Raw genomic sequence first — 72,089 nt, forward strand, 5'->3', positions numbered from 1 at the left:
TCCAAAACGAAAGCGTATTGTTATGTATATGTTATGCAAAGTTCTTTAGTATTTTTCTCATTTTTGGTGTTTCCTTATTTTGAGAGTTTTCTTGCTTATTGTCCGGGAATATAATTTGTGTATATACTAGATGTATCACAATTAATGAGAATGAGCTATTCCGACTAATTTTGAATTTGATAGAAACTTGATTAAGCTCGTGACCTGAAGCAGTCAACTACTCTTGGCCTGAGGCTATCTCGTTTAGGCTCGATTAAGCTCGTGAGAAAAGCCAGATTCAATCTTGAATAAAAGATGAGAAATGTGAACTTGGTCCACTAATAAAATGATATAAATATAATTTTATATCGAAATTTGATAAAGCTGAAAGAGTCGACTAATGCTGAGCTCAAGCTCGACTCGCTCAAAGAAAGAGCTTGACTCGAGCTCGACAAGGTTGAGTCGACGAGATGAAGTTATCATCAAGATGATCGCAAGTAGCTCATGAGTATCTCATTTCAGCTACATTCCTTATCTAAGTGACTACTTTGTCATATCTAGCGAACATAAAGTAAATGGACTCATTTTATAAATGTAGCTCGTCTATTCTATAGATTTTTTCGTGTCGGCATAATGTGACATCAGTTCATCATGAAGTTACAATTAGCTAGTTCCCACAAATAATACATGAAGTATCATGATTTTCGATGTGTACCAGCTCAAACTATACTATTAGGATGATTGATATCAGAGTTGTGCACGACAGGGCAAGCTACGCAATGGCCAATGGATCAAATCATTCTAACATAACTACATATTAGCATTAAAATTTTACTCTAATATATAGATATCTATACTTTTATATCAGACATAATTATTAACGACAATATGACCATTTTAATTAGAACAATTGAACCCCTATTAGAGTTACATTAACTAAAATCATTTAAAAATACTTGTAAACATTAACTTCCATATCTATCTATAAATATATATGCTCAAGTTAAATTTTGATTAGTTAGTATTTATTAAATGACCTTTTTAAAGTAGGATTACATAGTTTCATATAAAAAATAATTAATAGGCCCAAAGAAAAAGGATCAAATCTCTTTTCACCAAACTAAAAAAGCCATCAGTTCTCTTATTTTCCCTAATTTTGCACGTCTCTCTCTCTCATCTCTCTCTGTTATTCCAAATCTCTCGCCATTTCTCTCTTTCTCTTCCAAATCTCTAGGTTATCTCTTCCAAATCATTCTCTCCCATGTTCCTTATCAGATTCTGAGAGCAATCAAGCGAAAAATTCGCAAGATCTGCTACGCACTAGTATCAATGAGCGAGAAGAACGGCGCGCTAAAATGGGTATGCAAATTTGGCGAAAAAGTCAGGTTAAATCATTCCCTGCTGTCAGCATCCCGTTTTGATTCACCGGCTCCAAATATAAGCAAAATCGTCATTTCTATTATCTATCAGAGGGAAGTATTTTCTACTGATTGCTTGAGCATTCACAATTTTTGAAAATGAGGCATTTTTCTAATTTAACGCTAATTTTACAATTTTTCAATATATATATATATATATATATATTCTACGGAACATTTTCGGATTTCACGTGCACCAACTTCAATTTTCAAAATTTGAAATGAAAATTGAGGCCGAAAAATAATTCTCAGCATAATACTAATTCCTGAATTATTCTGAACACAATGGTGGTCCCGGATCAATTTTCAGGTATTTGGTTGAAAAGATAAAAATTTCAGGCCTTACGTGCAGCAATCTTAGAGTGCGTTTGGATTTAGAGTTGAGTTGAGTTGAGTTTTGGTTTTAATTGGTTTGTAATGATTATATTATTGAATTATGAGAAAAAGTGTGAAAAAGTAATAAATAATTGAGAGAAAGTAATGATTAAGTAATGATTGTGTTGTTGAATTATGAAAAAGTAATGAATAGTTGAGAGAATTTAATATTAAAAATTAAATTGAATGGTTAAAAAAATTTAAAAAATGAAAAAAAGTAATGATTGTGATGTTGAATTGAAGATAAGTGGAGTTGAGTTGAAAAATTTTCAAAAAACAAACGCACCCTTAATTTCTTTCGAAGTTCGAGGCGATGCTCGGAATTGAAAGTATTTTTCCACATGATATCGATCCTTGAATTTTTCTAAACACAACAGTATTTTTGGATCATTTTTCGGATGTCCATTTGAAGGGACGAGAAATTTAAAATAATCGAGCAATTACGACTAACATGCGTCGGAGGTCTAATATCGATTTTATCGGAATTCGGTCCCCATTGGTACAAATTGAAATTCTTATAGAGTTAATTATTTCTCGAATTTCACGATTTCAAAATTTTCATTTTGAAAATATCGATGGATCCCGAGAAATTGATTTATCGATCTATGAATGGTCGTACGAATAAATAAATAAACAATAATAATTAATTAAAAAAATGAAAAAATGATGACAGAGGGGTTGTCCCCTTTGACCAGGTCTTCTCTTTTCTTCCTTTTCCATTCTTCTTCATCCCGGCACGGGATCCTTTTCTTTTTTTTTCCTTTCCTTTCTTCTGCTTCTTCCTTCTCTTTTCTCTGCAGCTCTGATCTCCTTGGCGTTTCTCTCGGCACGCTCGTTCCTGAAGAGGAAAAGGGGCAGATCGTCCAGCCCCCTGGGCTCTTCCTCTCCTCTTCCCGTTTAGATGAAACCTGCACTCCATAAGGACAAACCGAGAGTGAAAAAAAAAAAAATAGAGCAGAACAGAGAAAAATGAAGAAAAAGACAGCACAGAGACAGAAAAGACCAGCTGAGGACCTCACTCTCGGGACCAGCTCACGGTCCCTCAGCTCGAGAACCCCACAGCTCAGCAAGATCCTCTCTCACACGTTTCCCCTCAGCTCATTCTTCTTTCCCCCACGACTCCCTCAGCTCGTCCTCCCCCAACTCCCAGACGCCTTCAGCTCCCTCTTACTCTCTTTCTCTCAGCTCTCACTCCATCAGCTCACTTTCTGGCCCCCATCCGAACCCGCAGCTCAACTCTTTTTTTTTTTTTTTCACGTAAAGACTCCCCTAACAGCACACGGTGGACCCGACACCCTCTTCCCCCTCAACTCACCGCATGTGCCTCTCGGCCCTCCTGACCAACCCACTCCGAGCATTCTCTTTCCCTCAGACTCTCCCTCTCTCTCCATCAGCAACCGTTGTGGTTGCGGCTCCCTGAGTTGCCATTCTCCCAGTCCCGGAGTTGAGTTGCCAGGCCGCCCGAGTTGCAGCCCGTTGCTGCCTCTTCCTCTTCCTTTTGCAGGTCTTTGTGGCTCTTGGACGTTGTCGGAGTTCATTATCGACGTTCATCGCGCCTTGGAGTCATCCATTGCCGTTTTCAGCTGGATAGTGATCAACTATCGTCACCAGGGGCGGAGCCAATGAAGAAGCAGGGGGGCAATTGCCCCCTGAACTTTGAAACTTTTAACTTTTGCCCCCAAAGTATGAGATTTTTTTATATAAAATTAGTACTTTGCTCCCCCTGAACTTTAAATTTTTTAAATTTTACTCCAAACGTATAAGTTTGCCCCCTGGATAAAAATCTTGGCTTCGCCCCTGATCGTCACTACCACGGTCTGGACGCCCTGTCCTCGAGCTGTAGCCGCCATCATGGGAGCTTCCAGTCGCGTCCAGCCGCTGTTTTCGCCTCCTCTGGTCTTTCCCAAGCTAAGTATACTGCCTGGTTTCTTTCTTTGCGTTTCCTGTTTGCTTGCTTGCATTACCTGTCGTGCCCTTCGTATTCTTTGTTTTTTTACTCTTCCTGGCAGTTGAGCTCCGCTGCCCCTTTCCTTGCCATTGGAATATCCATGAACAGCCCATAACCGGTTGGTTCGAGAGGTCTTCAAAGTTCCCCGAGTTCCTCCCAATTCTAGCTCGGGAGAGGTAAAATTCTCGACTTTAGCGGCATGCCTAGGACTCCCCTTGATGTGTTTGTATGATAACTCGAAGAACGAGCGGAAAAGTGGGTCTTGCAAACCATGGTGATGAGCAGGAATTTTTCAAACTCGATTTCACAAAGTTTTCAGGATGTTTCAGTTCAGTCCTTACAAGCTTTCGCTGTTTTCAGAATCAACACAAAACTGTCCGATCTGCTTCAACATAGTCCTGGACCATTTTCAGCATTTTCAATTCAGCCACTGAACTTCCAGACAATTTAGATCAGTCCAGAGAACTTCTAATCAATTTCCAGTTCAGTCCCTGACTTTCTTAACAAATCCAGAATGGTCCCTGACCGACGTTTTACATTTTCAAAGTTACCCATGACTTTTGAGCTGTTCCAAATCAGTCCCTACGACCTTAACCGAATTTTCAAATCAGCCCCAATTTTCTTGAAATTGTTCAATTTAGTCTTTGGATATTTTCCTTCAAAGTTTCCAAGTTTAAATGAGATCTCCAACCATTTCTGCTTGGGTCCCTGAACGGTTTCTCACTTCCAACCCTTCTCCTCTTCGATATTAATCATTTCCCGAGTTTTTACATTATCTCGTTTCATGAGTCAGTGTCGTTTATCGATTTCGTCAATATCTTGCTTGTGCATGCTTATATGTTCATATGAGTTTTTCGAGACCATGGCGGCACCGACTATGTAAAATATGCGTGTTGATCGTGTTTGATACTTGAGCATGCGAGAGTAGTCGGAATCGGGTTAGAGAGACCATCTAAGACCCGAAACGGGTCAAGGAGGCTCACGGCCATTCTCTTGAGGAAAGAGCCGAAAATCCCTTGGCCTTGTTTGGGTCAAGGACGGCCTCTTTACCTCAGTGAAATCCTCTTCTCGCATTGTGTGCAATCACATTTCTAACATTGTTGCAAATCGAGCTTTAAAATGCTTGTTAAAACATTATTTTCCAAATAAAGTGCATAGATTCGTGTATAGGTGACTTTTGCAGGCCCACGAGGGTCTTAGGGTATTTCGATCATTTTAATTGGGCTCCCTCAGCTTTCGAGGACCCGTCTAGGTCGCCGTACCACGAGTCGTTTTCATAAAATTAAGCTTTTTGGGTATCAAGACTCAATTCATGCGATTATCCATGATCTGCTTGATTGTCTAAAACTCGTAGATTAATGAATTCAGCAATTTTTAATTAACTTAAAATTTCACACACGGACAATCGAGACATTAACTTCACTAAAATAAATCACTCAGCCTTTTTAAAATAAATTGCACGAACCGGTCAATAATCTGTAAACGTGTCGACAATTCAAGAACTGTTGGCCATGCCCTTTTAAAACTCACAATTTCAAAAGTACCAAGATACGTGTCACGCGTAGCATGGATATCTAGGGAGTACTCGTATATCTTGACTCTAGGCCCGACTTGAGACGGCTCAAGTCGTGGTATACGAGTTCTCTTTAGACCACTTCCGGGCGGAACAATCGATTTCTCGGCTCTTTCGGGATCCTCACGACCCCGGTAGATTTCAGGGATCGGTCGACACCGGCTATTGACTTTCGATAATCCGAATAACGTAATCTTGATTTTTTATGCACACACATTTTCCGGTTCAAGGGCATGACCATCAGTTCTTGACTTGCCGACACCCTAGGCATTAGGATGGCCGAAACATATCGAATAGGAAACAGGTGGACACCTGTCAAGGTACGATTGTCACTCGTATGCCCCCTCTTTTCCATCGGTATGTTTTTGTCACCCTAGTGTAGATTCGGGCTCTTAGGGAATTGGATTAGAGGCACGAGCGAGAACTACACGTGAAGGGTTGTCCGATCCCACATGGGTCATGTGTAGAGATCTTGGCACCCACATGGTATTTCGTCCTCCCATTTCCCTACGTTTGTGCTTAGAACCGGTCAAAACACGAAAGACATGTTAATCTCGAACCCGACTTAATCAAACAAGGGCAAATAGTCAAGTAAAAGGTTAGGTTTCGGGTTTTAGGCGAAAACACACTCTTGTCATAATCTGTAAAAGCTACATTATCACGATACATAACAATCTCAAAACAATCCACGCATTCGAGACTTGACTACAGACATCATGTATGTCGGGTCCACTAAAACACCGCCGATGCTACATACCCTCCTGAGGCGGTCCACGACCGATTCACACCGAATACATCATCTTGTTTGCTTGTTTATGATAGGAATTTGCTTGCCAAGTAACCCCGGTTCATAACCTGATAAATCACATAAGCCCGGCAATAATACACAACTTGTTTGTTTTCTTCTGTATTGATATGCTTTTGTCTGTTTTTCTCCGTCTTCTTGTGGGTCGAGTCCGATCCTTTAGGATACGATTCACACAAGGTCCAAAGGCCATAACCGTCGATCACGGGGTCCAACGCCCCACGCACTTGAGCGCGCGCGACCCGATTGCAATATGGGGTTTTGCCTTGGGTCACTGTCTTGACTCGGTTAGTATCCACGTGGAGGATGACTCGGGTCAAGACACATGAAACGAGGTTAGACAATCACCCAAGAGCTCGACTGGTCCCACAGCTATCTCGATGACCATTCCGTCCTCTTGAAAATCCGTCGATTCGATCGGACACGATCTCCGGCTTTTATGAGCCCGCATTGCTTTAATTTTAGTTTTGGTGTTTTTCCTAAACATACGGTGAGTCTGAGTTGAATAATGATCGAACGCGAACCGACCGGGATTCAATTATTGTAATTTGTATTTTTATTTATTTAAGAGAACAATATAAATATTTATTTTGTATATTTATTCATGTAAGAATTCCGGTCGAAGAGTGAACGGTACGAGTACTAAATCGGTTCAGTTGATCTACTTACCTAGGGACGAGTAAACCAATGCTTCGCGGTTTCGGTTCGCGCGAGACGCTGACCATCGCAGTCCGATGAACCGTTACATGAGGATAGTAAGTCGATTTCTCGATGTACGGGCCTACTCCTTTCTCGGGTTCTTAGTCTGAATCGATCGTTTTCTCTGAGCGCAGCTTAATCATGCGATAAATAAATAAAAGTGGCAAGCTATAGGCAAACAGAGTACCGATAGGGAGTGCGGGATATAAGCCCGCACGTAACAAAACCCCCGAATCCAAAATTTCTGGTTTTGCAAGACCAATACCTTAGGAAACTAGGTGTATCCCATCCTCCTAGACCCGGACAACTCACCAACCCTTGGCTTTTGGGTTGTAAATAAGTAGTGACAACTCCTTCTCACGCGTGTTCGTCACGCATCTACACAGAAAGGTGGACACTCCCAAGCCATGCAATCGATCGCATGTATGCTGGCCTTGACAAGATAAAATTTGGGTCCGCACACCTACGAATTGTTATTGTGGGTTCGTAGCTCACTATCTAACCACAAGAGAATTTGGGGAGATTACACGAAGGTATCTCCTTTCTCTTTCTCTACACTAATCGATGCTCTCTTATTCTTGCATGAAATTTCTATAAGTTTTTGCCTTTGTGGTTTAGAGTCAATCTACTAAAACTGTCTCTATACTGAGTATTTTCGGTTACTTCACTTTGATTGTCTCTCTGTATAGGGATGGGCAATTATACTATCTGACTTGTTTGCTTGAATTTTGTTTCAGTTGTGTAGAGCTGCTATGCTTAGATGGCAAAATCAGAGATTTACTAAAGATTTATCTGTTGATTATATACTCATTTTGTTCCATGGGAGTTGTTGTTAGACATTGGAAATATTGGTTGAAAAGTGGTGTTTTCTAATAATTTCGGTTACTAAATAAAGACTAAAACTGTATTTATCTGTTACCAATGAAATATTATACTTATTGGTCGGGTTCCATTTATCATGTGAAACGATGGAAATGTGAAAAATTGCTGCTTTTCGATTAAAACCAAACCCCCGATTCTTAACTTGTGTAATTTAAGTTGTGATTCAGTGTTGAGCTGTTAAAATTTGATATTTGTTGAGTTTTTCCCTTTACTTCACTTTCAATTAACTCTCTATAAAGCAAGGGAAAATGGGGCTTTGATGATACTTTTCTGATTTTCTTTCAATGTGAGCCACGTAGCGTTAATGATCAGTTATCTTATGTTGATGTGTAGAGTCATCTCGTAAATACTTGTGCCTTTAATGAAACAAAAAAATTTATTTTTGATTTGTTCTCGTTAGAATTCTTATTTTAACATGAATATAACTCTTTGAGTTTTGATAGGTCCATTGACGATGGCACCACATCATCAAAGGAAAAATACTTCAGCTACTGGTCAAGTCAGTTATACTCAATCCCAATCCTATCTTGGTTTGCCAACAGCTCCTCAAAGCATGTCGCCTCAAGTGGGAACTGCTAATCAAACTGGTAGCCCGGTTGCCCCTACACTAGCTAATTTATTAACCTAAGGTTTATTCTTTTTCATATTTACCCTTGTTTCATATTCTAACTACTTGTTCATCTTGTATATGTTAACTTTCTTATATTATTCATAGGTACTACTTCTGCTACCAGAAAGAGAGGTTGTGGTTTAGCTAGAGGTTTTCAAGTCACGAAACGGCTTAAGGAGGGCAGAAAAATTGATGGAGTTATCATTTCTGAAGATAACTACAAACCTGTAGGCTCAACTAAGAAAATATTTAGATGAAGTTAGGCATAATCACCCGGTTACTAGCTCCCCCTTCAAGTATTTTATTGGAAGAGAAATAAAAATGAGATGAAAGAGCCACTATTTGCTCGTCTACAGGTAAGAGAAACTATGAATATTCTAATTTAATTTAAGATATATTATGTGTTGCATGTATCTAGGATGACTTTAGCTGCAAATTTGATGCTGAAATGTGATAAAACAAGCATATTTATTTTCTTACTCTTTACTTTGGCTCTGTAGAGTGAATTTCAAATTTCTCTGTTTGAGCCACATGCAAGAGAAGTGGTAGATGCAACAATGGTAGATCATTATAGGCAATTCTAGCGTAATTGCTGCAAATCCTATTGATGTGGAGGAGATAGATTGGATTCCATTATGTGAGCATTTCGAGAGTGATGAATTTAAGGTTTTTTTTTTATCTAGTTAGCATTTTTTTTCCTGCCCCTTTGTTTACCATATGCATGCCCTTTATGCAAGTAAATGTATTTTTTAATGTAGCGTGCTAGCAAGGTAAATACTGCCAATCGGTTGAAGCTTGAGGTGAATCATACATCAGGTTCAAAATCATATTATCATCGTATGTATGAAATGGTGAGATTGAGGATGACTTCAAAATGTTTTATACTAAATTTAATCAATGACTGATATGTCGCCTCATTTATAATTATGTGTTGGAAATCTCTGAGGAGCCTCAATTGGTGCCTAAAGAAGTCGGTGTGTATTATGATGCCCATCACAAGAGGGCTACCGGCACATGGATCCATCCAAAAGCTCAAGAGAACCATGTATTTCACTCTTACATGAAAATACGTTAAAAAGCTTTCTAGAGATATTTATTTGCTCATAGAAGTTGAACCTATTATTTTTATTGTTAGTATCAGTGATACTTTGAATGATAAAATATTTTTTCCTTCACAGGAATAAATGAAGGCTTCGCATGCACAACCAACAGAGAATGACATTCTATTAACAAGAAGCAAGATATTTCAGGAAGTTGTGAAGCCAAAATCTAGGTTTACTCATGGAGTTGGCTATGGTGCGAGGCATCATGCTAGGCCAAGATCAACTCCTCGTTTCCATGCAGAAGGTAATGATTCTGAGAGAGAATCTCGTCGAGTGTTGGAGCAGAATATTGGAAGTCAACAAGCTCATATAGAAAGTCAACAAGCTCAGATTGGAATATTGCAGTCATCACATGCCAATCTGGAAGCTCAAATTCGAGATTTGCTTGGTCGACTTGAAGCAAGAGATGCCTCTCACTCAAATCCTTGACTGTAAATAAAAAACTTCAACTTCTTGTTTTTCTTTTTTGGTCTATCTATTGGCTATATTGGTTAGATTTCAATTATTCAAGGGACATCAACTTCATAGAATATGGAAGGAAGTTTTTTTATTTGTCCAATAAATTGCATTGGGTTACTGAAAAAAATGATAAGCTTGGATTTTTCTGTAGGATGGAACTCATAATTTGTCTTGACATTCTTCCTAATATTCTCTAACCCTTTTATTATTGATCTCCATGCATTTACTTTTTTATTTTATAGTCGTTCCATCATAGCCTCTTGAACCCTCTAAAGCATAAAAGATGATTATTCATATTTTTTATTTTTCTATGGAGCCTTTAACTTTTATCTTGCATTTTGATGACGTAGTCTTGTAGTTTAGATACCTTATTTTTGGATAAGGGCTATTGTAAGATCTTAAGGTGATCCTGGAGCATTACAATCTAATTTTTATGAGTTGTGGCATGGTAGCCATCACATTTGTATTATTTTAAAATTACAACATGTTGATTGAATTTTTTGTTTTGTATTTTGTAGATGAAAGTGCATGTGGACAATGGGAGGCGCATGATTCATCAAGTAAATGGTTTCTAGAAAGATCATCGCTATATTCTAGGATGTTTTCTTTTAATTTCTAAGTTCAAGTAGAAGTAGTTCTCTTCTTAGACTTGCAATTTGGAATTTCTTTGACATTTTAATATTATAACTTTGGATTAATAGGTTAATATCTATTTGCTACTCTTTATTCTAGTTGAAAATGTTTGTATTGCTTTCGTTTTTCACTAATTTTGTACATCCAATTTGGCCTATGATTACAGTATTGGATAAAATGTAATATTCACCAAATTAACCGTATAAATTATAGATAAAATAATTATGATGAAAGAATTCGTCAATTATGACGAAAGAATTCGTGAAAAAAAGAATTTAATTTTATAAATTTTTAGAAAATTAATATTTTTAAAAAATTATTAATTATTCCTAATTACGAATTTTAAATTTAATTAATTTTATTATTTTGACGAATATTTAGTCATGTATTTTATCACGAGATATTTCATTCGAAAATTAAAGATCGATTTTTCATGACAAATGACATTTATTGCAACGAAATCATATTAATATTGTGACATTTCATTTTGTCATGATAAAATGATTTATAACTACAAAATTTAACTTTGTCACAATATGTGATATGATATTGTGATAAAGTAATGTTTTGTCACGACAAATTTGTTAAGACGAGCTTATTCTAGTGAAAGCTGCGACAAAAAAAAATTGTCACGAGAAACATTTGGTGACAAATGCCAACCATACTTTGACAAAATATTTTGTAGCAATAGTCTAATATTCTTGTAGTGAAATTGGTATCAGAGAATGGTCTCGGAAAGGACAAAGATGTCGGGAGCTAAGTTCGAGGTAGAGATGTTTGATGGATCGAATGACTTTAGGCTATGGAAGATCAAGATGAAGGCTTTACTTGTGTAGCATGGCCTTGAGGAAGCAATAGAAGGAGAGAGGAAGCTACCTGTGACCCTATCACCGGAGGAGAATAAGACGGTAATGTAAAAAGCTCCGAGCACCATGTAGTTAAGCCTGTCAGTTGAACCTGTCAAATAAAGTTCTATGGGAGGTATGTGATAAGAACTCGGCACCAAAAGTGTGGGCGAAGCCAAAATCGCTATATTAGCGGAAGTCCCTAACGAGCAGGTTGTCCTTGAAGTAGTGATTTTACCATTTGAATATGAGTTCAGGAACATCCGTCGGTGATCACATGGGCCTCTTTAATCAGATTGTAATGGATCTCACAAACGTGGATAGCAAGATTGAAGACAAAGATCAAGCTTCGTTGTTTCTGTGTTATCTCTCGGAAGCAGACGAGAGTTTCATGGACATCGTGTATATGGTAGGATAAGCATCGCCTTGGAAAATGTCAAGGCATCGCTAAACTCGAATGAGTTGCAGAAAAAAGTGATGGAGCACCATGGAGGCAACGCTGAAGGCCTAGTAGCAAGGAATAGATCAAGCGAGAAGGGATCTTGTGGCAGCCACAAGTGAAGGGGCAAAAAGCCGATTTGCTGGAACTGCAACGAGGAAGGCCATCTCAAGAGGGACTGTCCAAGGTGAAGAGGCAAGAAAGGTGTGCCTTCGAAGGATCCGGTAGTAACAGAGGAAAGATACGAAGGAGTAGATATTCTTACAACAATAGGTGATGTAAATGCAGGTGCCAAGATTCTCACTACATCTAGCACGTTAGGTATCACGTGGATTCTTGATTCGGGATGCACTTTCCATGTTTGCTATGGTCGAGGATTATTTTCTACTTATCGGTCCATAAAATGTGGGAAAGCCTTATGGCTAATGGTGACACATGCCATGTTGTGGGGTGGGAGAAGTGCGAATCCAGCTACATACTAGCAGTAAGATGTTATTGGGCGATGTTAAGCATGTCCCAGGATTAAAGAAAAATGTGATCTCGTTGGGCACATTTGATAAGTTTGGCTATAAGTAGAGGTAATGTTGAGTTGTAAAAATCTCGAAAGGTGGTCTCTTGGTGATGAAGGAACTGTTATAAGAGGGCATCTATAATCTGCAAGGAAGGGCTTCAACGACAACATTCGAGTGTTTGACTCCTAAAGTAAAGTACATGGAGTCACTAAGAGATGGCGGTGACTTGCTCAGGATTGATAAGGTGGAAAAGCATAGGTTGCACAAGCGTCATAAGGCCTTGAAATTCCTTATCAGTAATGTGACTTTTTATGCTTCTGCTTTGGTCAAGCAGATCAAGGGCACATGCCGAGAACAGGTGGAGAAGTCCGGGAGGAAGGTGCATCTTGGGTCGAAAGTTCCGATAGCTTAGCCTCGTGAAGATTATTCAGGGTAGATCTAAATGGAGGTCGAAATGTCTACAATGGAATAGTTTGCAAGTGGGAGACAAGCGGAGTGGACAGTTGAGACCGCATGAACGTTGTGGGCTTGCAGAGTTGGTGGTCTTATGTGATGCTCAAGTCGGAAATACGACTTCTTGAAAGGTCAGCTTCGGAGGGTGCACTATAGTGAAGTTGAAGAAGCCAGACACCTCGGAGAAGTCTAAGGGGTGGCTTGGACTTGAGTGATTGCATAGGATGAGGTGAAGCCTGTGAAGGGCTGTGAAAGAGTTGGTTGAGTCTAGATCGATGTGGACTTGATGGAATACGAGTCAAGGTGGAGATTTGTTGAGTATGTCTCGTATTCGGCGGAAAACCCAAAAATCGGAGCAGTAACAAGATCGGATGAAAAAGGGACGAGCAAGATCTCAGATTATCCTGAGATTATATTTTCTATTTTGTATGGATTTCGTTGTATCTCTTAGATCGTTAAATAGGGAAATTATCTTTAGGGATGTTAGAGATAATTCTAGAATACTTTTAGAATATTTCAAAGGGGAAATATTATAGGATTATATTATGATATATTTGAGATATTGGGAATGTATTGTATCTATTTAAAGTGGATAGGGTCTTGTATAAATGCAACACGTAGTGTGATAATCACGGGTAATATTATAGGGAATTCTCGGGTTTACTCTCTTGGAGTCTTTATGATTTATAGAGTGAGAGAATGGTGAGAATCGAGAAGATTGTGAAACTATTATTGGGTTGGGTCTTGTAACGGGGGCTGGAAAATGCTAGTGTGATCTCGAGTGTGTAATCTCCGGTTTGTTGATCTAGCAGAATCTCCATGCTTTTTATCCGTGGATGTTTCTCTCTCATTGAGGATTTTACCACGTATATCCAGATGTAATTTCTTCTATCCTCTCGGTCTCAACTCCTCAAATTCGGCGCCTTCCACCACAAAATAGCTTTGGTTACTTGCAAAAACATGTTCATTTCTGACGATCATAAATTACAAACTTACATGTTTGGACCGGGTCATAGTGCCCTAGTTCTTGAAATACGTCTAAACTCTAAATTATTAATTGATGGGTGTTTGTTTGGGTATTGAAATACGTCTAAAATCTAAATTATTAATTGATAAAAAAAATCCACAAAGAAAAGGAAAAATCTCCATTTTCTCGAACTAGCTATAATTTTTCAGTAATTGAGGTTTAATTTGGGGACGGATTGATTCATGACGACCGAATGTGATTCTTCGTAAAACTTCACAGGCAAATACTTCTGTTGCGGTTGTGGATTAAAATTGTTGCGATAAGAAACACTCAATTTCTCGTGCTATATAGTTAAGCGATCCACTTGTGTATGTTGACGAGGTCACTGCAAGTAATTTGCTTTTAACTATACTTGAATGATGAATTGCTCAGAGACAGCTATTGCTCCAGTCACTCGAAATCGAAATTATCACACATCTTGGGAACCCATGAACCATTAACCAACGGAAGAGTATATACGACTCATATAATTCCCATGAATCACGATATGTACCTAACTCGGAAAAAGAGCTTTAAGTAGTTTCGGGCTAACCTCGTGAGCCTTTTAGCCAGCTAGCTATTATATTTTCATGCCCTCGATTTTGAACCGGGACACCTGATTAGAAAACTAAAGAACTTCATATTACTTCATCCCCTTGGGCCTTTGAGAATCCTGATTCTGATTATGTACTTGTGACGGTGCTATGGTGATTGGCGAGAGAACGTATCCATAAGTCAAAACCACGCCTAGAACTATTTATAGTTCAATATATAGTTCAACCCAAAAAAAAGGTAAATTAACTCTGTACTTTGTATCAATTTTAACACTTTTTTTTTATCACGAAGATTCCTCAACTATCGTTGTAATATCAATTTTTGCAGTACGTTAATTCGTCCGTCAGTTTTGACTGATTTACTGACATGATGTCACTTGGTGATGTGGCTTATTAAGTGGATTGCAAATACATTTTTTTATTAAAATTATTTGAAAATAAAAAATAAATACAGAAAAAGGAGAACAAAAATAAAAAAGGAGAAATCCTAATCAGAGTTTAAAAAGGGAAGGGGAGGCCGACAGTGGAGGCCTTGCCAACGGCCACCACACCTCCAATCGGGGTTGCCAGCGATCTCTGTCATATCCGACGACTCAGATGGGGCGGGATGGGACCACTTTCGATCCTAATCGGTGGGGCCTCACTAGTGGCCAGCACCCCTCCAATCGGAATAGTCGGTGACCTCTGTGGTCGCCAGAGAAACCTTGGCCCAGACATGCCAAAGGCCACGGCTTGTCCTACCATATGGTGACGCTTCCAAAGGGTCACCATAGGTGGGCCTAGTCCAACACTTTTGGCCTATGCCGACTGGACGCGAGACAACGCTTTCAAAAGCATCGCGAGACTTTTGGCGACTCCTAAAAGTGTTGCAAGGCCTCTAGCCACCCTGGAAGCGTCGCCTATAGTCTCGGAAAGCGTGGCAATTGGTCTTTTTTTTTTTTTTGTTTTAGTGAGATCAGCTTATAAGGTCCCATAGAAAGCTTTGACCAAAAAAAGAATAGTCCCATAGAAAGCGGACGAAAGTTCAAAAATATCTCATTGACGTAAATAAAGATATCGTCAATTATTTCCCATAAGGCCATATAATTCGATCGATAAGGAAAATTAAATTAAAATAATCTATTACATCAATATATAAAAGTATGAAACTCACTTTAGTGTTTTTTCACATTTAACTTTCAAAAATACCCTTTTATTTTATATAAAATTTCATAAATACCATTGTCCTTAACATGAGAAAAGGTTCATACCTATTCTTACTTATATCCATATTACTTTAGGCATGGGATTATTCATGAAAGGATGTGACCATAACCTAACAAGATATGACTACTTGAAGAGTTGTGTATGTTAAAATTATATATATCATGTTGTTTTCCAAAAGTCATATTGCAAACATTTAAACCCTCACCCTCTCTCTTCTTCCCCAAAATACTCTTTAAGAAGTCTCAAGAGAAATTTTCATTCTGGTGCCTCGAAAACTCAGTGAATTTGCTGCCCTACAAACTTTTTGTAGTTACCATAGCAATAATCCCCTTAAAAAAAGTGCTCTTCGCGCCACCGATTACAAATATTACGGTATGATAATGCTACTGTTCTCAACAATATGTAACATCATGCGCAGAAAGGTACATTCCTTTTCCCCATTAGTTGTGATGATCAAATAGTTCCCACTTAAAAGAAATATATAAAAAAAATTATCTTGAAAACCGTTAAAATGTTGAGATGGGAAGATTATAGTCAAAAACTATTTTCGGACAGATTTGCCACCTCAGCTTTTATCATTGGAAAATCTTGCGTGCGGTTATTTTTGTCGGTAAGATTGCTAGATATAGCCATGTAGGAGACTATATTTTGCACGTCACGGGAAAAACTAATAATAAAACTTCAAAAACAAAAAGGATTTAAGACAAAAATAACACAAGCAAAGCATCTATTGGCTGGGGCGATGACTGTTGGCGCCATGCTTGCATTGAAGAGACTACACGCAGAGGGGGAGAGGATGAGAAGGAAAAGTTGAAAGAGGGAACGAGAGAGAGGAGGGATGTGAGTCTGAGGCAACCGACGCGTTTCCTCCTGTTCTCGCCTGCTGTTTATTTTTTTATTTTAAAATAAAAATTCTTATTTTTTTAAAAAAATTTCAATTATTATTGTTTTTAAATCTTGTACAGGGGCTCCTACTCCCTTTTGCTTTTTTTTTTAATCCTTATTTTTGTTTTTGATATTTTTATTCTTTTTCTTATCATATTACAGATAGATTTCCGAAACCAAAAATTTGATGTACTAAATGTGCATAAATATATATGTGTATGTATTTTTGATCGAATATGTCCTGGTGAAACAGTTTGTGATATTTGTTGATCGTATATCGAAAGCATTTGGATAACATATTACTGTTGGGAGATACATATGTAGTCGAGCATCGTTATCCTATTGCAGATCCTTTTGATTTTGATTGTTTTGGCAGCCGGATTCTTCGAAGTAGATGGTGCACAGATCTATCATGTGCAACGTAAGCTGAGTCACTACCTGTGACTTTGAGCATGGCTGTGGTCGCTGAAATCGAGTCACTCCTGCTACTTGGTGGATCTCCCCCTAGGCTCTCTCTCTTCGATTCTCACTTTCCCGGCCTGCGGTGGCCACATACGAGGTCGCCAATGCCATTTGAGGCCACGGGCAACATTGACGAGGCAGTGGCTGGCTGGCGGACTGGCGTGGGGTGTCGGCGTGCGGGCGCTGATGTGCGTTTTCCTCTCTGTGTTTCTCCTTCGGCAGTGTTCTTCCCGAGTTTTTATTTATTTTGCGACTTTTCTTTTCATTATTTATTTAATTTCTTTTGCGGCAGTTATTTTGGATTTTTTTTTTGTTGAAGCAGATATTTTGGACAGAAATGATGTTCACAAAAAAATATTATTTTGGATTTCTTTTTTCACGTTGAAGTAGTTATTTTTGATAGAAATGCTGGATTTTCCTTCGGTGATGATTGCGAAAGTCACAAAATAATTATTTAAGGGGCAAATTAAAGTTATTTGGCTCATGGTTTAGGGGTCCATGGGTACTTTTCCGTATTTATTTTCTGCGGCACCATCTTTTTATAGCATTCTTCACCAAATTAAGCAGCGTGAAGATCAACGAAATTCCTATCAAATTTTCTAGAATATTGTAATTAATAAAGGATTTCTTTTTAAAAGAAAAAAGAAAATATCAGAGCTGAGGACAATGACATCCGAAGCCAATTTTGCCATAAAAATGCGTTTGCTCCTGCTTCTTTCTTGCAAAAGATTTTTTTTTCTTTTTTAATTTGAGTATTGCAATATTTCCTTCTCGAAAAGACAATATTTTTGCTTTCTTATATATTTGGTGGTGAATTATACTCTTTAGGGCCGCATCTCTTTACTACCCAAAATGAGAGCGGGTTCCAACTTTGTGAGAGGACGGAACCTTTGGAATGATAAAAGTTCCCTATGAAATGAAGATCGTTGTATGGAACGATCATAAGTGAGTATATGCATTGCAATTATCTATGTATATATTTTTTGAAGTTCTCTATTAATCCATTGAAGCAAATATTGCATATTGAAATTACTAATATCTTTGTTTACATTACATATCGTTATTTATTAATTTTACGGAAATATATAATTCACACACTACACTTATATTATAAAAGTTAATACAAAAACAAATAGACGAAATCATATAGATCAAAAATATCAAATCGATATATTATTTGAAAATATAGTGGGGAGCATTCAAAATTAAAACCGTGCAATGAATGGGCCACTAAAGCTAATTGGAATGGGCCACTAAAGCTAATTTGTTTAACGAGATAATTTCAATAAATGTTCTTCGCCACATTACTATTAGGAAAGAACATTTGCAATATCCTGTAGTGTTTTATTCTCCTATTTTATATATACAATGTTACTTTATTGCACTTTTCTGATTTGACATGTATAGGAAAACAAATGTATTCCAGTTGGTGAAGTTTTGTATCAGACCTGGCAATGAAACGGACATTAACTTGAATTTATGGATCAACTTTGCATGCTTTGCAGAGGGTACCGATTCCTTGTAAAAATTTCTGATGACATCTTTTTGGCGACCTTCAAATAATTTAGATGTATGCATCTATATGCTTATATTATAGGCAGACGCGTTTATTCGTTAAGTATATCCCAGAATTAGGATGGAGAGGTGATAAAAATGAAGAGCCACCGTAGGAAATTAAAAATTGAGAAAATGTAAGAAATTAAAGCAACTTTGACATGATTTTTGACAAAGTATTATTGTCTATTTGAAATTCCTCCCAATATAGGTTTGAAAGTTTTTGGTGAAAATTCCACAGAAACATTTGCGAGAGTTTTAAAAATAAGTAATTTTTTGACAATTTACCAATAGAAATTCTATGAGAAATAGATTGGAAAGTTTTCTCTGAAAATATTACAGAAACATTTTGAAAAACAATTTATGATAGAATTTTGGGTTAATAATTAAAAAAGAAAACACAAATTTTTCACATTTTAACAATTTTAGCTCTAACTTTTTTCACAAACCTAAAAATGCACTAACTTTTGATTAGATAACAATTCAAGTACGGCGTCAAATTTTCCGTTGATTTTGACGGAATCGATACCATAGAGAGCGCCGACGACCCCAATCGGGGGGAGGGCACTGATGACCCCAATCGGGAGGGTGGTGACCGAAATCGAGGCCCCCACCCCTTAGAATCATGAGAACCCTCAAATCAGGGACTCTCTTGGAATCTGGCGGACGGAGCCACAACACCGGCCATCACCCCCCCAATTGGGGTCGCCGACACTCTCTGTGGCTTGAACTCCGTCCAAATTACCACGTCTAGCCATTGCTATCTCTAAGCAATTCACTGCAGTGGCCTTGTCAGCATACACGAGAGGATCGCTTAACATTGTATTGTCAGAGCACGAGAAATCGAGTTTTTTTCTTCTTATCACAACCCTTTTAATCTTTAGTATATGTATTTGCTACTAAAGTTCATTTTATCTTCATGAATAAATACTGAGTCCATTAACACTTTGGTCCTCTAATTTTTCAATTGATACCACTTAACTATATGAATTTTCAAAATTGAGAATTTGGTCCCTGAATTTTCAAAAATCATAACAAAATGGTCCTTTTAGGAACCAGACTTGTTGGTAAAAAAAAGGCTAAAAGGACCATTTTGTTGTGGTTTTTGAAAATTCAGGGACCAAGTTCTCAATTTTAAAAATTCATGTAGTGAAGTGCTGGCAATTGAAAAATCGAAAGACCAAAATGTTAGCGAACTCATAAATGCTTCTCCAAATTAAACCTCAATAATTTAAAATTTATAGATTGAGAAAATGGAATTTCTTTTTCTTTCCTTTTTGGCCTTTTCGTCTATCAATTCATTAAGACCTCAATAATTTGGAGACGAGTTTTCTTCTTCTTCTTTTCCTAGTAGTGTAATAGCACGTGCTTTGTACGTGCCATGGTAGTTTTCATTTTATTATTATGTTACCATGTATTTTGCTTCAAAAGACCTATTAACCATGATATGTTGCTGCTGTTCCTAACTACAGAGTGCATGTACAATATCGTCACCTTCCTAGGACTATACAACATAAGCAACTCCCCAAAAGAGAGACATTTATTTAAGTGCAATGAGGAGTAGAATCACCCAACTTCAAGACCTTCAAAAGGTGTTGACTCTGCATAGAGGTGCTCACATAGTGAACATATTGGTTGACGCAGCGAAACTAAAGAACAATTGTAATCTGTTGATTCGCGCACAAATGTCAGAAAATAATCTTTTATAACCTGTTGATTCTACGAATACCAGGGAATATGCATCAAATTCGTTGATTCAATCAATGCCGAATTTGGAAAAATAGAGAAAATATTCCCTCGAAATTTTATTCACCCAAAAACTCAATTGCCTTTAGCCTTAGGGCTTACAACGCTTAAATAGGCTTAAACAAAATTATAACGAATGAAATGGAATTATAACGAATGAAATAAACTATTCCGTAAAATAAACTATTTCTTAAAATAAACTATTCCCTAAAAATTGCAAAAATGCCCAAATAATATAAAATTGCGAAAAGGCTCAAATAACATAAAATTGTTTGTTTTCTGCCGCATCATTCTCCCTTGAATGGAAAGAATTCGCCATTGATCTTCACGAATAGAGAGATTAATATACTTCTGCTGCTTTCTCACTTGCCACTTGAATGCCTTCTCTTTGCGAACTATTTCTCTTAATTCTTCGTACATAAAATTCTGTACACCTCTTAGCCAATTAACGCTTTCACTGAATCTTTGCTTTCTTAATCGAGTCACATGCACTTCGACCAACTTTGGCAACTGAATAACCTCTGAAATCGGCACCATAAGCAATTTTGGCATCTTTCTTTGCATTGGAAATTTCTTAATTTAGAATATTCTCAATCTGAGCATAATAATGAAAAAGTTTATCACCTCCAATATCCTTTAATATGGATTTATTGACAACGAACATTAGTTTTCCTTGATCATCAAATACAAATTATGTAACTTCTTCTTGATCTTCATCTGGGTATATATTGAAAACTGGATTGGCTTCATCATATGATATGTCTTCGATCCTCCGATCTAATTCGTCCTCCTCCGCAGCACAACGTTGATTAGTCGCTATTCGGGACGGCATCGCTGATCCAAGAGCGAACACGGCCCTGATACCAATTGACGCATCGAAACTAAAGAACAATTGTAATATGTTGATTCGCGCACGAATGCCAGAAAATAATCTTCTATAACTTGTTAATTCTACGAATATCAAGGAATAGACATCAAATTCGTTGATTCAATCAATGCCGAATTTGGAAAAATAGAGAAAATATTCTCTCGAAATTTTATTCATCCAAGAACTCAATTGTCTTTAGCCCTAAGGCTTACAACGCTTAAATAGGCTTAAACGAAATTATAACGTAGGAAATAAACTATTCCCTAAAAATTGTAAAAACGCCCAAATAACATAAAAATGCCAATTTGAGACTCTAAACGATAGAATTCGGCCTAAATCTCATCTTTTCACAACCATAGGCAGTGAGTTGTGCTCCGAAGGCCGTTTCCCTTGAGACAAGGTCGTCAAAACATGTTTTTCTCAAGATAGCCATTTGCCACGTCTTCTGCCGCATCATTGGTTGGCAGTAATACATCAATTTGACATCCAATACCCTCAGTGCTATAAGGATCTTCATCTTGAAGTTAGGATTTCGTGACTACTACAACGCATCCAGATTCTTTAAAAATGACTGCGACAATCGTACATTAAAGAGTGAGATGTAATATAACTATTGCACTATCTGTCATACCAAAACTAATTGGTTTTTTATATGCAGAATAAGCCCCTATTAAGAGACTAGACGCTAAACACGTATTAGTAGGTAACTCAAGTACCAATTGCATGCTTAGCCCTAACAACAACTTCTATCGTAACCATTAGGGGTGATGGCCTAGCATAGGCAGTGAGTTGTGCTCCGAAGGCCGTTTCCCTTGAGACAAGGTCGTCAAAACCTGTTTTTCTCAAGATAGCGATTTGCCACGTCTTCTGCCGCATCATTGGTTGGCAGTAATACATCAATTTGACATCCAATACCCTCAGTGCTATAAGGATCTTCATCTTGAAGTTAGGATTTCGTGACTACTACAACGCATCCAGATTCTTTAAAAATGACTACGACAATCGTACATTAAAGAGTGAGATGTTATATAACTATTGCACTATCTGTCATACCAAAACTAATTGGTTTTTTATATGCAGAATAAGCCCCTATTAAGAGACTAGACGCTAAACACGTATTAGTAGGTAACTCAAGTACCAATTGCATGCTTAGCCCTAACAACAACTTCTATCGTAACCATTAGGGTTGATGGCCTAGTGGTTCTAAGCTCATTCCCACGTGGTTTAGAAACCCCCAGGTCTCGAGTTCGAATCCCCCCGGGGACATATGCTAGGGTGGGCTCTTTGGCTTGGGCCTGGGGTCATCTCCAGTTTCTGTGAACTATAGCTGCCCACCATTTTACTTATAAAAAAAAAGCAACTTCTATCGTAAAAATAAATGCATCATATTGTCGAAAATACTTCATTGAAAATCACAGAGACGAAGGGACTATGCAGGGTATAAAAGATACATAATCAAAGGCTATGTATAATACTCGCTTAATTTTTAGTTAACATCCCTCTTCAAATTAGATTCAACAGAATTCATAAGGGACTTATGTGCAGAGACTCCATAGACAAACTCGACCATAGGAACCGCAGTTGAGAGAGGTGTCATTAAATACCATGTCATGCAACGATATACAGGCATTAAGATATTTAAACAACATTTAATAAAAATATTTGAATCAAGTTTTTGATTAGAATTCAAAAAATTTCAGCGAATTCCTCAAAACCTAGCCCACTAAAAAATGACTGGAGAATGATGAGTGTATGGACTACCATTTCAGAAATAACAATTTTGGTTCCGAGGCCCTACAAGTTCTGCAAACTTGAGAACACGAACGTACAGAAAAAAGAATATACATTGCAATAGCATCCTTTTACTTACATTACGACAGAACCAACTGATTTGTGAATGGGAAAAGCTTACAATTCAACAATTCACAACATAGGCATTTCAAGAATAGCTTACCTTAGACATCAGTTATGAGGGGAACCTTGTGAGGGTTCCTGAGGACACAATTCTACGATATTTTATTCTTCACTTCACGGCTTTACAATCTAACGCAAATCTGCAGGTGCAAAGCAGCCAACCACTATCACCGTCTTGCAGCTTATAACTAACAACAACCTCAACACAAATCATGCAATGATTACTCCCAAAACAAAATAAAAAAGAAAAATAAGAAAGCATCCTGCATTAGAGGCTATAACAAAAACTGGCCAAATTTTTTTATAATTTTATCGAGTGACTAATGATCACATCATATCATATTAAGCTTTACGGTCTAAAAGGAATTTGAAATCTGTAAATTAATAATCATCAAACAAGAATACTAAACAATTTTGATTATCATCAAACTCGTCAAAGAGACAATACAATTTGGATTTATTCCCCAAGTTAGTAAAACAAAGTCAATATAAGTGACCTACCGATAGAGCAGTCAGGGCACTAATAAGAAATTCATTAGTTCGTTGTGGACGTAGTGAGTCCGAACGCTGGCAATGCTACTCAAAAAAGCCTCGGCAAGTCATTGTACTGCCTATAAAAGTCACCTGAAATCACGAATGAGAATTCTTCAATGTGGAAACATCAAATCAAGTCGTCGTGAGAATTTCATGAATAGCAGTATAGCTCCAGCATATACTAAAAGGTAGGATCCGTTGGCCGAAAGAGAAGAAACAATACAAAGTAATAGGAAGCTCCCTCTTTCCCAATAAAATTCTTGAAATAATAAAAGTTAATATAATTGACTGGAAAAATAAACAAAGATAAATATACCTTTATGACAACAAGAGAAAAAAAGTGAGAAAATATATGTAAAAATAAAAGAAAAGAATAACTGCTCAAGATTTTTGATAATAAATAAATATAAATATAATAAGTTGTCTAAAATAAATGATTCTCCACGGCGGCAAAACGAAAACAGCCAAAAAAAATCAAGCCTTACTTATCAGAGCTAGCAAACGAGCAACTTATCAGAAATCTTAATAGGGGATTCAGGCTTGTGCACCTGAGAGTTCATGAAAACTGCCTAATCTCCACCTCAAAGAACACAAGCAAGCCTCACCCCGACTGGGCACATAAGATCCATTCGATGATGTCACCCGGGCTAGTGTGGTCCAACGTGAAGGCGCCCAAGTCTGCGCCACCATTGCTCATCAAAACCAGAGTAAAACCCTTCTTTATTTAAGCTTTTCGCAGTAAGTAAGGTGAGTGGTGCTGGGTATGCAGTCATTCCCGATAGCACTAAGACGATTTTGGAGCATAAGTAACAAAGGACAATAAATCTTACATCAACCAAAGAGAGTAAATTAAGAATTAGGAAAACAAAGTTCGTCCTGCACTTTCATTAAACATGTCTTAGGCACCTAAAATACATCTTTTCATTAAAAAAGTGAAGTGATATCATAAACATCTGTCACTGTTCATTTGTTATGTGAGAATTGCAAGACGTTTATCAGACATGGTAATAAAATCTAAGTTAATTTAACCCTCTCTTAAATTTATATTTTCCTCAATTCAATAATACAATCATTACATTTTTATCAAATTCTCTCTCATTTTTTTTATTTATTATTTAAATTAATTTTTTAATATTAAATTATCTTAACTATTCAACACTTTTTCCAAATTTCAATACTTTTTGCCTCAATTCAACAACATAATCATTATTTTTTTTTATGTTCTTCAAATTTTCTCTCATATTTTTCTCAACTACTTTTATCTTCATCTCCTTAAATCAAACTAAATCAAATTAAATCAAACTTAACCTCATTACCAACCGCTATAATTATAAGTTGAGGAAATCCACTGGCATGACAGCACTCTTCTACTTGTTCTCGTCAACCGTACAGAGTAACCAATTTCAAATTCATATAGAGGCTTCAAACAATAAAAGGAAGAACAGTGGAGTATCAATGACTGCACATTGACAGACGGGCCTACAAGATTCGTCTCTGAGAATCAAATCTTGACCAGAAATTGAGAGGAAGCAAATGCGCCGGTGCCAGCGGGTGGAGAAAGGCATTTACCTGGCTCAGTCGACTCGGGATAATCGCCAAAAACCGAACAAAGCAATTGGTGGACGCATAAGAACAATGAAACAGAGAGGGAGCGTTCTGTTTTGTGCGCATCGGAAGAAAGCAGGTGGAGAGGAATGACTGGGAATGGGATGTTATACTCTTTGCGGTGTAATTAAGCAGCGACCGTCAAAAAACGACCGAAGGAGATGCGTCCGTTCAGAGGCGAAGATTAACCGTCTCTTTGGAGCCGACGCTTAAGCGGCTTCTATTCAGTGCAGAGTGGGGGTGTCATTCCGCGGAGCGGCACAAGAGATGGAGGAAGGTGTCGGCGTAGAGGGGCCTGGAGCGGCTCCTGTAGCAGAGCCAGCAGATGCAGAGCGAATGGAAGGAGAAGCGGAGGAGGACTGGCGAGTGGCTGCTGATGGTAGCAATGTAGAAGCGCGAAACGATGGCAATGTGGATAGGGCATTTACGGAATTATGAAAATATGGGATTAACCCCACATATTTTATTGTAGGCTGGATCATTCTATTTCTTATTTTACTGAGAAAGATGTCAAAGAAGCCTGACCATTGATTTTGAATATATACTTCGAGACAAGAAATGAAAATGAGACATGGAAAAAGTAATAATTTATTTCAAATTATAGCCCACTATCTCAAAAAGAGAGGGCCAAGAAAGTCGCAGGACTGGTTCGTCAGCTAGTCTTTATATGATATTTTATAGAGCCCCAATAATTATGCGGAAGCTAGAAGTTTACCAAGAATAAATCTACTATAGTTGGGAGAAAGGGGGTGTACTGCTCGGTCACATATCATTCTAATCTGGAAGTTTTTCAATTTTTATTTTTCACTAGACGAATGAGCCCGCGTGTATGTATGGGTTAAAGGTATATTATGACCAATCCAATTTTCTTATTAACATAAATATTTTAGTTTAAGAAAATTTCAAAAGAATACTTGGCTCGAGCGAGACTCATTTTTTTCTTCAATTTGAAAGTTTTTTTTCGAGTACATCCAACCCTAGTTAACTGCATAGGTTGAATTATGCTTTCCAGTTTTGTACGAGGTAATTCCCACCAATATGATCAACATGATCACTAAAAATTGTGAAATCATTTCGATATCGATCCGTAAGAATATAAAAATATTTTTAATTGTGCGATTTGTAAAGCAAAATATTATTTATAACTCTATAATCGAAAGTACTAATACTACCTCAATCGATGGACGAAATTGTTCTCATAATCGTGAAGAATATTTTCCACTCTCAAGTTATATTTATAGTGCGATTCGCTGCCTTGCGTGATTCAGAGCAACTATACTCGACATCACAATATTGTTTATTTCTCTTGGAAGAGATTTTACCTAGTGAATTATATATAATATTATTCAATTTAGCTAATTAATTATATTTTGATCTTATTGTCGTCCTACACGTTTTTTCGATTTCAGAAACGAGGTGGCAACACTACATTCCGCCACTTATCACATTTTTATTAGTGACACATGAAAGGTCACACAATGAAAAACTTCATTCGTCGTACGTGGTGCTTCCCTATTTATTGTCTCATCTTTTATTCTTTTATATAGATATTGATATAGATTAGTTGGATTTTCCGAGTCGTCTTTTTCTAACTTTTATTTACTAGGTGTATCAATGTTCTTTTTAATTGAAGAGAAAATTCATGACTTGATTAGATTAAGCCTTTTTGAATTTTATTTTATTTATTGATTGCAAGACGGCTCTTTTTATCTCCGTGCCAATGCTGCTACATATATTTTATCATTGATGGTACAATCAGATATGCGTAATTGTTGTCCCAAAATATTCAACTCTCTTTGCCACTCTTTTCTTCCATATGGACTTGGTTATACGCCTTCTTTTGGACCAAGTTAATAATTTTCTCTGTAAATATTCAGTGAGTATTATTTAATTACTTGATTGTATAATATTCAATCAAAATGTCAAAAAATGGAAAATTGATCTCACAACGAGCTCACGTATTAGTTCACAATTATAAGTATTTTGATTGATAATTACTCATCCAAAAGTGAAAGAGTAACACTCAATTAATATTTTTTTATAATATTCCCTGCCTGAATAAACTACCTTTTTTTGACGGTTTTTAAGATTAACTTTTCCTCCCTAAAATATACATTCTAATGGTCCGCGATGATCATTATTGATTAAGGACTAGGACACGATGACCCGGTCTAAAGATAAGTTTGCGTATAATTCTGTCACCAGATAAACAATTTTTGCGAGTGACAGCTATTTTATAGATGTGGTACTCAATTCATCAAACCATGAGAATCTTTACATTAGTATGTTTGGTTATATATAAATGAAAAAGAAAGCGAACACAGAGAGAGAGAGAGAGAGAGAGAGAGAACTCTGCATTTTGTTTGGAAATACTTATCCCGTAGATTTACACGAAGGGGACAACATGCATGAAATATCACAAACACTAGGATATTTTGTCATGAATTTTTTAATTTATCATAATTCTGTATAATAACTAATATATAATATAACTGAGACTCATATAAATCTACTTCTATGTAAAAATTATGAATACTTGATTGATAGTAAATAATTCAAAATTTTCAAAAGATTGTACTAATTAATATTTCATATGGTATAAAACCGAATACTTCTCTTCAATAATCTTGATTTGAATTTTCAATTTTCTAATTAGAGTATCATGATTGAAATATTATAGGCATTAAGTGTTCCACTAATTTTAGTTGGACGAACTTTCTTATGGTATGTTCGATATTTATTAAAAGCATATCATGACCAAGGCCAAGGTAATTCCCAATCAAGAATCAGTCTCATTTAATACGTCAGTGTATCATTGCATTTCACTGTAAAAGTAATAATATTTCTAACGTCACACTACTTAAATTGATGACAAATTAAAATAATTTTTTCTTTTTTTTAATCAACGTGAGTTAGGCTTACGTGAGTTGGTGCTTGTTATTCTTAGATAAGGCTTTGGGCATGAGTTTGGTTATTGAAGAAAATTTACGATCGAGAGAGGTTTATCCCTTAATGGGTTGACCAATCTATATCTATATAAAATTCCGAATCCTATATTAATCGGACTAGTTTACTTTCGAATATCAAGTGGTACAGACTGAAAAAATCACAAATAAAAATTGAAAACGAATTAAAATAAGCTTTTTATCGACATGAGTTGGTTTTAGATGAATCAACACTTTTTATCTTTAGGTGAAGCATTGGGTGTGAGTCTTGTTATTGGAAAAAATTCACAATTGTGAGAGGTTTATCCCTTAATGGGTAGATCTCGCTTGAATCTAAATTAATCGGATATAGTAGAATTTTGAATATCAAGTAATACCCATCGAAAGAAAAAAAAATTATATACTTTAATTGAATAAAAATTAAAATATTATTTTTTTAAAGAAGGGGAGGGGTAGCTGAGGGTGTGAGAACGCCCTACTCGCCACCCCATCCTATAGCAAACAGGAGTTATAATTATTTAATAAAAATTAAAATATTATTTTTTTAAAGGAGGGGATGGGTGGCTGAGGGTGTATTCTCAGGCTAACTATGGGAAGCTCAAGTTCAGCCTAATTATGACCATGCACACAAGGTGAAAACATTCTCAATGAACCTATATGATATTAGAGCAATGGTATATATGGAACTTGCGCTATGCTTATGAAGCAATTTCCTGTTGAAAAGCGTGTGATTGTAAGACATTTTCCTTAATGGAAGTGTAGGGTGTAAATATTCATCCCAAACCCAAAGTTAAGTCAAGGGGATAAGTAGTTACCCGTGTCAGGCTTATGGTTTGGGCAAAAAATTTATTATACTTGAAAACCTCATATGATGTCGTCGTGATTGGACCATATGGCATCAATTCATAGATGCAATGAATAATAGGAAAATATTATTATCAAAAGTACTTGATTATTAATAAAGATGATGTAGTGCAGTGATATCGATCATTTTTTTGTAGCCTAAAAATTTCAAATTTTAAGTTAATTATCATGGTCGAATTACCTGTATTCAATCATTATATTTACTATTCTCTTGTGCTAAATTCATACAGTCTCTTTTATGATATATATATATATATATACTTCATAATCAGAGGATTATTTAAGTGATGTTTAAAAAAATTAATATCTTTATATCCAAAATCTAAGTCCTATAATCGCAAAATCCTAACATAAAAAACTCTAAAATCATCGCATACAGTGGAACCTGTTATACGAGATAAGCCCATACGATAAGTTTTCTTTGGCTTAGGGGTGCTATTCCCATCGTTTATATAAGGGGGATATACTAAATTGACGTCTCTTTCGTTTTTGCCACAAAAGTGGGTTAATTGCCCAAAAAGTCACCAATTTTCACTTTTCCTCATACTTAATATGAATTTTTCAAAATGACACGTAAAATTACAAACTAAACTTATGTTCTCACGTTTAGCAAACTGTCTATCCCTCCATCAACTTTAGCACATTTTACTGATGTTGCGATAACGGTGCACATGTAACGCTAACGGTGGACCCATAAATTATTTAATAATATTAAATTTATTAAAAAATATATAACAACAAGAAGAATTAAAGTAAAGACCAAAGGGGGGGTGCCGACTGTGGGGGCCTCGTCCACCACCCCCAGACGAGGCTGCGGCCTCCTTAGCCGCATTGCCCACCGCCGGAAAGCTCTGGCCATGCCCCGGCGCCCTTCTCATCACGACCATCACCCCTCCTCCTGCGAGATGCCCTCTTCAACCCCGAGGTCTCTTCTACTCCTCTCCCTTTTTGCCCCAGTCGGTGGACTCGAACCCTAAGTCTCCGTCTCCTTCCTCTGCTCCTCTTGGTGAACCCGTGTCCCTACGCTCCCATTGCCTTCCTTGTCGGGCCTCGAAATCGCAGCTCGGCCCCACCGCATTCTCCTCCACTGGGCTCACCGCTCTGCCGCAACCAGCGCCTGCTCCGCTTGACCCCAACGCCTTCGGTCTCCTCCACGTTCTCTGCTGGCGATTATAGATCTTCTCCGTGCTTCCCAGCTTCAAGCTCAGCCCCTTCACCGAGTTCCTCCGACACCGAGCTGAGCATCACAGCTCTGACGTTGACCTCCCAGAGCTCCAGCGTCGTTGTCCACCTTATCGAGCTAAGTGCATTTTACGCTCTGCCTCTCAGTCTCTGCTATTCTCTCTCTGTTTCTAAGTCTCTGCGTCTCTCTCTATCATTGACGTTGCAGTTCCAGTGACCATTCTCCAGTGCCGATCGCTGATGAAGGCCACTACTGCCTGTGTTTGTTGCGCCTCCTCCATCCCTTTCTCAGTAGCCCATGTCCTGGGCCCTCCTCCTCAGCTGTTGCAGCTCTATTCATCCTCTATGTCGTCGTCGCCACCTGCACCTCCTTTCGTGACTGAACTGACAAGAGAGCCACGATTGCAGACAGTGGAGCCCATTCTACCGGCGGCGGAGTGAAATCCCCAATTTGCCTTAGGCATAAGCGAGGGTAGGGAAGGGATAAGGGGGCCTAATTGGAAAAATAAAAAATGAAAAAGTTACACGGCGGATTTCCGTTGTCCACTTTGGCGCCGTTAGTTTGCCACGATGGAAAAATTTGTGAACTTTTGACGATTTGCTAAACATGAGAGCGGAAGTTTAATTGATGATTTTATGTCATTCTAAATGTTCATGTAAAGTGAAAAGTTGGTGGTTACCCATTCGATTTCTCTTAATTTTTCTATGTGAAATTATAAATTTCAACACGGAATTTAAATCTATAACTATCTATAATCTATAACATATATAAAAATGTAAAACTCAAAAAATGTTTCTCAATTTTTTTTTAATTTCTATTTTGCTCTTCAATATATAAAGATATATTTTAAAATGTCTATTTCATCATTTCAATATATTTGGACAATTGCTACTTTTTGTTGCATCTATTATTATAACTAGAATGCCCATCCGATTCGTACCTCTTCGATTAGAACAATTAACCGCCTTCTTTCTCTTCTTCACCCCAATTCCGCCAACGCCCTTTCTTCCCAATGTTGAGCTTTTCCCCGAAAAATTCCCTCTACAAAGCGCATCCCCGTTCACGGCCTTTCGTCCATTTCCCGTTAACTGATTGAAAAAGGTCAAATGATTACCCCACATAACAAACCGATTGCAGTCTGGGAGATTTCTCAATCAAGACAAACCAGGAAAGAGAAGAAGACAAACGAGGCTAGAGCCAAATAATTTGTGTGTCCTTCATTTCATGTTCCATTTTTGTAAATTGAGCCTTTTTTTTTGTTTTTACTGTGAGTGGTAATCCAAAGAAGCCATGAATACAAAAGCAAGCCTTCCATGTATCTCGATCGCTTCTTTTCTTTCTTGTGCCGTCCTCTCACTTCACCGGTACGAAAAAGTCTTATATGTAACTATTATATGTAACGGAATTAACGTAATAAAATCACAAAAAACATAAAAATTTCTATTTTGGTTATACTTCTAATAACCAATAGAAATTAGAATACTCCAGAGAGAGTTGTGATTTTACCACGTAAACTCTGTTACATATAACTATTACATATAAGACTTTCTCGGCCGGTACACCCTCCGCTTTGAGAATCCACCCTGCCATGCATACTCAGTGCTTCCTTTTTTTTCCCTTGCACTTTCTTGCAGCATGCACCAGAGGCTGCCGCTGCCGGGAAAACTCGCCTACCAGACAATTTGTGTTGCTGCACAAGGTTCTCACTCGCTCAGTTCCACCATTTCCACCTTTGGAGATAAAACCTGCCGGTACGTCGAAACCCACTATTGGACGAATTCTCACGTTCAGTTCTGCTGCTTAATTTCACCCGAGCAATCAATATCTACTGGTTTGCCTAGAATTAACTGTTTGATCTATTTCAATCCTCAGTCTCGTCCCCACTGCTCTCTTATCATCAACTGATGCTTAATCGCCGTGGTCATCATTATATCTGTTCCTATCTTTTCCACGTATATCTCTTTTTCCTCCAAGACTTTTGTGCCCACTGCGTATTCGATAGAATTCTTCCTTTCTCTTTGTTTTTGGAGCTGGTAACCAAATTGAGGGTTGCTCACAGTGTTGCATTCAGATATGTTCATCGTATCCCCTTATATTTTATCTTACTTATATAAAGAGTCCTGATAGATGCTACATTATTTGCCCAGATTATGAATACATGTGTCAATCAGAGTAGCAGCCAGAGGAAGCATTGAATATGGCGGTGGAGCTCATTTCGTAGATAGAATCCGATAACTGCTGAGTCCTCTCAGATGAAAGAAATAGAGAGATCGTCTAATAAATCAAATAATCAATCTTGTAGGAATTTGGTGATATGTATTACATGATAGCTTTAATTTTTCTACTTTTTTTTGTCAATTCTTATTAGGTCACAATGTGTATTTATACTTATCCCTCTAAAAACTGGCTTTGCTTGAACTCACAACATTAAATTGTGCCTCTATGGGGGCGCCCGTATCATCATGTAATGCCTGTTGTTATTTATTTATGTTGGAGGGACAAATGCCCATTGATAACTCGGGAAGATATTGTTAAATGTTAATATAGTTAATGAATTATAAATGTTCAATTGCCACCAAATACTCAAGCAAACTGTTTGTTTTCTCTAGCATAATTTATCTCTTAGGACACACTTGTACTTCTATTATTTTCTACAAGACTCAAAGCAGGGTTTGTTCCTTTGGTTGATCGTCATTGTTTGGGTAATTGCCTTTGTGATGCTCGGGACACATTTGAACTCTTCACTATGTAAGTGGCTGAGTTTTGGTTCATTTGTAAGTTGATATGCTAAAACTGAAAAAAGAGGAAAAGACATTCATCTTGCTTGAATTTTATTTTTATCTCTCTGTTCGAGAATTTTAGATCTCTAATAATTACTAATTAATTAGGAGGTGGTTATTTGCGTTGTTAGGTTCCTTTCTGTTGCACATTTTGAAGAGGCTGTTGCTGAACTTGGTCTATCTGCTACAGGTAATACCCTCGAATGTTCATTCATTAAAGCTTTTTCTCTTACGCACTTGGTTTCCTCTTTATTAAATTAATAACAGTTTTTTCCCCTTAATTTATATTTACTTGGCCTTTTCGACCACGTTGGCTTAGACAAAAAAATAAGGTAAATATGCTTACTCAACGCATGCGCCCCATGTACAAGCTTTTTTGCCATTAGAGCCTTCCTGATGCGGCAGAAGACTTGGCAAGTCGGTACCTGGAAAAAAATAAGTTATGACGGCCCTATTTTGAAGGAAATGGCCTCCGGAGCAAAACTCACCGCTTCGCCATGATTTTTCGATATTTAAGGCAAATTCTATCGTTTAGGGCCTCAAACAGGCAATTTATGTTAATTAGGGTGTTTTTGCAATTTTTGAAAAGTTGAGTTCTTTTTATGCAATTTAGGTTTATTAATACCCTATTTAAGCTTTCTGTAAGCCCTAGGGCAAGAGAGTCGACTTTTGATTATCAATAAAATTCAGATCTTTCGTGCTTTGTCCAATCTCGGATCGATTCGAGTTTGATGTCTATTTCCTGGTATTCGTAGAATCAACAGGTATAGAAGGTTATAGTTCCGGTATTCGTGCACGAATCAATGGGTCTGTGATGGTTACTCGCATTGTACGCTGCATCAGTTGGTATCAAAGCTGCGTTCGTTCTTGGATCAACGATGCCGCCCAAGAGGAGGGATCGTGTGGAAGATGTTTATGACCGTGATAATCTGCGACATCTGGAGCAGAGGCTGGGTCAGCTAGATTAGAGGAATCAGTAGAGGGATCAGAGGCTGGATCGTATGGTGGAGCAGCTAACACAGCAGATGACTGCACTTATGGAGAATCAGAATCTGAGAAACCCTAATTCGAATTCTGACCTTGATCGAGAGGAAACTGAAGCGGAGTTGGAAAGGGAGAATTTTTTCGCTGATGTTCCACGAAGACAGCAAAGGGGCCCAATCGAGGAAGACAGGCAATGATGGGAGACGAGCATTCGGACCGATATTCCCGAATTCCAAGGGGGTTTGCAGCCAGAAGAGTTTTTAGATTGGCTGGCAACGGTAGAAGAGGTTTTGGAGTTCAAGGGGGTACCTGAGACCAAGCGGGTACAGCTTGTGGCAACTCGGTTGCGTGGTAGGGCGTCGGCGTGGTGGCAGCAGGTGAAGCTTACTCGTAGTAGGATGGGCAAACCGAAGATCACGTCATGGGAAAAGATGAAGAAAAAGATGAGGGCTACCTTTCTGCCCTATAATTTTCAGAGGATCATGTACCAACGCCTGCAGAACTTGAGGCAGGGCAGTAGATCGGTGGATGATTACACCAATGAGTACTACCAATTGGTTGCTCGTAACAAGCTTCAGGAAACCGAGGATCAACTGGTGGCGAGATATATTGGCTGGCTGAGAGTGCAGCTATAGGACACGGTTAATTTGTTCGACCCTATTAACGTGTCTTCCGCCCATCAGAGGGCCCTGATTATCGAAAGACAACAGAAGCAAGCGAGCAGCGGGGTGTTCGGTGGAGGTGTTGCCGTTGCAGGAACTGGTGGGGCCGTCCGAGTTGGCGGTAGTAGTGCTGTTCCTGGACGTCCGATGAGGCCTGCCAACATTGTGCCGAGCAGTAACGGGGCGAAGTGCTTCAAGTGTGGAGAGCCCGGGCATCGGCAATCTGAGTGCAGAAAAGGGGAAAAAAGGGCGATGTTTATTGAAGAGGAATTGTCTGATGACGCAGTTTATGTAGCTGGAGGTTGAGTTTGACGAGGAGGAAGAAATTGTGACTGGAGATGGAGTGCCCAATCTGGTGGTGAGAAGGTCTTGTATAACCCCGAGAGTTGCGGACGAAGACTGGCTGCGTAACAACATCTTCCAGTCCACCTGCACCGTCGGAAATAAAGTCTGTCGTTTCATGATAGATTTGGGCAGCTGCGAAAACATCGTATCGGCTGAGGCCGTGCAGAAGTTGAGCCTGCGAAGTGAGCTACATCCCAAATCGTATAAGCTGGCATGGCTGAAGAAAGGAGGTGAAGTGAGTGTGTTGAAGCGCGCGTTGGTTACTTTCTCTATTGGCCCTCGGTATAGGGACTCTGTGTGGTGTGATGTTGTCATGATGGACGCGTGTCACTTGTTGTTGGGAAGGCCCTGGCAGTTTGATAGGAGCGTGAGCCATGATGGACGGACCAATAAATACAGCTTCACACATAAGGGATTAAAGATTGTGCTGGTACCAAACAGAGGGAGGGACGCTATTGAGCCCGAACCTGCGAATCCGGTTACCGCAACCAACTTGCTGTCCCTTGCCCGATTTCAAGAGGAGTTGCATGATGCAGAGTATATGTTTGCTCTCGTGGGCAGGGAGGTTGTGGAGGACGGTCTTACATCTTGTGAGTCCTTACCGATCTTGAAAGAATTTCAGGATGTCTTTCCTGAGGAGCTGCCAAATGGTCTACCACCCTTGCGAGACATCCAGCACCATATCGACTTGCAGCCTGGTGCGGCCCTTCCGAACAGACCACACTACAGGATGAGCTCGGCTGAACATGAAGAGTTAAGGAGACAGGTGGAGGAGCTGATATCGAAAGGGTTTATTTGGGAAAGTATGAGCCCGTGTGCTGTCCCGGCACTTTTAGTGCCTAAGAAGGATGGATCATGGCGTATGTGTGTAGACAGTCGAGCCATCAATAAGATAACGGTCAGGTATTGTTTTCCCATTCCTCGCTTGGATGATTTGCTTGACCAACTGAGTGGTGCCAGGATTTTTACGAAGCTGGACTTGAAGAGTGGATATCACCAGATTCGGATTCGTCTTGGAGATGAATGGAAGACCGCATTCAAGACTAGGGAGGGGTTATATGAATGGCTGGTAATGCCGTTTGGGCTGTCGAATGCACCGAGTACGTTCATGAGAGTGATGAACCAGATTCTGCGGCCTTTCATTGGTCGGTGTGTGGTTGTGCATTTTGATGACATCTTGATCTACAGCGCCAACCCCGAGCAACACCTGGCCCACTTGCGTGAAGTCCTCTCTGTTCTTCGACGCGAGAAACTATATGCGGCGTTGAAGAAATGTGTTTTTATGAGGTCGGAAGTTCTTTTTCTTGGTTATGTTGTTGCTGCTGATGGTTTGAGGGTTGACTCATCTAAGGTCGAGGCAGTCAGGCAGTGGCCTAGACTAACGGGCATTACTGAAGTCAGGAGTTTCCATGGGTTAGCCTCCTTTTACAGGCGGTTTATTCCTCATTTCAGTAGTATTATGGCTCCCTTAACTGACTGCATGAAGGGAGGCAAATTAGAGTGGACTAAGGGGGCAGAAACGGCATTCCATAATATTAAGGAGCGTTTGACGACCGCCCCGATTATTGTCCTGCCAGATTTTCAGCAACCCTTTGAGTTGCATTCTAATGCATCGAAGGTGGGAATTGGAGCAGTCTTGAGCCAAAACAGCAGGCCAATTGCTTTCTTCAGCGAGAAGCTGACGGGGGCGAAAGTGAGATACAGTACCTACGACGTGGAATTCTATGCGGTAGTGCAGGCGATTAAGCATCGGCAACATTACTTTTTCCACAAGGAGTTCATTTTGTATACCGACCACGAGGCCCTGAAACACCTCCATAGCCAAGATAAGGTGTCAGCTCGTCATGCATCATGGGTGGCTTACCTAGAGCATTTTACTTTCGTGGTAAAGCACAAGAGCGGAGTCACTAATCGCATTGCAGATGCTCTTAGTCGGAGGCGTAGCATTCTGAATAGGATGACGGTTGAGGTACCAGGTTTTAGTTCTTTTGCTGAGTTGCTCGAAGTTGATCCCTATTTTTCTGTGATGCTAGCTAAAGTTCGGGCTGGAGAAAGAACATAATACGTGTTGTAGGATGGTTTTCTTTTCAGGGGAAATCAACTCTGTATTCCTAATTGTAGTTTGCGAGCCCACATTATTCAGCAGCTACACGGCGAGGGTCATGTGGGAAGAGACAGGACATTGCAGCTGGTCCAATCATCGTATTTCTGGCCTACAATTCGTAAAGAAGTGGAGAAGTACGTCCAACGCTATAAGGTTTGTCAAGTGTCCAAGGGTACAGCAACTAACGCGGGGTTGTACATGCCCCTGCCGATTCCCTCGCAGCCATGGGTGGATATCAGTATGGATTTCGTCCTCGGCTTGCCCCGTACCCAAAGAGGAAATGATTCTATATATGTGGTCGTAGACAGGTTCTCCAAGATGGCACATTTTATTCCGTGCAAGAAGACCACTGATGCTGTGCGAGTTGCTCAATTGTATTTTCGGGAGGTCTACCGTCTGCATGGTCTGTCAGTCTCTATTGTGTCTGATAGGGACACCCGCTTCTTGAGTCATTTTTGGCGGAGCCTTTGGAAGATGGTGAACACCCAGTTGAACTTCAGTACGGCGTATCACCCGCAGACAGATGGACAAACAAAAGTGGTTAACAGGTCCTTGGGCAATCTGTTGAGAGGTTTAGTAGGGGAGCACATGAAGAGCTGGGATCAGAAGTTAAGTCCAGTGGAGTTCGTGCACAACCATGTTGTTAATCGCAGCACTGGTTTCAGTCCATTCCAAGTGGTATATTCTGTTACTCCTCGGGGTCCCCTTGATCTGTTACCCGTGCCGGATAAGACCAGGGTTCATGGGAAGGCGGCTGACTTCGTTCACTCGCTGCAAGAGATTCATGAAGCTGTACAGAATAATTTGAAGAATGCTGCCATGAAATACAAGGCTGTTGCTAACCGAAGGAGAAGGCACGTGGAGTTTGAAGTTGGCGATTTTGTTTGGGCTGTCCTTACAAATGATCGATTTTCTGCTGGTGACTACCACAAGCTCGCTGTTAGAAAGATTGGTCCTGTGGAGATCGTTGAGAAGATCAATTCGAACTCCTATCGGCTTAAACTTTCTAGCCACATTCGTACTGCCGATGTGTTTAATGTTAAGCACCTGATTTCTTACACAGGTGATAGCTCGGACGATGACGATTCGAGGACGAATTCTCTCCACCCAAGGGAGAATGATGCGGTAGAAGACCCGGCAAGTCGGTACCTGGAAAAAAATAGATTTTGACGGCCCTATTTTAAAGGAAATGGCATCCGGAGCAAAACTCACCACTTCGCCGTGATTTTTCGATATTTAAGATAAATTCCATCGTTTAGGGCCTCAAACAGACAATTTATGTTAATTAGGGTGTTTTTGTAATTTTTGGAAAGTTTAGTTCTTTTTATGCAATTGAGGTTTATTAATACCCTATTTAAGCTTTCTGTAAGCCCTAGGGCAAGAGAGTCGTCTTTTGATTATCAATAAAATTCAGAGCTTTCGTGCTTTGTCCAATCTCGGATCAATTCGAGTTTGATGCCTATTTTCTGGTATTCGTAGAATCAACAGGTATAGAAGGTTGTAGTTCCGGTATTCGTGTGCGAATCAACGAGTCTGTCACGGTTACTCGCGTTGTACGCTGCGTCACTTCCCACACTTAAAAAAGTCTGAAGTGAAATAATGTTTTATAGTGACATATTATTATTCTTAAAGAAAATTATAGATATGAAAAATTGATGGACATGCATAATCACGTACAACGCACGTGACTTTCTGGCTAGTTATATAAAGGGAATGAACGCGCAGTTGGCCATGAATATGTTTTAGAAATGAGTTGACGAAGACATTTCTGGGGTTTTCCCATTTAACAAACAAGGTTTATGCGTCTAGAAGGAGATTGATAACGAAAAGGAAACAAAAGGGCAAGAGAATCTCATTGGTGAAATTTAACATAAATTTCTTAATTTCACACGATTGTACTGTCATTACAACAAATTCTTTTTCTCGGCTCTAAGGTTTTTCTACGATCTTATGTTATATTCTTTTGATTATTATTGGTCTATCCCGTTAATTAAGTAATTTGGGGCGTAGAGTGAGTCGCAGTGCTCTATAAATTGGAATTGAAGGTCTACGTGGGGCTGACTTGCCATGTAGTAATGCATGAATGCAGATATATTTATGTGTGTGAGAGTTATTACATATATATATATATATATGATGGTTTTGCTCTCTTGAATATCTCCAGAGAAGTTGTTGATGATCGCACATCGACGCCTTGTTCACAGGTAGCTCGATCTCTGGCTTTCTTTTCGTTATGTTAATGATTTTTTTTTTCTGGGTGAATATGAAGAGGCCGAAGCCCAGATATAAGAAGAATTAAAGAAACTAGGAAGTACATAGGCAGGGTCTGAACACACCGACAATTTCGCCGGAATAGAGAGCCTGAACACCCTCCGGTGGAGAAGAAAGAAAATGAAGACCCCGCGGAAGACTGGAAAACTTCCGAGCGATCCAACTAAGCACATGATCAGTTACCCTGATCCTTCCTTCTTTTGGATGAGCCAAAAAAGAATATACGGTGATTACAACAGCATTAATATCTTTCTTTGGCTGATATATCCAATAAGAATTGAATTATTGATCTCAGGTACTCCTCGTAAAATGCATGGAGGCGGTACAACATTTCATAAATATGGATGTGTCGTATTTATTAATTTTTGGGTCAATATATAATTTCTCAATCTTTATATAAGAAGGGACCTATAGCAACTTTTATCAAGAAGTCCAAATCGGACGCAGGAGAGGAGAATTGTACAAGCTTGAGAACAGATTCATCTCAAAAGTAAGCCAGAGCCCTTGTTAGTATTTCTAGAACAAATGTTGTAGGGTTGGTTTTTCCAATCCGTTGACACGGCACTTCCTCATTGGTCCACATTTTAGGACTAATTTGTAACACTATTGAAGGTTTGTGAGATAAAAATAGGAAAATAAAAAATGTAAATACTTAAAAAAAAATTATGTATAATGGCGATCCATATTAAATGAGGATAAATATAAAGGCTCATATTAATTTTATATGGAATGACAAATTTAAAAATTCATACGGAAGAAGCAGCGTTGCTCTGGCCCCCAATATTTCTCAGATCAAGAAAGATGTTGCGGCGGTCAAAGTTTGACCATCATTTATTTAATTAAACATGAAAGAGAGTTTTGCTTCTGGTGCATGCTTTTTATGTTGGCGTTGTCAAACGTACCTGCGCCTTTCATGCGTTCGTCGGGCAGATCTATTTTATCATTAAATCTTATTTTCTTTCCCAACGTAATATCACATTAAATCTTAATCGACCGCCCTTTGAACTAAATGTTTTCGGTAAGAGAATTTGTTGTATCCTTCTAATGATCCTCCTAATCGCCCAAACACGATGGCATTTGATGTAATTCATAAACATCCACTGACTATTTATTATACGTGGGTATTAGAATAAAGTATTCACTGTTTGGCCCAAATGAAAATTGTCCAATTTTTGAGCTGCAATTGTCGTCTGGATCCTATACCTAAAGTAAGTTTCTCCGTAAATCCGACACAGAGGCAGGTCTGGCCTTACATCGCTGTGAAAGATAATATGAAATATAATTTTTCCTTTGTAATGCATAAAGATGAAGTAGCCTCCTAGGTTCATCGTTCTGCTGCATGGGACAACTGATGAGGGAAAATAAGGTCCTCGAATTGCAGAATTCTCTAACTCGTAATCTCATGTTTGATATGAGGAGGAAACGGAATATAATAAAAAGTAATGGATTTGATAGAACAAAATATAATGGTGGTATTAATAAAATTATGAAAGAGTAATTCTTTTTACTGAACTTGATAATATAAAATAATGTAAATAAAAATTGGAGTTGTTTATTAATGGCAAAATTACACCATACAATATGAAAAAAATTTGGGTTATTTCAAGCGATTAAAGGGAATAAGTGTTGAATTCGAAAAGATTCGCATTATACAGTGTTATTTTCTTTTTTCTAATAAGTTAATATTTATATAACCAATATGGGTTGTTTCAAGTGGTTCAGTATTTATTCATTTTAAATAAATTTTCGGGAACGTTGAGAGAGCTTTATCTCGTAATGAGTTGACCCGGTTTAAATTGAATTAGTCAGTTTTTTGGACTTTTGAATATTACGGTATTGATGAAAAGTTAACATTTATATAGAGATATAATATAAATATTTATATATATAGAGAGATATTTAACATTTATATATATATATATATATATTCTATACCAACATTAATTGAACTGGTGGGCACCAAACGTAAAGTAAAGGGAGAAAGAAACATCAATTCGCATTATGGCAATCGCAGAACTTCTTGATGAGAAAGAAGTTGGGCCATGTTTAACAATGTAAAAAGATGTCTATAGAAGAATCAAATGGGTGTAGTGTAGTGGCACATATCATCGTCCGGTAATCAAGGGATTTTATATTTTTTATTCAGTTGGACTTTTTTAGATATTAGAATTATATTTCATTGTAATAGGTTTGAATCTCCCTTATAATCAGAAAAAAAAATATATATATATATATGTATGTATGTATATGAAAGTTTTACCTATTTGGATTCCCAAACAATTGATTTTAACTTTAACTTTAACTTTAACTCAACACACTACACAACAAAAACACACAGTTCCCAATTCAAAAATTTTAACTTTAACTTTAACTCAACACACTACACAATAAAAACACACGTTTTCCAAGTCAAATTTATAATCACATCTCATTTGTCATTTTCCACAATCAAAATCAAAATCAAAATCAAAGTTACTTTAACTCTAAATCCAAACGCTAAATTAAATTTGTTAAATAACCATCATTTGGGTTGATCAGGTAAAAGATTGCGGATGATAAGGATATATGCAGTATTTCATTTTTGGTGATAAGATGTGCACCAATTTTATTGGAAAAAGAAGCCACATGTATACCAAACTCTAACGACACTCACTAGTAATTTTGGATAAAATTATAAACACCTAATTGATTTATCTTTTATATGCACAATTAAGAAGGAAAAAGAAAAACAAGAGCTTCACCCTTAGTGTCCGATCTGGCTGAAATCTGAATTAATCAAGATTTATTGAATTTGCCGAAAATCTGGTGATGCACATCGAAAAAATTTAAAAAAATGTCTTATTGGTTGTCGTGCAAAGACGAACGTGAATCTAAAACAAGATGTGGATCTAAGCCTGCATAAAAGATTTTGCATATGAGAATAGAATTTCAAACTTACAACTTCATGTCCTAAATGAAGCATCAACTACAATATGTTTCCAATTATAAAGCCCACAAATTTAATATAAAAAAATAGAAATTAAATAATGAATTATAGGAAGTCTCACTGCCAATAATCAAATTTAAAATCTTCTTATTTCGAGAATATATTATGTGTAATAAGTATATCGCTTGACATTGTATCACAAGATATATAAAATGATCTTTTTTTTAGTAATAGATTTTTTTTGTGACATTTCTAAAAAATTATACTAAATTGAAGAATCCTTATTGATTTGTGGTACAGATGATATACCCACTACATATAAGACTTCCTCTCCTATTCAAATGAGTGCATGTATCACTATTGTATGCCATCTTTTTTGGAATGTAATAATTTTTGTATAGAATGCTTTTGACTAAGTCTCCCTCGCTGCTGAAGTAATCTTCATCATCTGCCATTATCGAGGAATAAAATATAGATAGGTTTACTAATGCGAATTGATTTAAATATTTAAATATTTATTTTTTTAAGTGAAATCGCAGATTGAAATCTTTTCCATAGTAGGTCCATTTGAATCAAACTGAATTAGTTAAATTAGTTATCCCGTTTGGATTCAGAGTTCGTTGATTTTAACTTTAACTTTAACTTAAACTCAACACACTACATAACAAAAATACACATTTCCCAATTCAAAAATTTTAACTTTAACTTTAACTCAACACACTACATAACAAAAACACATGTTTCTCAAGTCAAATTTATAATCACATCTCATTTATCCTTTTCTACAATCAAAATTAAAATCAAAATCAAAGTAACTTTAACTCTGAATCCAAACGGCCTCTAAGACTCTTTGTCTTCTGCATATCAAGATGTACATAAGAAAAAAAATAATTTTTTTGCCATTAATCCAACAGACCGTTAACTCAGGTACTAAAATTCCATTTCTTCCATCAGTCTTTGACTTTGGGTTTGTTATTTTTCATTTCATTTGAATAAGAAGAAGCTGAGGGACGGAGAAAAGGACTCGGTTGCTTATTTTAACCAATTTGACCGAATCAAAACCAGTATGATTTTTGTACTCATTGAGCCCTACTTCCATCCCAAGGTCTTCTATAAAAGGCAGAGCGAACGCTCTCGTCTCTTCATCCGCATAGCACACACAAACAAAGCCAATATTGCTAACGCAAGCCCTTTCTCCCTTTTGCTTTTCTCACTATCTCGTCAACTTTTATCTTCCGCCCAGCACAAAACTAATTAAGAACCAAAAATGGCTGAGAGCCCCATTCGGTTTACGAGTTGCCGAGGTGTGGCGTTTGAGGTCAAGCCTCATGCAGACCCATTCGCCATCACCAAGCCAATGAGCAGCCCCGAAGCAGGATTGGGAAGCAGGCGGTTTTGGCTCCCTTGGTCTAGAGGGAGCTCGTCCCGTGTTGCTCCCTCCTCGCTGATCCAACGGTCGGTCAGCCGAGCGAGCAGCCACTTTTGTGATCTCGATCTCGATCTTGATGAAGATGATGAACCACTCTTCCCCTTGGAGATGCTAGAGGAAGGCAAGGCTGAGGACGAAAAGCTTAAGCAGGGTCCACCAGCTAACTCCTCTTCTAGCCAGCGGAAGCAACCCTCGAAGCCTGCTCCAGCTCGGAAGCAGGGTTCAAGGTTGTCGGTCATATTGCTCGATCAAGGCCTGTTCACGGTCTACAAGCGTCTCTTTGTCATTTGCTTAATCTTGAACATTGTTGGTTTGGTCCTTGCGGCCACGGGACACTTCCCTTACGCAAGGAACAGGGCTACCCTCTTCTCCATCGCCAACATATTTGCTCTCACGCTTTGTAGAAGCGAGGCCATCTTGCGAGTCATCTTCTGGTTTGCAGTCGAGACCTTGGGCCACTCGTGGGTGCCTCTCTTCATTAAGACAGCAACCACGTCTCTACTTCAGAGTCTTGGTGGAATCCACAGTGGCTGTGGAGTTTCTTCCATCGCATGGCTTATCTATGCTTTGGTCCTTGCTCTAAAGGATCGGGAAAACTCCTCTCCCGAGATTATTGCAGTAGCCTCCGCCAGTCTTGGCCTCATCTGCCTGTCGTCCCTGGCCGCATTCCCTCTTGTCCGTCACCTCCACCACAACGTGTTTGAAAGGGTTCATCGATTTGCCGGGTGGAGCGCGCTAGCCCTTGTTTGGGCCTTTGTCATTTTTACTGCCTCCTATGACCCAAAGACAAAATCTTACTCAGACCAGTTTTGGTCCAGGCTGGTCAAACGGCAGGAGTTCTGGTTCACAGTAGGGATCACCATACTGATCATCATTCCGTGGCTAACGGTACGACGTGTTCCAGTCAAGGTGACTTCCCCATCTGGTCATGCCTCGATGATCAAATTCCAAGGCAGTATCAAGGCAGGCATCCTGGGTCGTATCAGCCCGTCCCCCCTGTCAGAGTGGCATGCGTTCGGCATCATCTCTGACGGGAAGAGCGAGCATATGATGCTTGCTGGTGCGGTTGGGGACTTCACTAAGTCACTAGTCCACAACCCGCCCAGTCACCTCTGGGTCCGGCAGGTCCACTTCGCCGGACTGCCCTACCTTGTCAACATGTATGACCGAGTCCTCCTAGTAGCCACGGGATCGGGGATATGTGTGTTCTTGTCGTTCCTTTTGCAACCATGCCAGGCGAGCGTGTGCTTGCTTTGGGTGACGAAGGGGGTCGAGCAAAACTTTGGGTCGGAAATCAAGCAGATGGTGAACGGCCACCCAAAGGACAAGGTAATAGTGCACGACACGGCAGTGTACGGGCGTCCAAACGTGTCGGAGATGAGTGTGGATGCAGCGAAGAAGTGGGGAGCGGAGGTTGTGATCGTTACGAGCAATCCCGAGGGCAGTAGGGACGTGGTAAACGCCTGCAAGTCAGCAGGAATTCCCGCATTTGGTCCCATATGGGACTCCTAAAAATTATATATATATATATGTATATTATATATGTCCTATTGTAAAGGTTCCAATTTCGATACTTTAGTGAAACTATCGGTGCTCCTTTATTAGTTATTAGGATTTTTATTTCATTGTACTAAACTTACGAGCTTCTTTTATAACCACAACTAAGACAACCATTTGCAAGTCCCGATCCTTTACGTACTCATGTAAGTTCCTTTCTACCCTTTTGCTCTCAGCAAGGCCGTCGGGTTTGGGGGATGTGGTTGGTCGCCGACCTTAAAAATTGTTATACATAGGGTTATATAAAGTCGAGTTTACCTTAGTCTTCATAAAATTATCTTATTTCGTCTTCCATGAATGTACAATCTGTTTTCTATTATTATTATTATTTTCTATTGCTCAACATGATACTCTTTATTTTGCCTCCTATGGAGTTTTTCCCTCCTTAAGCTCCCGGATACGTCCTTGTGCATATTACATATCTATGTGTTCATGAAAATTAACGAATTTTGAGTCTGGAGTCCCAGGTATCCCGAAACTCAATGATCATCGATTAATTCAAGTTCGAGTCTAATCAGTGTATGAAAGGATAAAATCCTTCCAATACTGGAGAAAGAAATATAATAATTAATGAGTTTTCCAACCTTGCTTTTCTCACATTTTTCAAACTTTCATTGTCTTCCTTTTTGCTATTTGGGATATTCAACTACTGATAAACTTTTCGAAATTTATATTTGACCTTTTCTACTTCGGAAGAGTAATAATGAGTGCAAGAAAAGGGCTGTGGCTCATGTCATAGCCTATGATAAAGAGATTTCGGGATTCCCATTAGTGTGGTTTTCTTACGCATAGTAATTTATTTTGCTTTTTCTTTTGCTTCCTCTAAACTAAACACGGTGAACAAAGGGGTGCTATAGAGTGGTGGCAAGCAGAGATGGATTTAGGGGCACAGGGGCGGTCGCCCCTTGAAATCGATAAAAATTATGAAACTTCAATTTAATGTGTTGAATTTATTAATTTTTTAATGAAATTATTTCCCCATTAACTTTACAATATAAAATTTCTTTGAACTTCACCGCCTCATACAAAATTCTAATACTCATCCCTGGTGGCACATATCGTAATAATTCCTACGACATAGATCTTTTAAAATCCATGATTAGCGGTGCATTTCAGCTCTGATGATGGCATGTCATGAATTCGAAGCTGACTTTTGTATGTGCCAACAGATGTATATATGTTGACGGATTCTTTTTCAAACAGATTACAGTGAAAAGGAAATGGAACTGATCTGTTTCAATTTCGATGCCGTATACGACAAGAGAATTTCGGCTTAAAAAGCAAACATTTATCAGAAGTAAATGAAATATTGCGGCTATGCATCCAATTTGACACTGTCAGCTCCTTTATTAAATATTTGGTTTTTGTATGTAACAAGTTTTCATTACTTTATGAATATGAATTGCAGATGATTGCCTAATTGAACTGACTGCTGCCAGTGACCAGTAAATCGCTGACATATAGATTTGACGCATAACTTGCTTATGGGATGTTAGATTTTAGTTAATAAAAACATATTCATTTAATCAAAGAGGGTACAGTGAAATGGCCTAAATTTTCATCTAATAATCAAGAGATTTTAGATTCAATACTCACTGTGGAATTACTTGTATCGTTTTATTAGTTATATCATTATTTATATTTCAATATAATAGACGCACATAGGGCTTCCTTGTAATCGGAATAAAATAATTTTATTTACTTTTGTTTGCTAGCTTGATCCATGTACTAATTAATTAAGTTTAATTATTTACCAAAAAAATAAATAAGATTAATTATTATTTCCGTAGACTATGCTCCATTACCACGGTCACGAAGGCTCTGACCACGGTCATGGAGCTCAGTAGATGTAGAGCATGGTCCTTAGTCCCATGAATGTGTGGTCACAACCGTGCGGTTAGGGCCACACAGTCCTTAAAACGTGATGATAAATCCCATTTCACTCTGCAACCTCGGTTTGTCCAAAGATGCGTGGTCTAAAGTCAACTATTAAATACTAGCCTAATGAATATGCAATCTGAACTTCTTAACAAATATTACAGAGAGACAAATGTACGTACACTGCAATTGTTATGTTGTCTAGAAGGACCAACATTTTTTTATTTTCAATTATAAGAGAGGCTAGTGAGTGTAATATGACAAAATAAAATTTATCCTATCTAATAAAGGAGCATAAATAGTACCACCACGAGAATCGAATATCTAACTTTTTGGTTATCAGGCTTGCGCTACTGCGCTACCCCTATTTCTTGAAGGGTTTCCTTTCTCGAATGTCCAATTTATTAGAGAAAAGGAGAAAAGAATAATGTCTAATGTAGTCAGTTACCAAGGAGAGAGGTTAGAGGTGGAGAAGTAAAGCGGCCATAGATTAGACCCTTAGAAATGTGCCCATAAGCAGCATCAGTTAAATGGATCCCGTCCCAGTTCACATACGCTGATGGATTTGAGCACGCTCTCGAGCCAGTGTGGCCGCACCTAGCCGAGTTGTTGAAATTGTATGGGCCGCCACCTCCACAGCATGCCTTCAAGGTCCCTTCCTTAAATCCTGCATTATATTTCAGTACAGGTTTGAGATTAATTATAGACCAGTTTAACTCTTTCAAGTTCGAAATATTTAACCTAATAAATCAAGTACAGTTTGTCGTATGAACTATCGCTATCAAGACGTCAACTGAACTTCCGATACATAGTTAGGCTTGCCTCATGTAGGGAGAGGAAATTGCTCAAGTTAGAAGTTTATACACAAAGCAATATTTAATGCCATTTGATCTCCCACATGGTCTTTCTAGGAAACTATTGGAATTGATTTTGAACTTCATCACGAATTAATAAAGATGTTAGACAATCTACCTGAAATAAGAGAAGCCATTTAAGCTTACCGTAACGTTTTGGGGTGTGATATAAACGCATTGCGGCACCATAATAGTCAGCATAGGTGATTCTTGCGTGAGGGTATTTCAGCCTCTGCATTTGCAGCGATCGCTTCAGTTGTTGGTTGTGATAACGAGCGAAAGCATTATAAGCTTTCAGACAACCAGTTCTTGGATCATAGTCTGATTGGTTCGAGGTCGGACCAAATATGGTCAAGTAAACCGCCGAGCAACCAATTGGCAAATTTCCAGGCACCATCACATCCATCGCACCTTCCTCTATGAGCATCTGCATTCAGAAAAGAACGGAAAAAGAAGGGATGAAGCAAATGCAGCTTGTAATCGAAACTGGTCCCCCTCAGGGAACATCCAATATCGAGATATCCCTATGGTCCTGCTGGATCAACATGAAGCCTATCCTTGATCTAGTGGTCCCATAAGGGGCTAGGATTTCACGGAACCAATAATTTCACCGCATCCCTATGACATTGTAAAGCGGCCAAATGAGTAGTTTGAGACTTTTATGAAATGGACGAACAAGTTAACCTCACTGCATTAATGCGGCTTTCTAGTCACGTGAAAGGTGAGAAAGGTTTACAATGACTTATAGTTATCCGATCATTTCAAGAAACCATTCCTTGGGTCGTCTGTATGCTATCAGATTGAACTTTTCATGATATAGGAATTCATCACAAAAGATTGATCCGATGACTTGCAAGCAAATTATAGAGAAAGAAGAATAGGAGTACGTTTCAAATATTTAACATACGCTGGTGGCTTTAGTAATTGCTCCAACCACTAAGGGCGCCAAAGCTTGTGCTTGTTTAATGCTTCCACCAACAAAGAAAGGATAATTGTAATCGTTTCCACCAATCTCCCCCACCAGAAATAGCGACTTCTTGAAGTATTCATCACATTCTGTTATTCGATGACCACACATTTTTCAGTAAATCAAAGTGTCACCGAGAGTAATTGAAGAGAAATAAAATCACCAGCCACGAGGCATTAATTCGGAAAATCTTCTTTTGTAAATTGTACCCTGCTTTGTGGAGCACAAAGAGGACTTGAACTTCTTGAACCAGCCAAGCTGAACGCTTAGCGAATCATTTGTCCACACAAGCGGTCCAAGCCCCTGCGCATAGAAGAATTGCGTGTCGAGCGCTGTGGCACCGGAAACTGCAAAACTCACTCCAGTCTTCACATGTTTTTTCTCCCGAACTATATCTAGATACGGTGGAAGATGTGGTAAACCAAATGCCTCAGCTGCGAACATCATGAGCCACGTATATTTCCGTTATGAAGGTAGAGCATAATCTACGATTACTTGGTGGTAATGTTATCAATTAATACATGCCGGTGCCATTGAAATTAGACCACAGGCATGTAGTGATCAGTATTACGATGACTAGTGTTTATAGCCGTATATATCCACAGACAAATATATGATAATATTTCCCAAGAGATAAGAAGAAAAACCGTACCGATATAGTCTATAATGAGTCGTCCATCTGAACATCGGCCAGTTGCATGCCGAAAGAATGTCTCTCCATAAGGAAGCTTCCCGATGACTGGAAATGCCAGTGCCCCCGAGAGGAGGAAGTTCCCAGTGTCACTGAGGGAGTCACCGAAGTTGTAAATTGCGTCGTACTTGTGGTGGATGGATGAAGATGTCTTGAAATTTTGGAAGAAGAAGAAGAGGACGATGAGCAACACTGTCTTCATTATTGTTCTTTTCCTCTCTTTGAGTGGGAAGAGTGTCCGGAAATGTTTGAGATGGAGTATAATAATACTGCAGGAGAGACTTGGGACTGTCATGATTTGGCGAATTTATAACAAGAGAGAGATGGCAAATAAGGTCATGTCTGGAGTTATTGTTCCGGCCAACCGCATTGGTCATAAGCAGGTGGAGTTTTAAAATTATGTGGGCACAGCTTCAACTATATTTTACTTCTGCCATTGAATAGGCCGTGGTGAAGCTTTTACATAGCCAACCACCATGATATACGTACAGTAGCATCAAGGCCTTGCCTTACTGATCCTTTTCTTTCTGCCCCCGTGCACGTGTCTTCCCTTGAGAGCATAGGAAGCAATAATAATCTACGATTGTACCATGAACTAAACAACCTACGGAAAGGGGGATAATGGACTGGTTTTGCAATCGTGCTCTCTACGATAAAAGTCAAGACGTATCTATCTACGAGGCTTTGCGAGGCTTTATGAGGCTTGTCCTTGCTTTTGAGTTGGGCGAGCTGCGGCTCTGCTTGTCTTAGCTGGGGCTGAAGCGAGAGGTTGCCCGGCGGATGGAGATTGCTTGGGATCTGGTGGAGGGATAGGATATTTTTCCTGTGATGAAGACACTTTAGCTTTCTTTATGAATGTGCTCAGGAAGTCTTTGGGAATTGCTCGAGGTTTTACCTGAAAATATAAAAAATAAGTTAGAAACATACCTTATTTAAGTGTAAAAGGAAGCGTATGGTTATGGAACAGCCAGGCCCTGTAGAGATCCTCTTCTTTGGTGAAGAGGGTATACCAAGGGGTGACTTCATTCTTATGAGGTCGAAGCTTTAATTTATTGCTTTGTCTTCCAACCAATATGATTTGAAAGGCTTGTCTCTGCAGTCTTTAGTGGTCAAATTTTAAGGAAACGAACCGGAGCACTTTACCAAAAATCAAGAATCGCTCCATCCAGCTATTTTTTAAGGGATTTTACCCATAACACAAGTCCTGGGTTTCCTACTCCTAAGTTAAAGAATCCTACTTTTATCCTTATCTTACTGTGCCCGACGATTTTTCTGGTCCTCCATGTGAGCCTCTTTCTAATTTATAGATGAATCTAATAAGGTCAATGCTGTAATCCACTCCCTCTGTCTTTTCGCACAAAAGGACGAAGCTGTTCCTAAATAACCAGCTCGTCGCAGTCAGCTGCCCGGGACTAGTTGCTAAAAACTCTAAGCATGTTTTTGGCCCTAGTTCACAAAAGGTAGTCCTAAAACCCTCCCTTAAGAATTGCTGACTGTAAATAGTAAAGGTAGCTTGTCTAAGTTGCTCGTTGTCATTTTAGAGGGAGGAAGACAAATCAAAATTGGACTAGTCATGCTAGTTGTCAATATACATGAGACTTCTAAGATCTTATCCATTCCACCTCCATAAGATATCTATATATATGTGTGTCGTTGCTTGTAATGATTATGCCATAGAAGCCTATAGATGCTAGAGGTGTGCTAGTAAATGCTAGTAATGCTAGAAAATCAAAGAGAGTGTTACAGTATGTGTATGTAACTCCCATGTAAATGCATACATGTGGATGTTCTTTTAAGAGAATATATTTCTACTTTTTCTATCCTCCACATATTTTCCATTGCCTCCATCGATTCAATAAACACACACAACCAACTAGCATCAAAGAACCCGAAATTTCTAACATCTTGGTATCAGGGCGAGGTTCCCCTTCAAAAGCTCCATCAACTTAGATAGCCATGAACTTGTCAAGTAATGACATGGCCTTCAACTACTCCCAACGAGGTATCCCAATCTTCGTTAGAGAGAAGTACGAGATATGGAGCATTCTCATAAAGACGTTATTCAGCGCCCAAGACCTTTGGGATATCGTGGATAATTCCTATGAAACTGTGAGTGCAAGTCTGGAGGAATTGGGGCTCGGTTTGCACAACAGCTAAAGCAATACAAAGAGAATCAAATGAAAGATGCAAAAGCATTGCTTTTCATCCATCAGGGGCTAAGCAAATCCATTCTTCCAAGAATCATGGGTGCGACTACACCATGAAGGAAAGTGAAGATGTGCAGGAATTCTCTTTGAGAGTTTCTGTTATAGTCAATCAAATTAGAAGCTATGGAGATACCATTGAGGATAAGAAGATGGTACATTAAATTCTAAGGAGCTTGCTAGCTAGATTCGAGTACATAGTTGCTGCAATTGAAGTATCAAGGAATTTATCAACTTTCTCCATCTATGAGTTGATTTCTCTTGAAGCAAGCAAGAGGAGAATTAGCAAATTGTTGACACAAAGTTTGGAGCAAGCCTTCCAATCAAAGATGAGTATCAACAAACAAAAATCTCAAGACGATGATGCAAATAAAGCAAGTAGCTCTACCTAGAGATACTCCTCGCATGGCCGAGGACGTGATAGAAATCAACATAAAAGACGAGGAAGAAAGGGCCATTTCCTCAAAAGAAACTTCAATAACTACAACAATCTAACATGATTGAATATGTAGAAATGTCGGACATGAAGCCAAAGATTGTTGCTACACGTGTAAAAGATGCATAAATCCAACCCACTCAGAAAAGAAATTGTTGGTATAAGAATAAGGAAGACGACCATGAAACAAATTATTTAGAAGAGCATAACGACAAATAAAATATATTATATAGATGCATGAACGCTCAACAAGATCCATAATATATTTGATATTGCGATAGTGGTTGCAGCAATAACATGACTGGAAACAAAGGTATATTTATAATGTTAGATGAAAAATTAAATTCTGAAGTCAAGCTTGGAGATTGAAAATGGCACAAGCTAGCAGGAAAAGGAGCAGTAGCAATCAATACCAAGGGTGGTAATTCTAGGCTCATTCAGGATGTTTTATTTGCACCTGGGTTAACAGCAAATTTATTGAGTGTTGGCCAGTTGGTACAGAAGAGGTACAAGCTTAATTTTGATAATGGTCATTGCATCATTATTAATAAGAAAAAAATATCACCATGGCAACTATTAAGATGAGCTTAAATAAAGTATTTTCCTTAGCGTGCCACTAGATGCCAAATTAGCATTGAAGAGTGTGAAGGATGATGAATCTTATTTGTGGCATCTAAGATATGGTTATCTGAATTACAACTGTCTACCATAATTATAATGAAAGAATTTGTCAATTATGACGAAAGAATTCGTTAAAAGAAGAATTTAATTTTATAAATTTTTAGAAAATTAATATTTTCAAAAAATTATTAATTATTCCAAATTACGAATTTTTAATTTTATTAATTTTGTTATTTTGATGAATATTTCGCTATGTATTTTATCACTAGATGTTTCATTTGAAAATTAAAGATCAATTTTTCATGACAAACGACATTTATTACAACGAAATCATCTTAATATTGTGACATTTCATTTTGTCACGATAAAATGATTTATAACTACAAAATTTAACTTTGCCACAATATCTGATATGATATTGGGATAAAGTAATATTTTGTCACGACAAACTTATTAAGACAAGCTTATTCTAATGAAACCTGTGGCAAAAAAAATTTGTCACGAGAAACATTTGAAGACAAATACCAACCAAATTTTTATAAAAGAATTTGTAGCAATAGTCTAATATTCTTGTAGTGAAGTATGATAGTGCAGATAACAATCTATATGAGTGTTTTAATGGACTCGTATTGAAGGCCAGGGCAAAACCATTGATTGATATGCTTGAAGAGATTAGAACTAGTATTATGATGAGAGTGGTACAAAAGAGGGAGTTGATGGCAAATTCTAATGATGAGTTATGCCTTATAGTGAGGAAGAAGGTAGAAGAAAATAAGTTGAAGAGTAGATTTTGCATTCCAATTTAGGAAGTTCCAAGTCATAGAGCACGAAAAATGGTTGTGGTTGATTTGAACAATTGGACATGTGCATGTAGAAAGTGGGATGTCAGTGGAAACCCCCATCATGAAGCTATTAATTGCATTAATTATGGCAACAAAAGATATTGAAAATTTTGTGGATGAGCATTTGAAGAAGGGCAGATATATATGAAGGCATATGAGAATCTTATGTTGCCACTAAGTGGCAAAAGGATGTGGATGCAGCCTACTGATGGAAAAGTGATGTTCCCAAAAGTGAAGAAACAACCTACAGACCTAAAAAGCAAAGGAAAAAAGGACGTAAATGAACAAGAAAACAATCCTAGAAAAAGATATGAGCTCCAGTGCAGAATATGCAAAGGATATGGCCACAGTAAAAAAAAGAGCAACAACCAGACCAAGTAAGTAATCTACTTTTTAATGTTGCTATGCTCTTTTATGGATTTTTTACAATTTTGTCTTCTTGATTATTGCAAGTAAGAAAGAGAGGGAAGCCCCCAAAAGAAGTCCCTCCACAACAATTAACCATAAGTAGTCAACCGCACTCTTCTAGGAATAATCAATGAGTTGGTCAGTAGCATACTCAGTTATCCTCTTCTAGAGTTCATGAACAAGTTGCTCAATAAGTAATGTTTCAATATGTTTAACAACATCCATCCTTAACAAGGTGCCTAAGGTAAAAAATGCTAATGGGTATGCATTGATATGTTTATCCTTATGGCGATTGCTGCAGGTAAAAAGAAGAGGGAGGTTGCGAAAAAAGGTTCCTCCATAATAGTTAGTAGTCAAGCACACTCTTCTAGGGGTAATTAGGAAGTTGGTGAGCAGCGAACTCAGCTATCCTCTTCTAGAAGACAAGGACATGCAACCGAACATGTGGTGTTTCGAAAAGATCAACAGCATCCATCATCATGTCACGACCCGAAATTTTAGCAGAGTTTCCTAAATTTTACTCAATATCCATTATCACATACACTATTAATATTAAACCTGCTTTCCACACTTTCAAACATATAATCAATTCAGCAAACTCTAATATGTATATACCTCTCAAGAGTGTAATTTTTCTTAACCACAGCACTAAACCAACTAATCAAAAGTTTCTGGTCGTAATATAGCTATAGCATTCTACAAGAACTTACTACTTATACTATGAGGGGGTCTATCTGCCAAAAATCCTTAATGCTGATCCCCGTTGTCCAAAAAGTGCTCCTGTGCAGCTAGTCTAGCTCCTAGCTCATCTGAAAAAATATATATATGTAGGGGCTGTGAGTTGCATCTAAGTGAGTACTATGATCCAACGTAAAATGAACTAATATACTACTATCACGATTCACAAACAATCAATCACATATACATATATATACATATTCTACCATAATATTGAATCCAATACCAACATAATCCTTTCACACAACTCATCGACAAACAATCTCAAGTAACAACGATATTGCCATAGGTCGCATTTCCTTACGACAAAATTATGACGGTACCATGACCTCGCACATTTCAAAGAAGTCATCCGCATATTCACATAACATATCTCATAAGTGGGGGCCACCTATTAACCTATGGCGGTAAGAGTTGACCTCCATTTATATTCTGCCGGTCCAGCAGCCGACAAGCCCCTATCTATATTCGGTCGAGTCCAGCGGCCGATCGGGCCCCTATTTGTATTCTGCCGGGTCCAACGACCAATCAGGCCTCTTTTATAATTCGCCGGGTCTAGTGGTCGCATGGCTACAATCAAACAATCACAAGCATACTCAATAAATATATCAGACTATGTTCCTCAATCATTCGGCCACCTTCACATCTATAACCATACATATAAATATTTATTATCATTTTACAATGGAAGAAAGTACTCACAAAGACCCCTCAAAAATATAACTCAATGAGCCAAGCCTTCTAGGTATATAGTTTCGGTCTCCTCAGCCCCTATAAATTATAAACATGGTTAGAAAATTAAGTATAAATATGTATATGCATATATATTTCCAACTTAATCTATCTTTGGAATTTTCATGATGAACTTCAACTTAGTGAAGATTATCCACATCAAATTCATAACACCAATTATGAAGTAACCCTATTCATAAACGGAATTTCATATCAGTTATTTTACATGATGTAATAGGAAATAAAACCAACATCGATAACTCTAAGCATACGTCAATCTTGCCTAATGACTTTATGAACCCATCTCATCCTTTAAGCAGGCTTATATCTTACCATTCATCTCGAAAATAAGTGAAGTGATTCAATGAAAAATAAATCGAATTTAGGCTACTCAAACAGTGAGAATAAATTTAGAACCTAAACACTAGAAAATAAATTTCCATGCTTGGTTGATGAACCTCATAATTTCAACCAATTGAGAGAAAAATGCTAAGACCTCTAAGCCATTATGTAAACCATTGTATACAAGGGCCAACATTACGGCCAAAATCTGAAAGCAAAATATTAATCTCAGCCATGGCATTAACACCACGTGACCATATCACATATCGATTATCTAAAATCACTAGAAATGATACTGTCCATTTCTTCATGAATAAATTCTATACTCAAACTGCCTTATAACATTTCTTTGTATAATTCTTCATTTTAACTAATTGATTTCAGCTAGTGACAGGGCAATTAAATGAATCTAATAGGAAATAAAACTAATACCAACTCTAAGCAAATGACAAGTGTTCTTAATTACTTCATGAACACAATTCCAAATTTTAACTTACTAAAATAATTATAAAACACTCAAGCAAAACAGCAAGGGCAAACCAAATGCCTCGAAAAAATTCAACTCCTAAAATGCTAAATCGAACTATCAATCCAACTTATTCCACTTACCACTCCAAAACAGATTTCTACTTCCTAATTTTAAAGAAACAGGTAACGCTAAGTGAATTGAAGACACAACCAAACTGGAGAAACAATTTCAGCTATACATACCCAAACTTTGTCAATATCCAACCAAAATGCCATATTAAACCCTTCATTACGAGATGACTTCCTATCTCGATAGTTCTCCCTCTCTCTGTCGTTGTTCTTCCTTTGTTCTCTCTCTCTCTCTCTCTCTGTTTTCTTCTTCGACCATACCAGCAGAAAATAGAGCAACAAAAGAAACAAAAACAAAAGAAAAGGAAGAAGTCAATGGCGGTAGAATTGCTAACGGCAAAAATGAAGAACACGTGAGCCCTTTCTACACTTTTTTCTTTTAAAAAAAATTAAATTAAATCTTCAGCCACATAAACTATAGTATATGATATACATGTATATTACGTAAGCATGCCTGTGTAGATGTTGTATATATGCATGTTAAATCAATACCGTGTTTCACACCTCAACAGGGAGTCTAAGGCCAAAAATACCAATGAGTACGCATTGATATGATTATCTTTATTGATGTTTTATTGTTGTAATTGTTGCTGAATATTAATGAATAATAACCACAAGTGCGTAGAAAGGATGTAGGACAAAATTAGTTAGAGCCAATGTCAAGAAGAAGATAGAGGGAACAAAGCTCAGAGGTAAGTATTGAGAAACTTGTGCATAAGGAGATGGCTCAATAAGAAAATGCCAGGGTGTGCTTATGAGCACCGTCACAGGAATGGTATATGCTAACGCAAGTACTTTTGATTAAATTTTTCTTATGGAATTTACTTATATAATGTTTGGATTAATAATATAATACATGTCATTGTTGTAGATGCTTGGAGAACCACTCTGTACTAGCTACATTTGTAAGTATGGAGGAATGATCTCAAGTAGCATAGGACTAGAGCAGTAACGGTACTAGCTGCAACAGCAACAACAAAAGAAGTACCAGCAATAGTAGCAACATCATTAGTATATAATGCTTGGTTAGGCTTTTGTGGAATTAAAACTCTAACTTTGGTTAGTTTGGCCTAGTTTTTTTACTGTTTTGGACAAGAAGGGTTTGTTTGGATATATATTGTGTCTCTTTTGGCATGATTTTGGATTCGTCGGATTTGGTATGTTTTGGCATGACATATATATATATATATATATGCATGTCTTTTGGAAGAGTATTTCGTTAGTTGCAGCTATAAAATAATATTTAGGATATGTTCAATATGTGTCCTTTGGTTATTGAATACATAGATGTTTGGATCGTTGACTAGCATTACACATGTGACGTTTTAAACATTCGTAAACAACACTCATAAAACCATCATTAAATAAACAAATAAGATAGGATATATAAAATAAATCCAAATTTTCCAAAGTTCTCAATTTTATCATAAATTTTATTATGTAATTAAAAAAAAACCATATGTTTTATGATTTGTCTCTGAAATAGCCTCCTGTTATATGATGAGGTAATGTGTAGATGTAGTGGGTCCAATATAGCATCCACATAGGCAAATGGACCGAAATTATAACATAATTTGTAACGATAGGACACTTCTGAGACATTTTGAAAACATGTAGTTTTTTTATTAAAAATAAAATTTAAGACAAAATTGAGAATTTTGTTAAATCTATAATCTTTTTGTTATTTACCCTTTGTTTTTCTCTCATTTTCCTTTAGCAGTGTTCACTCCTTTTGCTATTGATTTCATGATTTTAATCTTGCAATCGGGTAAGGCTTTTTATATTATTAATTATTGCTCGCGTTTTATTTTTTGCGTATATTAAAATTTATTATATGTGTAATGCAACAAGTATATTAAATCACTAATGCATTTAAAATGAATATTTGTTACAATTTCTTTTCGATTAAACATTAGAATTGAAATTTTTTTCTTCTTTTGTTTCAATTAACTACTCCAAAATTCCAACAAATATATGATAGTTTGGAAATGTGCAATATTATTAAAAGATTATACCTTCATGACTTATATTAACCTTAGTTTTTTAAAGGAAAATCAACTTAATTATGGCAAAACATTAAATTAATTATTTATAATGTTTGATATTATCAATTATGTTATATTTAAATAAAAAATTACCAATATACATTATTGATATTAAGTAGCTCATATTTATTGATTTGGTATTTTAAACCAATCGATAAGATTATTAATGATGTTATATATAATTATATATTTTTGGATGAAATTTAATTTTTTTTATATATTTTCTAGCACTTTATAATTATTACGTCTTATCATTTAATCGGGAAATATTTCACGTGCAACGCACTTATAAAGAAAGCAATGATCGAAAGAAATAAGAGAGAAAATTGAATGGAATTCTCCCCGGAGTAGACTAACAGGAGTGAGATCGTCGGAGAAGCAAGGATCAATCCGCGCAATCAGCGAGATTCGAAAAACCCTAGAGAGAGAAAGGGAGTGACAGAGGGGAAGTTTTGAAACAGAAACTGGCGCGTGGTTGGGAAGGGAGGAGAAGATATGACGGTTCGGCATAAGAAGTGGAGTTTTCGGTTCTAAAATCGAATAAGGCTTCGCCCCATCAGGAGGCCCAACTAGCTGTTATATATTCACTAGGTTGGCCCGTAACAGGCCCGGCCGGGCACCAGGATTTGTTAGTTAAGGCCATCGACCTAAGCCCGAGACGAGTATAAAAGGGAAGAGGCTAAAGACTGAAACTAACTCATTTCCTAATATGGACTCTCTCTCTCTCTAATCAACATTCTCTCTCAGAGCTCTCCTAGTTCTCTCTTCCTCATCCGAACCGGGGGACACCATGACCCTATTGCGAACACTTTCCGACGAGATTCCGACCAGCTCTCAGCACGAATCTCATCAGCATAGGGTATTTATGAGGAGATAGAATGGAAGGATATTCTCTATTTTTCAATTACTATCATGATTCCATTGTTTAGGTGAATATATATGTATATATATATATATATTTATTTATTAATCGGGATATCGAGGTGTATAGTGTAACTACCATGATATGCCTATTTGTTTTCTTTTAGGCGTGTACCTTGGTATTCAGAAATTCAACGGAGATTGACTAATTCAGTTCAAACCGAGTCGGCCTATTAAAGGATGAAACTCTCTGAGTCAAAGATTCTCTCCATTCTCAAGGTATGACTTACCAGCCAAAAAAAATCATTAGATGTGATTGTTTTATTAGTATATTCAAACAAACAGAGATATTTAATCCATATATATATATATAAACTTGACTACAAATTAATAAATAGGGTCGAATTGGTAAAATTGTAAAGTAAATAGGCGTAAAATGGTATTATATATACAATTAATCCATACAAACATAATTTCATCTACAATTAAAATAGTTTAATTTATATTTCGTCTATCTATATATATAAATATGACTACAACATAATAAATAGGGTCGAGTTGGTAAATAATAAATTCGCATTAACAAGAAAATTGTCAATTAAGTAATTAAAAAATCAATAATTAAGTAGATAAATAAACAAATAAATCTATAAACTAATAAATACGGTCGAAACTTTATATACAATTAATTTAGATAAACATAACTTTATATAAAACAGGGCTATTAAACTCGTGAGCTACATGGATTTTGTAAAAAAAAAAAAAGAATTGTTCAGAAACATTAGATATCGAGGCAATTATTAATATTGAATTATGTTTTAATTAATATATCGAAAATAGAAAAATTATTCTTATACTATAAAAATTTCATACTCACGCTAGATAATATTAATTAAGAGCTCATAAGCAAATAATTCATGTAAAATGTTTCATAGAAATGATCTCAATAACAATTCAATTTTCAAGAAAATAATTATAAAATCCAAAAAAAGTCCTAGCCAAGTTATTATTATTTAATGAAAGATTAATATAATCATAATCTATGAAATTTTGACATTAAGTATTCGCAATTGTATTTTTCTCACTCGTATTTCATATATTAAGTTTTGTAAATTTAAATAATTTTTGATAAAATGACTAATCAGTTTGATGAGAGATTTACTTTATTTAACTTTTAGGGCTAATAACGATTATTCAAATTAATTAAGTAAATTTCAATAATAATTATTGTCTTTAAAATTAAGTATATCTATTTACTAATGAAATGGTATTTATTTATAAAATAACATAAGTGATTGGGATTCTTCTTTAATATTTCTTTTGGATATATTTTTTTAATTAAAATGATAATTGGCATTATACAATTTCTATATAACATACTAATTTATTAAACATTACAATTCTACCCCGACTAAAATAGTTCAAAAACACAAAATTTACAATGGAGAGTGATGGAAAAGGCTTAAGTTGTATTACAAATTCTTTGTTTCAAGAATTTTCTAGAAAAATCATAAACTGTATAAACTGGGCAAAACACTGTTAATAATTAGAAAAATATTCTTAAAACTATAAAAAAATTGAAAATATAAAAATCGATGTATATCGTGATGGACATAACCTTCTTTTTACAATTAGCAAATGCTAACCTCCATCAATCTTCCTTGTTTTGTTCATCAAACAAGATAAATCTAACCGTAGGAATTTTCAATCGAACAACATACATTATCGATAAAAACTTTAAACCTACTTAACTACTCTTTAACATAACTATGATAAATACTCAAACAATGTGTATAATACATGACCAATAAATCTTGGAAGGCAAAGAAGAACATTTGCATAAAGCTTGGGGAGAGGCAAGAATTTTTACATGTTGTAGGGAGTTTTTTTGTGGGTGAATTTGGGGCCACTTGGAGTAGAGATTTTATTGTTAATATATATTTATATATATACACGCACAGTTTTCCAATAATATAGTTTACCTTATAATATAGCGTTAATAACAAAAAAAACATTAACTTTTCGCATTTTAACAATTCTAGCACAAACTTTTTTTCTTAACCTAAAAATGCACAAACTTTCGATTTGATAACAATTTTAGCGTGACATCAAATTTTTCATTAATTTAAACAGAACCGAGGCCATAGAGGGCACTCTCTACCGAGAGGGCATTGGCGACCCCAATCAAGGGGTGATTGTAGGGGTCGTGAGTGCACCCACCAGAATCGAGAGAATCCCTAATTTGAGGGTTCCCCTGATTCCAAGGGCTAGGGGCCTCGATTCAGGCCACCACCCCCTCCCCCCAACAAAAACTGATTGGGGTCACCGGTACTTTCTGTGGCCTCAATTCCATTCAAATTAACAAAAAATTTGACGGCCTGCTCGAATTATTATCAAATCGAAAGTTTGTGCATTTTTATGTTAAGGAAAAAAGTTCGTGCTATAATTGTTAAAATGTGAAAAGTTTGTTATTAACCCTTTAGTATAATTCTAGAAATACACTTAGACTTACCGACTAATATAGCATTGCCACATATTTCTTATATAGAATATGGGATATATATATATATATATTGATATAATGCGATCTTAATAATATATAACATTGCATTGACTAATATAGCATTGCCTCTCTTTGTTAAACTCATGTGGGTTTTATATATAAATTGCTACAATATAAAAAAAATTCTGAAAAATAGTTAATGTACATAGTTTACTGCATATTTTGTTCTCTTATATATATTCGGCTATATGCAAATAGTATATATGTTCTACTGCATAATTAATGATAAAAATTTTCTTAATACGTAAGTGATGACGTGGCAAAGCGAAAAAGATCCGTTTCTTTTTCTTTCTTTTTTTTATGATGTGGTTGCGTGACAATTGAGCTCGTACTTCGTTTTCATGCATATATAGATTTTAGTATAAAATATTTTCCAAGAAAATTACAGAGAAGTATAAAATAAACTTGGGCATTGCGTTCGCCTAAAAGGAGTTACTATTTTGTACGTAAATGATTCTGCCTTTCCGAGTGGGCACTCTTCCAATCCAAAGAAATTTACGAATAAGATGGATCCTATTCGGTAATGCTTAGAGGTCCACGTATTATCCTATCGGCTATGTTCCTATACGCGGACTCGGTGAAATGAATTCCATCCCAACTTATGAAAGTAGATGAATTGACACATACACTCGACCCAGTGTCCCCACATTTGGCCGAGTTGTTGAAATTATACGGTCCACCTACTCCGCGACATGCGCTCAGAGCCCCACCAGTGAAACCTATAAACAAAGCAAGCAACAATAATTCATATATTTGCGAGTGCCAGAAAGGGGAAATCTTATGGAGTCACAAAAGTAAAATTAATTTCTAAATGGTATACGAATCCTTACTAATCTTGCATATTTAACAGCTAACAATAAATGGTGATGGTTTTCTTTTTTCTTTTTCAAAGGGAGGCCAATTGATTTTGTACAAAAATGGTGAAAGTGAAATAAGGGGCCGTGGAAATCCCACTTCTGAGTCTTGAATCCGCGACTTCTACCATGTATTAAGCCCTCTCATTGTAGGTCCTTATTTGAAAAGAATTCAAGTATTTTTTTTATAGTGAAATTATGAGATTTCCTCAAAATTATTATGTGAGATTAATCCCCTTGAGTGTCGGCTTGCTCCATGAGGTGTAGATCATAGGTCCGCCCCCACTAACAACTGAATTTGTCAAATGCACATTGTCTGGTGATTAAAATTGAAGTGTTTTCCTCTTGGGGAAATTTTGGAAAATGGAAATTTTGTCAGAAAGACCAATCTAAGTGGCAGAACTAGACTCACCATGCTGCTTTGGATCCTTATAGAGCTTCATGGCGGCTCTGTAATAATCAGCGTACATAATCTTTGAATTTGGATATTTAGATCTCAATTCTTCCAGGGACTGTCGGAGCTTCTTATTATGGTATCTTGCAAGAGCATTGAAAGTCTTCAAGCATCCAGTACTTTTACCGTAGTTGGATTGATTGGAGCTTCCAAACATCGTTAGGAACATCAGCATGCAACCTATGGGCAGATTTCCGGACACCATCAGATCTACCGCTCCTTCTTCTATTAGATTCTGGACTCATTACATCACAGTGAAAGCTAAGAAAAATCTCATGTAAATCAAATCTAATCTGTACAAACGATACCATTAGCTTGACCATGATTACTTACAATAGTGGCATTAGTATTGTCTTCAACCACGGTCCGTACCAATGCTTTCCCGTTTTCTATGCCTTGACCAACGAAAAGGCCATTATTGTAATCGTTTCCGCCGATCTCTCTGACAACGAAGAGCGACTTATTAAGATACCTCTCACAGTCTGCAAATCTAGAAGAAGATAAATGAGGGTGAAGCATTTGAATTAAAAATTCATGGCTTGAGTTTGAGTTTACCTTGTCTATTGGCACAAAAGGAAGACTTCCACTTCTTAAACCAGCTGAGCTGGACATTTAATGAAATATTCGTTGTTACAGGCAACCCCTTGAAGAAATTGGTGTCAAGCGCTGAGGCACCAGCTACAGCGAAATTTACTCCCGGTATGTTGATCTGCCCATCGGCCACTTTCAGATACGGAGAAAGAAGTGGTAAGTGTAGCGCCTCAGCTGCATACTCAATTAGTATATATAAAGTTAAGTTGGGTTTGAAATTGATCTATCATTCAAAAGAAAAAAAATTTATCATATTAATCAATCATGTTTCAACTATCAAGTTGTTGTATGTAGGAAAAAAAATGGAAAAAAAATTTATGAATTTGGTCAATCAGAAGAGAATAATTACCTAGAAAATCAATTATTAGACGCCCATCTGAGTAGCGACCAGTCGGGTGACCAAAAGTTCTTCCATAGGGGAGTTTTCCAGAGTACCGAAAGTTAGAGGCTCCGGGGAAGAGACAGTTCCCCGTGTCACTAAGAGAATCTCCAAAATTGAATATTGACTCATACTTGGGATGGATAGCGGAAACTCCTCCAATGCGAGAAAGCAAACAAAGAGCGAGATTATATTCATCGATGAATTCCAAAAAATGCATCAAACAAAGAAAAATAAACATTGATCAGAAGGAAAGATTCTTCAAATAAAAAGTTTTGATTGCAAAAGTATATGTGGATTTTTTTTAATTACTCGAAGTAAAATGTCCTATTACCTAACAAAACGAAAACCACAAAATTAAAAGGAAAAAAGAAAACTGAGTAGATTGCTAAACCCATAAATAAAAGAGAATAGATGACAACCAGTCTATAAGAAGATGTCCGTTCCATTGTCGACAAATCTAAGTTCGAGCATATCCTCTAGCTAGATCATTCAAAATCCAATAAATTCCACTCCTTTTTATGACATTTTAGTTTGATTTGTGGAAAGTTCGGAAGTAAACAAAATCCAATTTCAGTCCATACGGAAATCTATTATAAGTCGTTGGTCCGAAGTCGAGTGTCTAAAAGAAGTCCTGCTGTAGGGGATGTTTTTGACTGCTGACGGGTGAGCCGTATGTAATTAATTTTCCCTTGAACTCTGTTATAATTAACTCAATAACTCGGGGACTTTGAACATCTTCTGAAGCTTAATGATTTACTAGAAATGAGACATAACGCTGTTCGTAAGTATTGCCTTGAGGGGATATGTCATTTTTTGAAGTTATCTAAAATGTAAGGAATTCCAATGATGGTTGATAGAGTTTCCTTTTATGTCAACTTCCAACCATTAATCAAATCCGGTGCTCTCGCCTTTACATACGACTTCGATAATGAAGCGGCATCAATGATGGTTTTCGGTTGTTGCGTATAAGATTGTACCAAATAGCACCACAAGTTAGTTACATTTTGGTTCAATATGGTTTTCTTGTTTCCTCGATCTCCTGATAGACAGAAAGGCTGCAGAACAAATGCATTTGGATTGCAGAACATCTCGCCAATATCAGTATTGTTTGTATATATCATCGAATCAGAATTACAATTGAGGAATGCTGGGAACCGATGGATAGTTGTCATTGACAACAATTGGTGGTTTTATTTGTAGTTGTAACAGCAAAATCCTCAGCTATTTCATGAGAACCGGTAGAACCGGAAACAAAGTGTTCAACATGTAATAGTAAAGAAACAGGAAGGGGTCGAATTATCAGGGGAGAGGAGACAAGAGAGGTGGAAAAGTAAAGGGGCCATAGATCAGGCCACTGGCGATGGAACGATAAGCAGCTTCGGTCAAATGAATTCCGTCCCAGTTTGCAAAAGTTGATGGACTTTTGCACACAGTTGAACCAGGCAGTCCGCACCATTTAGAGGCATTGAAATTGTATGGCCCTCCGCCTCCACAACATGCAGTTATGGCCCCACCATAGAATCCTGTGTTGTACCGATCCAATAATCTGGTAAGTAAGTAGGTTCGAGTTTCTCGGGAACTCAAATATATAGGCTTCACATTGAAATCAATCATGAAAAAGGTGCGGCTTACCGAAGAGTGAAGGTGCACGATAAAAACGCATGGAAGCACCATAGTAATCACCGAACATGATTCTGGCGTGTGGATATTTCCATTGTAGTGTTTGCAGAGATTTCTTCAGTTGTTGGTCGTGGTACTCGGAAAAAGCGTTATATGATTTCAGACAACCAGTTAATGGATCGTAGTCAGATCGGTTAGGGCTTGCAGCTGTGGCCAAGAATGCAGGTGAACAACCTCTTGGTATATTTCCCGGTACGAGTAGATTCACTGCGCCTTCTTCTATTAAAGTCTGTCCACAAATCCAGAAAAATAAATTCAAAAGAAACAAGCGAAGAATCAGGCTTTCGAGGTTAGGATTTACGAGTCGAGAAATTTTTTCTTTTCCATTTCCTTCAACTGTGCTTAGTATATGTTTTTAATCTGCTTTGGCTGTTAACTAATTCACCAAGCTAAGTATTGAGCAAAACAGTTTTTGAACATGTACTTGATTAAGGCAAAAGAAGAGCAAAGAACATCGATAAACTATGGGTGAAGTGTCGCGTCATGAGCTTGACTCACACTGGTGGCGTTACATATTGCCAAGATAACGAGTGGCACCAAAGATCGAACTTGTTGAATGCTTGCTCCTGCTGCGAAAGGGTAATTATAATCATTTCCGCCAATCTCTCCTATGACAAAGAGGGACTTCTTGAAGTAATTGTCACAATCTGCCAGCAAAAGACTGTTATGCCTAGCTAGGTTATATAGCAAAGCATTGAACCTTGGATTGTCGTTCAGCTTTTAGTTACCGTGCTTAGTGGAGCATAGAGTGAACTTCACCTTCTTAAACCAGCTAAGTTGGACGCTCAAAGAGTCGTTTGTCCACAGTAACGATCCAATGTTCTGGGCATAGAAGAACTTTGGGTCGAGCGCAGTGGCACCTGAGACTGCAAAATTTACTCCCTTTCTCACGTCTTCCTTCGCAGTTATTCCAAGGTACGGTGGAAGAAGAGGCAGCTCAAATGCTTCAGCTGCACTTTTCCCGAACTTCATTAACGTTGACTATAATGGCTATTTTAGCATTGAGGACTTTTAATGTTAAATAAATAAACCACACCGCATTCAATAAGATTAACTTTTAGAGTAAACGGTTATGACCATGTTAAAGTTAGGGCTTCAGAACGCTAACAAGAATGAGGTTATGAGACCATGTTATGACCACACCGCATAGCATTTTATGGCTTTCTTCCATATCCCATTTCGTGGTTACTCAAAGCCATAGCAGACATTAAAGGATTGGTACCTATAAAATCAATTATGAGACGTCCATCTGATGCACGACCCGTTGGATGCTTGAAAAAGGTCTGTCCGTATGGCAGGTTCTTGATGACTGGAAATGCGACTGCTCCCTCAAGAAGAAAGTTTCCGGTGTCAGCCAGCGAGTTACCAAAGCAGAAAATGGATTCATAGGTTTGAGGGGTCGATGATACGATCACAAAAGCAAGGCAGGTGCTCACCAAAAGGAAGAGCACGCACTTCATTCTCGATTGATATCTAGTACCCCTGGAGATGCAGAGAGATTTGCATATATACTCGGCTAGCTGTTCTAGTAAAGCGTAATTATAATTATAATTATTTTTTACTAGATCACGAAATGTCATTAATTTACATATTGAGACTAATTGACGTTTAGTCATTGATTTGCCCTGATTGAACGGTACTTTTACTGGATTTAGAACTTTGACGCTACCTATAAAATCTAACATATCGAATGCTATTTGCCAATGGCATTGCGTCTCGTGATGTCTTTCTTATTTAAATTTTATAATCCTTCCTTGTAATCCGTACTGCATTCCAAACATGAGATATGACATCATACTGAATTAATTATCATTTCTAGTGTTGGCATTGCTACCCGGGAATTAATAATGCGCAAAGTTAAGCTCATGTGCTATACGCCATTAACAACTCCGCAACCTGTGCATAGTCAGATGGCTATGCATTATAGGTTGATCACAATTACTTAAGTAGCATATATTTCTTAATCGGGTGCCTCAACTAATTGTCTCCTTTTCCTCTCTTTTTTTCTCCTCGATAGGGTCAAATATGATAGGGTCACTGCCATGCAGCGTACTTCTGACGACGATACTGTTTAAGTGTGTCTTGAATTTTTTTTTTTTTGGTGCAGTCTGTTTTACGATCCAAAGACAGAAAAAATAATTTTAAAGCTTGATAATACGACCAAGAAATAGAATTCTTCTATTCGGATTTGATCCAATATTCATAGTCTTGAAGGAGTTTTTGTGTCTGGCTAGGGTCTCTTTTGTAATTCAACATTATTAGTCAAGGACACAAAAACAACCTAGCACCGGTCCTTTGCCCGTCCATATACAAACCCATCTCCTATTGTTTGAATCACGTATATCATGTTTGCATTCGTCTTTTAAACTATTCATTATTCATTATTTGTGAATCGAATCCAACGCATTTCATTTTTCCCCTGTCCGGCTGTCCGGCTCGTTACTTTTAATGTCTGGCCGAATTTCTGTTAGGATGGGCTTCTTGCAAACATACTGTAGGTAATGGCAATCGTTATCTCGTAATACGTTCATGGCATGCATACACTTACCTACATCATTAAAAAAAAAAATGTTACTTTTCTGGACAGGGGTTGACCGAGGCGACAAAACTCTTATAATTGTGGATAATAGTCAGTATGCTTAGATACGACAACCATGAGATTTTCGTGAATTCTTTTACTGAAAATTATTGCTTATGTAGGTAGTATGTCCAAATCACATTAAAACACTATACAATGCTTACCAGCTGAGCAAGCGAATAGACCATAGTCATAGGGTAACAAATTTGCCAATGTGTGGGGCAAATTCTTTCTCTTGCATTCTAATGAGAATTACAAAGTAGGTATATATAAAAGCTATGACAATCTGTGAAAATCCACTCTCTTAAAGTGGCTAAACGTATTACCTAGTATAGATACAAATACATAGAAATGAATCAATACTTTACAATGAAGGATCTAATTCCATAAATATGATACACTAATATAGTGCATCCAACTCGCCACTTCGCCCGCGATGCGCGTGGGATTCTTGTTCGACTATATATTTTATATTTTTAGATAATAATTATATTATATTATGTATGGAATAAACCAATATCATGGATTAATGATGTTATGTTATTTTTTTTATTTTTGGGTATTTCCAACGCTTCATTAATGTGGTGGTTTAATTAATGTGGTAGGTTAATAAGGTTAATAAATATTAATTATATAATAAATGAAAGTGCTTAATTAATATCGTGGGGTATCGAAGGATCGGGCCGTGAGGATCAGGCCACTTCGTTCACGTCCGACATATTACATAAGGGGAAAAAAGATATTGTGTTGTAGGGTGAATATAGATTGATGTAAGCTTGATGATGCAAAATTTGATCCTAATTTTATAGTACCAATTGAAATATTTTAATTGAATTGATACAGCGGAAAAACACTTATCCTCGATTTTTGTAGGGGAAACGTCTAATTTCTCATCTGTTGTTTCATTTCCAGTAAACTATATACCACATATTTTACTTTTTAAAAAGAAAGCACTCCAATAAAATGTGCATTCTAATCGCATTTGTTCGGCATATTTTGTCCCATCGAAATATCTATGAATTTCCGACGATATTTATGTTGAAAAAGCTTGTTGGTAATTAGTCGAAAAAAGTTGTCGATAAACGTTATCCTGCATTAGGGAAACGTTACTACCGAATTTTCTATAGAAACTTTTTATTTAAAAAATAAAAAGAATAAGTTAACATATAATTTTCAGTAACATACTATTTAAGATAATTATCTTAGGAGAAAAAAAAACAATTAAAAAGTATACTTTCCTCATAGATGAATTAGCATATAATTTTTATGTATAACTAACATGTGGGGTTAATTAATATCGTGGGGTATTGAAGGATCGGGCCGTGAGGATCAGGCCATTCACGTCCGACATATTACATAAGGGAAAAAAAGATATTGTGTTGTAGGGTGAATATAGATTCTGTAAGCTTGATGATGCAAAATTTGATCCTAATTTTATAGTGCCAATTGAAATATTCTAATTGAATTGATACATCGGAAAAACACTTATCCTCGACTTTTGTAGGGAAAACGTCTAATTTCTCATCTGTTGTTTCATTCACAGTAAACAATATACTACATATCAATAAAATGTGCATTCTAATCGCATTTGTTCGGCATATTTTGTCCCATTGAAATCATCTATGAATTTCCGACGATATTTATGTCGAAAAAGCTTGTTGGCAATAGTCGGAAAAAGTTGTCGATAAACGTTACCACCGAATTTTCTATAGAAATTTTTATTTAAAAAATAAAAAAGAATAAGTTAACATATAATTTTTAGTAACATACTATTTAAGATAATTATCTTAGGATAGAAAAACGATTAGAAAGTATACTTTCCTCATAGATAAATTAGAATATAATTTTCATGTATAACTAACATGTGGTGAAAATAAAATATATATGGCAATATAATTCGAAAGTCTATCTAATAAATAATACCTAGTATAAGATTATAAAAAGATCAAATATATAGTAAAAACAAAAAATAGTATTAAAAATTAATCATGTATGATTAGATTAACATTAAGTTTATATTGTATATCATTTTTGAATTGAAACTTTAGAAGAAAAGAATTATTGACAACTTTATTAGTTCGAAAGCACAAAATTTATGATGGAGAGTGATGGAAAATGCTTAAGTTGTATTACAAATTTATTGTTCCAAGAATTTTCTAGAGAAATCATAAAACTATATAAACTAGACAAAAACTAGTTAATATTGAGAGAAACATTCTTAAAACTATAAAAAGAAAATTGAAAATATAAAAATTGATATATATCGTGATAGACATGCCCTTCTTTTTATGATTAGCTAATACTAATCTCCATCAATCTTTCCTAATTTGTTCATCAAACAGTATAAAGCTAACCACAGAAATTTTCAAGTGAACAACATATATTATCTATAAAAAAAAGTTAAACCTACTTAACTACTCTTTAACGCAAATAGGCTAATACTCATCAAAATAAAATTAATAAGATTGTGTATAATAAATAACCAATCAAGCTTAGAAGGTAGAGAAGAACCTTTGCATAAAGCTTGGAGGAGAGGCAAGAATATTTACATATTGTAGGTTTTTTTTTTTTTTGCGGGTGAATTTGGAACCGGTTGGAGTGGGGAATTTATGGTTAATATATATGTCTGTATACATATATATGTATATGCAGGCACATGTTCCAAATAATATAGTTTACCGTATAATATAATTCTAGAAATACACTTAGACTTATCGACTAATATAACATTGCAATATATTTCTTATATAGAATATGCGATCAATGTATATATATTGATATAATGCGATCATCATAATAGATAACACTGCATTGACTAATATAACATTACCTCTCTTGTTAAACTTGTGCAGGTATATATATATATATATATTGCTACAATATAAAAAGTTTCCTGAAAAATATTTAATGAATGTAGTCTACTGCATATATTTGTTCTCTTGTATATATTTGGTTATATGCAAATAATATATATAATCTACTACATAATTAATGATAAAATTTTTCTTAATATATAAGTGATGACATGGCAAAGTGATTGGTGGCTAGTCGCTTAAACTATCATTCTATAGTCAATACTAGAAATGTCACACACACAACCATTAAATAAATCGAGAAAGAGTTTACTTTGCTTTAGCACCGTTTTGGTCATGTACTCATCTCGTTTTCATGAATATGTACGAGAGAAAACCATAAGCTCTCGATTGAAACTGCACCACTTCATATTCATATAGGTGGAATCATACCATATAAGATATCAATATATCAATAGTTTTAAACTCATTCTCCTTAAACATTTTAAGCACGAAATCGTAACTCTTAGTGCACATTGTCATTTGGTAACCTGTTATTACCCCCTTAAACCTTGAAACTAATTTTTAGTTAGAAGAAGGTAGGATTCCCATTACCAATGACGCGATTAATTATGAGGTTTGAGACCCATCTTAGCGGTAGTACTTTTAACTAAGACCCTTGACAAATCTGTCGTCAATGGGTCCACTAAGTTGTCGTTTGACCTAACATAAGTAACAATTATTACACCGTCCCCAAGTAATTGTCTAACACACTCATGTTTCAAACTTATATGTCTAGACTTTCCATTGTACATCTTATTGTATGCTCAAGACATGGTAGATTTACTATAACAATATATGG

General features: G+C 37.1%; 4 protein-coding genes and 2 long non-coding RNA genes across 8 annotated transcripts; 2 read left to right on the top strand and 4 right to left on the bottom strand.

The window, feature by feature from the left end:
• The first annotated feature begins 2,558 nt into the window (after positions 1-2,558).
• LOC116207100 lies at positions 2,559-10,040 on the top strand. 2 transcript variants are annotated; one of them, XR_004156863.1, is made up of 4 exons: positions 2,559-7,330; positions 8,123-8,266; positions 8,395-9,334; positions 9,468-10,040. It is a non-coding gene; the product is annotated as an uncharacterized LOC116207100 (long non-coding RNA). The 2 variants fall into 2 exon arrangements; XR_004156862.1 differs by having other exon boundaries at positions 8,123-9,334.
• An 11,135-nt stretch (positions 10,041-21,175) lies between these two features.
• On the bottom strand, positions 21,176-25,514 carry LOC116207091. 2 transcript variants are annotated; one of them, XR_004156858.1, is made up of 5 exons: positions 25,032-25,514; positions 24,011-24,140; positions 23,430-23,552; positions 22,969-23,068; positions 21,176-22,007 (listed from the first exon to the last, which is right to left on the bottom strand). It is a non-coding gene; the product is annotated as an uncharacterized LOC116207091 (long non-coding RNA). The 2 variants fall into 2 exon arrangements; XR_004156857.1 differs by lacking the exon at positions 21,176-22,007 and having other exon boundaries at positions 22,841-23,068; positions 25,032-25,512.
• Positions 25,515-43,293: 17,779 nt separating this feature from the next.
• On the top strand, positions 43,294-45,492 carry LOC116207358 (adenylate-forming reductase 03009-like). Its single transcript, XM_031540267.1, has one exon. The coding sequence runs from the start codon at positions 43,399-43,401 to the stop codon at positions 45,070-45,072; it is 1,674 nt and encodes a 557-aa protein (XP_031396127.1). The 5' UTR covers positions 43,294-43,398; the 3' UTR covers positions 45,073-45,492.
• A 1,685-nt stretch (positions 45,493-47,177) lies between these two features.
• On the bottom strand, positions 47,178-49,808 carry LOC116206615 (GDSL esterase/lipase At5g45910-like). The gene is made up of 5 exons (XM_031539390.1): positions 49,469-49,808; positions 49,026-49,250; positions 48,757-48,905; positions 47,997-48,276; positions 47,178-47,662 (listed from the first exon to the last, which is right to left on the bottom strand). Exons 1-5 carry the CDS (start codon positions 49,800-49,802, stop codon positions 47,436-47,438), a joined length of 1,215 nt encoding a protein of 404 aa, XP_031395250.1. The 5' UTR covers positions 49,803-49,808; the 3' UTR covers positions 47,178-47,435.
• Positions 49,809-63,139: 13,331 nt separating this feature from the next.
• On the bottom strand, positions 63,140-65,349 carry LOC116209095 (GDSL esterase/lipase At5g45910-like). The gene is made up of 4 exons (XM_031542653.1): positions 65,155-65,349; positions 63,760-64,018; positions 63,538-63,686; positions 63,140-63,439 (listed from the first exon to the last, which is right to left on the bottom strand). The coding sequence occupies exons 1-4, from the start codon at positions 65,347-65,349 to the stop codon at positions 63,140-63,142; spliced, it is 903 nt and encodes a 300-aa protein (XP_031398513.1).
• On the bottom strand, positions 65,265-67,329 carry LOC116207305 (GDSL esterase/lipase At5g45910-like). Its single transcript, XM_031540214.1, has 5 exons — positions 67,080-67,329; positions 66,586-66,807; positions 66,356-66,504; positions 65,810-66,086; positions 65,265-65,700 (listed from the first exon to the last, which is right to left on the bottom strand). The coding sequence occupies exons 1-5, from the start codon at positions 67,315-67,317 to the stop codon at positions 65,477-65,479; spliced, it is 1,110 nt and encodes a 369-aa protein (XP_031396074.1). The 5' UTR covers positions 67,318-67,329; the 3' UTR covers positions 65,265-65,476.
• Positions 67,330-72,089: the final 4,760 nt, after the last annotated feature.

The sequence above is a fragment of the Punica granatum genome, chromosome 5, assembly GCF_007655135.1.
Source record: "Punica granatum isolate Tunisia-2019 chromosome 5, ASM765513v2, whole genome shotgun sequence".
Taxonomy (NCBI): domain Eukaryota; kingdom Viridiplantae; phylum Streptophyta; class Magnoliopsida; order Myrtales; family Lythraceae; genus Punica; species Punica granatum.

Bases quoted from the DNA above. Each gene is read 5' to 3' on its own strand.
- LOC116207305 (XM_031540214.1), bottom strand. From the start codon at position 67,317: ATGAAGTGCGTGCTCTTCCTTTTGGTGAGCACCTGCCTTGCTTTTGTG. The intron at 66,808-67,079 runs GTACCAATCCTT...GGAAAAGTGCAG, and splicing joins TCTCATAATTGATTTTATAG to CTGAAGCATTTGAGCTGCCT. The intron at 65,701-65,809 runs GTAAGCCGCACC...GGTACAACACAG, and splicing joins TCGTGCACCTTCACTCTTCG to GATTCTATGGTGGGGCCATA.
- LOC116209095 (XM_031542653.1), bottom strand. From the start codon at position 65,349: ATGACAACTATCCATCGGTTCCCAGCATTCCTCAATTGTAATTCTGAT. The intron at 64,019-65,154 runs GTACAATCTTAT...TTTGAATGATAG, and splicing joins CTAACTTGTGGTGCTATTTG to ATCAATTTCAAACCCAACTT. The intron at 63,687-63,759 runs GTAAACTCAAAC...CTAGATTTGCAG, and splicing joins CTTTTGTGCCAATAGACAAG to ACTGTGAGAGGTATCTTAAT.
- LOC116207358 (XM_031540267.1), top strand. From the start codon at position 43,399: ATGGCTGAGAGCCCCATTCGGTTTACGAGTTGCCGAGGTGTGGCGTTT.
- LOC116206615 (XM_031539390.1), bottom strand. From the start codon at position 49,802: ATGACAGTCCCAAGTCTCTCCTGCAGTATTATTATACTCCATCTCAAA. The intron at 49,251-49,468 runs GTACGGTTTTTC...TGATGTTCGCAG, and splicing joins ACTCATTATAGACTATATCG to CTGAGGCATTTGGTTTACCA. The intron at 48,277-48,756 runs GTATGTTAAATA...TTCTGAATGCAG, and splicing joins CAATTACTAAAGCCACCAGC to ATGCTCATAGAGGAAGGTGC.